Source organism: Lactuca saligna, chromosome 2 (genome assembly GCF_052625555.1).
Source record: "Lactuca saligna cultivar CGN05327 chromosome 2, ASM5262555v1, whole genome shotgun sequence".
NCBI classification, from domain to species: domain Eukaryota; kingdom Viridiplantae; phylum Streptophyta; class Magnoliopsida; order Asterales; family Asteraceae; genus Lactuca; species Lactuca saligna.
Genome location: NC_136418.1, coordinates 150,764,577 through 150,836,665, shown reverse-complemented (window position 1 = coordinate 150,836,665; position 72,089 = coordinate 150,764,577). Strand labels below are relative to the sequence as shown.

At 37.1% G+C, this 72,089-nt stretch overlaps 1 protein-coding gene across 1 annotated transcript; it reads right to left on the bottom strand.

Moving 5' to 3' along the window:
• Window positions 1-35,906: 35,906 nt before the first annotated feature.
• Window positions 35,907-38,939, bottom strand: LOC145032071 (uncharacterized). Its single transcript, XM_078980743.1, has one exon. It carries the CDS (start codon window positions 38,603-38,605, stop codon window positions 36,224-36,226), a length of 2,382 nt encoding a protein of 793 aa, XP_078836869.1. The 5' UTR covers window positions 38,606-38,939; the 3' UTR covers window positions 35,907-36,223.
• Between the last annotated feature and the right edge of the window lie 33,150 nt (window positions 38,940-72,089).

Sequence of the window (72,089 nt, the reverse complement as noted above, 5' to 3'; positions counted from 1 at the left end):
ACATATGCACATGGGACGATTGGTGTAATTTACCTTTACGTAAGTTACTTAATAACAATGCATCTAATTCTAGGAACCATTAATATAAATTACCTTTAACATTAGGGACCAATTAAGAAACTTACCTTTAATTGTAGGGACCATTTATTTAAATTAATTAATAAGAATGCCCTTCAAATAACACATATTTGCCCCTTGAATTCGAAAACCAGATAGGTATAGTCCGTATGGATAATCAAAACGAAAAATAAACATAACATAAAGACAATCCGACGGAATTTTTTTATCACAAAGATACACTAGACGAAAAAAATAACACAATTAATAATCTCGATGAAAAAATAACACATAAATAGTTTGAACGAACAAAATAACACAATAATGGTACGAAAATAATAATAATTAAAAACAAACCTTCATTTTAAGGGTTTTACCCTAATTTTCTTTAAAATCAATTAGGATTTTCAATCAAAATTAAATATATTTTGGTATTAATATATACTTTATTTTCTTAATATTTATATCAATTATAAATAATTTTTTTTACTTTCATTTGAATTATATATATATATATATATATATATATATATATATATATATATATATATATATATATATATATATATATATATATATATATATATATATATATATATATATATATATATATATATATGGGAAAATGACTTATATGGGTAACTATGTTTCAAAATTGTTCAAAAAATACCATTTAAGTTTGGTATATCCAAAAAACACCATCCCTGTAAACCATTTGTATAAAAAACACCAACGAAGTACATTATTTGTTCAAATTTGACCTTGTGGTAACCGAAAATTACCGGTAAAAAATAAGTAAAGGAAAAAAACAAGAGGAAATGACTCAAAGGGGTAACTATGTTTCAAAATTGTTCAAAAAATACCATCCTAGTTTGGTATATCCAAAAAACACCATCCCTGTAAACCATTTGTATAAAAAACACCAACGAAGTACATTATTTGTTCAAATTTGACCTTGTGGTAACCGACAATTACCGGTAAAAAATAAGTAAAGGAAAAAAACAAGAGGAAATGACTCAAAGGGGTAACTATGTTTCAAAATTGTTCAAAAAATATCATCCTAGTTTGGTATGTTGAGAAAACACCATCTAACTAAACTTTTTGTACAAAAAACACCAACAAACTATATGTTTTGTTCAAATATTACCCACCGGTAACTGGCCTCTTACAGGTCAAATGATGACTTAGCTTAACTATTATGACATGGCATAATAATTTTTGACAAAACAATAAATGATATTGACAAAACAATAAATGATATATTCCTCCTTTAAAAATCTATTTAGGGTTTCTTCATGGACGAATGACTTCATTTTCTCCCATGATTGCTCTTCTTGTTATTCTAAAGTGATGATCTCGAACTCAAGTCTAAAACCCTAATTCTAGACTCAAGGCAAAAAGGCTCCTTTACCCCTGCCTCATGGGGCCTCCTTCCCCCTAAGGCCCACATACATAAAATTCCCAAAAAGGCAAGCCCAACTACAAGGCCTCTAAGACTCAATATGACCCAAGAACCGCCAACATGGCATTAAGCCCAAAAAATGACCTGATACAACCAGGTTGATTCGAGGCTTAAGTTAAACAAGTCCATGTATACGCCCAACATATGCTAAAGTCTATACGATCCGGATTTCAAGCCAGTACGCCTGGTATACTCCTAGCGTACGCCCAACGTATTTGGCTAGGGTTAAGAACCGCCAATCTTCTGAATGCCATAAATTCTTCATTCTAAGTCCGATTTCATCCTTCTTTATATCCACGGGAGCTAATTTAGGCATCAGACAACCATACCCTAACAACTCCATCACCGCCACCACTGCCACAAATGGATACTACCATCTTACAAGCTGCGGTAACAGCCACCATGGCAGCCGCCACGGCGTAAATCAGCACGAATAGTGCAAGTGGGTCAGGAGGTGGTACAAGTAATACTAACCAAGGCAATAGCCAAGGGCACCCAAGGGAATGCTCCTACAAAGACTTCACTAATTGTAAACCAAAGTCTTTTGATGGCACCGGAGGTGTCATTGCGTTAACAAGGTGGTTCGAGAAAATGGATTCGGTGTTTGAAATTTGTGCATGCCGAGAGGGAAGCAAAGTCAAATTTGCAGCTTGCACTTTTGCTGACAGAACTCTATCCTGGTGGAAGTTTATGTTAGATAGTTGACCCTCCTAGTAGCCAATGCCTTGAGCCTGGAAAACTTGAAAGCTTTGATGTTAGTTGAATACTACCCGAGGGGCGAGGTACAAAAGTTAGAGCAAGAGCTCTGCAACCTTACTATGAAAAACTATGACATTACATCCTACACTGCAAGATTTAGTGACATGGTTGTATTATGTCCTGGGATGGACACCCCGGAAAGTAAGAAAGTGGAACGATACATCTGGGGACTATCCCCCCAGATTCAAGGAAACGTGATCGCTGCTAACCCATTTATATTTGACAGTGCCAAACGCCTGGCACAAACACTGGTGGATCATGGAGTCCGCCAGGGCTTTATGACAGCCATTCCTGAACAACCCAAAGAAAGTGGAAACAAAAAGAAGTTTTTGAATAAAATGAAGAGCCATTCGTCATAAGAACCCACAAAGAAGCAACAAACGGTTGCAGTTCATGCTGCTACTACTCCTACCACTCCAGCACCCACCAAACCATATGCCGACACTCTCCTAAAATGCGATAAATGCCACTTTCATCATTGTGGCACCTGTCAAGAGACGCATTGCGTTAATTTCAACAAGAAGGTGCATACTGCCTGCTTCTGTAAGACACCAACACAACCAAACACCCAAACCACTAGTGCTGAGAGTGAGCCAGGCTTGCTATGGATATGGTGTAACATGGCATTTCAAGAGAGACTGCCTAAAAAAGAGGAATATCGGAGGGGTGGGAAGAGTGTTAACGATGGGGCATGAGGAGGTCGTGAATGATACTATTGTAGTTACCGGTACGTTCCTCTTCAATAACTCATATGCATGCATACTTTTCGATAGTGGTGCGGAGAGAAGTTTTGTGAGCCACAAGTTTAAAAACTTACTTAATCAAAATCCCCAATCACTAAAAGACACATTTACCATAGAAATGGCAAACGGTAAGGCAGAGAACACTAACGATATATACATAGGATGTACCCTCACCATTTCGAATATGGGTACCGAGATTTGATGGATTCAGAGAGGTTTTCATGAATGAAGCTCACAAGACTAAGTACTCTGGTCATCCCGGTTCAGATAAAATGTACCTAGACCTCAAGAAACTTTATTGGTGGCCAAATATGAAAGCAAAAATCGCTACCTATGTGGGAAAGTGCCTGACTTGTGCCAAGGTCAATGTAGAATATCAGAAGCCTTCGGTTTTACTACAACAACCAAAGATACCTGAATGGAAGTGGGAGTGGATAACCATATATTTCATAACTAAGTTGCCCAAGACAACTGGTGGTCTTGACACCATTTGGGTAATCGTCGATAGGTTAACCAAATCCGCGCACTTCCTGCCAATAAAAGATACTGACAAAATGGAGAAGCTAACCAGGACGTACATTAAAGAGATAATATGATTGCATGGTGTGCCAATATCCATTATCTCTGATCGAGATAGTAGATTTACCTCAAGGTTTTGGCAATCACTACAAAAGTCGTTGGGAACCAAACTCGACATGAGTACAGCGTACCATCCCCAGACTGATGGGCAAAGCAAGAGAACAATTCAGAAATTAGAAGACATGTTAAAGGCTTGTGTGATAGACTTTGGTAAAGCTAGGGATACCCATTTACCACTCATCGAATTCTCGTACAATAACAGTTATCACACTAGCATCAAAGATGCTCCATTTGAAGCCCTCTATGGTCGCAAATGCAGATCCCCTCTGTGATGGGTTGAATTGGGTGACGCTCAACTAACAAAGCGACAAGTTACTGATAGCACTCTTACCGGCCCCGAGATCATAAAAGAAACTACAGAGAAAATTGTTCAGATACAGGAAGGATTAAAAGCGTCTAGGGACCGACAAAAGAGTTATGAGGATAAACGGCGAAAGCCCTTGGAGTTTCAGGTTGCTGACCGCGTCCTGTTAAAGGTCTCACCCTATAAAGGAATGATATGTTTTGGAAAACATGGAAAACTAAATCAGAGGTATATCGGGCCATTCGAGATCCTTGCTAGAATCGGTCTGGTAGCTTACAAACTTAAACTACCGCATGAACTCAGTAACATACATCCCACTTTTCGCGTATCCAATCTAAAGAAGTGTCTGTCCAACGAAACTCTTGTAATCCCACTCGATGAAATCGAGATAAACGAGAGCCTACACTTAGTAGAAGATCCTGTGGAAATCATGGATAAGGAAATCAAGAGAACAAAACAAATCCGTATACCAATAGTGAAGTTCCGTTGGAGTGCCAAACGAGGACCTGATATCACTTGGGAACGGGAAGATCAGATGAAACAAAAGTACCCACATCTTTTCCCCAGTTCATGAGTACCATTTTAGAAATAATATCGGGAGGAAATTCCCTCTAACGTGGGGATAATGTAACAACCGGTTATTTCAGGTCAACAAAAGCCAAAGCAAGTCAATAAAAGTCAAACGTGTCAAATTAAAAGCCAATTCAATTATTTATAAAACATAATGTACAAAAGTAAGCCTTAAATTGGAGTTTTCGTATTTTGGAATCAAAAACCACTTAGGCCGAAATCACTTTTTTGGGACAAATAGGACCGAGATCTTAGTCTTGACCGAGATCTAACCACCAAGAACTCCTATGAGACTGAGAACCCCTCTTTGACTGAGGGCCCTCTAGACCGAGAGCCCTTGGTTCTCGGTTGAGGCTTAAGACCGAAATCATGGTTCTCGGATGAAAAGATAGGCCGGAAGCTCACTTTTAATTGATGGCACACATTCTGATTAGATAAAAATACACTTCCCTATGAAAATGTCAAATCATTTTTATCCCTAATATATATACCAACTGAAAACTCATTCTCATTTACACATTTACATCCCAAAAATCCAACAAAATCCTCTGAAAATTCATAAGACAATCTTCAAATCTTCAAGTGTTGCCAGTACATCTTCAAACTTCCTAAGAACACATTCAAACCATTTCCCATGAAACTCATTCGTATCTTGTAGGTAACTTTACTAAAATTAGTATTATTTAATATTTAAATGGTTAGTCTATCTAATTTACACACACACACACACACACACATATATATATATATATATATATATATTATGCATGTTAAATACTATTAGGAATTCAGGTATTCCGCGTGTTCAAACACGAAGAACATTACTACCACATCGTACCCAACCAAGAACACATGTAACATCCGGTTTTTCCAGGTATATTATTTTAATTGTTTAAGTTGAGAATTTTGGGAGGACTCGATGAGTTGGTGCCTCAACTCGTCGAGTAGGGTCGCGACTGATGAATGGGATTGATGAGTGGACTCGACGAGTCGAGGAGCCAACTCGACGAGTCAGCGCCGGAGGCGGAAACCCTAATTTTCTCGGGCCTGTGCCTATTTAAAGGCACTTATAGCCTCCTTGACCCCCGCCCCATCAGTCCCATACGTCCCTTGAGAGAAACCCTAGAGTTATTTGTGAGTAAAAGAGGGAAAAGGCTAATTTGAGGTAATTTCCTTGAGAAGAAAACCAAGGGTGCTGCAAGGATCAAGGAGGAGGGTTTGTGGATCAATTTCATCTTCATTTTAGGCTTCAGATCTGGTATAAGCTCTTGCCTTCCTTGTGATTGAATAGATTTCCTTTGGTTGTGAAGTTAGGGCTTGTATCTGTGACATCCCTATTTTCACGGCCAGAAAAGACCGATTTTGTTTATGCTTTATAAAAATCAGAGTACTTCATTTTATAAAAATGTTGCGGAATTTGTTCCCAGAAAAACATGGTAAATACGTTATTAAAACATTTTCGAAGAAACGTATTTATTTCATTTTAAAACGTTTGGGACGTCATCGTTAATACAGAAACATAAGCATAAACAGAACTTACAATTATTTACACTAGTGATCTACATCTCTTTAAATCTCTCAGTGTAATGTCACTTCATATCAACACCTGTGATATAAATAAACTGAGTGGGTCAGGTTGGGAAACCTGGTGAGTACATAGGGTTTTCAACCCACAATAATATAATTATTATGTTTAAACAATCAAACAATCAACCCAATTACCCATCCCCATTATCTTCTTTATTCTTAAGGATCTACCCTAAGAATCAGCTATTTCTCATTCATTCATTCCTAAGGATCATCCTAAGGAAACAACATGAAGTCCATTGTTGCCAATGACACATTGGTCAAGCGCAGCTGCTAATATTGTCACTTAGGCTCAGCTGCCAGAATTAGGACATTTTCTATGAGGCGCTTCTGCCGGTATTGACCTTTAAACACTACTGTCATGGTCATAAGGCTCCCTATTAGGCGCAGCTGCCGATACTATCCTTAGAGCGCAGCTGCTAGGATGTTTACCGTAGATCTAAATCATCTACGGGTTGTGGCGCAGCTGCCAGTGCTCATCTATAGGGTACTAGGTCCACTGCTGCCAATGTATACCTATAGGGCACTAGGTCTGTACTAGTAATGTTCCTCTATTTCAGCTTTTATCCATCATCATTCATTTACCCATGTTTTACCTAACATATTTTGTAGATATAAAATACTTTATACAGTTTACATCATTTAAAACATGTATAAAAATCTTTCACCAGCATAGACAACAAGTATTCAGACAATATGCACACATAACACGAATTTATATTAAAATACTTCATATCTATGTGTAAGATGAAAGGGACCATGCACTCACCTGAGAAGGTGGCGACTCGGTACTCGGACAACGCTTCGTTTACTTTAAAATAATTTCCTTTGACGAAACCTAGTATTATCACCAATAGATTTTAGTCTATTATTCGCCGAGACTAATTAATAGTCTAGCTATTATTACTATTATATATGCGTTAAAAAAAATACTTATATAACCCATAATAATAGCCAAAGTATTTATTATATGTTATTAATAACGTTAATATAATTAAATAAAAACTATATTAAAAATAGCGTAGGCGTAGCTCACTTACAGCGGGTTTTATAGAAAATCAGACTTTGCTTGGAGCAGCGTTTCCGAACCGAAAATCTCTTCTTCTCGGAGCCGTCGAGCACTCCGGGGCTTCCGCCTCGTGCTAGGGAGGTTCCCTAGGCTTTTCGGGGGATTTCGGGGCTAGAGAGAGGTTCTAGAGAGAGAGAGTAAAGAGAAGAAAGAATGGGAAAGGTGTGAAGAAAATGAGGGTGGGAGAGGTGGTATTTATAGGGTGAAAATGGCTGAACTTGGTGCCACATGTCACCATCTAGTGGCAAGACTTGGGGAGAAAGCAATGGCCAAGATTGTGCCACATCACCCATTTTCGCACAGCACACTTCCGACTTCTAAAATCCGTAACTTTCACATACGACCTCCGTTTTTGACGTTATTTATATCCACGCGTAGGTAAAAATAATATATACAACTTTCATTTTGACTCCGTCGGCTAATTCTCGACCGATCTTAAATTTAACAGTACGAGGCGTTTAGACTGTTAAATGACCGCGAAGAATTCGTAACTCCTTCATACCGACTCCGTTTTTGTCTGTCTTTTTACCATTAAGTTCCTATTAATGAGATCTTGAACTCTCATTTAGGTCACGTAAGCCAAAAACCGCTCGAACTAAAATTCGAGTTTCGGGCCGTGCACTGCTAAGCCGAATCTTAGAAATATCATAACTTCCTCATACGAAGTCAGATTTGGGTGTTCTTTTTTTATCGACGCTCTTAGTTTAACATATTCTACGACTTTTGTTTAGATTGCTAAGGATAAATCTCGCTCTATCGTAAATTCACTATTTACGCTTCCCGGTGCCGTGCCGGTTTTGCCGTAAAACTTCGACGGGCCATAACTTCTTCGTTATAACTCGGATTTTGGCGTTCTTTATATGTACGGAAACCTTGTGACATATTCTACAATTTGGTTAAGATTATTTATTCTAAATAATATTTTGTCGAAAAGTCATTTTCGACCCATATTGCCTCTAAATTGACTAGCCCGGATCTGCAGGCGTTACAATTATCTCCCCCTTAGGATGATTACGTCCCGGAATCATCAACGAAACATGGCTCATATAATGACTCCATACGTCATCTCTTCATCCTAGGTAATAATTATAACTTCTTTATTCCTTCGAGTCTATCTTTTAGACTTATTGTCTGTAAGTAGTACTTAATTGTGCACCTGCTATCTTCTTCAGGTTAGACTCCAGATTACGACGTATCATCATGTGATACTCGTCTAGACTTAGGTCTTTTAGAGTTAAATTCTGAAATAAACTATGCCTTCCTTCACGTTCTAATGTGATATAATCACACTTTAACATGTAGCATTTCTAGCTACCAACTTCTTTAGCGTCGAGCCGATACTTCTATTGGTCGCTTTGATTTCAGTTGTTTGGTTAAAGTCGGACGCTACATCAAACTTGGTTCTCTAAACCACGTAACCTACTCATCGTAGTCGGACTCAATGTGACATGACCACTAGGGTTGGGATAACAACAATCTTCTTAGTCATTACCGAAACAATGGTAACGACATACTTGAATAAAACGAAATCAATTACTGGCTTCTTGGTAACCTTGTGACTTTTCCTGATCCAAGTGTGAGTCCTGTGCTTCCGGTAGTATAGGCCTCTACTACCATTCACACCTACTCATACTCGTCCCAAGTATTGTCCCGCAGTTTCCCAAGTCACCATGCAACAAATCACACAATCATTCAACACATTAGATAACAAAACGAAGGTTTTATTTTATTACTTGAAACGATTACATGGGTGTTCAAGTTCACCCTAGATTATGCCTCTAATAAGCTACATCATGTGACACTATCTATATAGCTTCTTCATGACTCGATCTCTATATATCCATCCTTACTCCTGATTCCTTGCATCGTCAGCTGCTTCGTCAAGGATAATTTGAAATGCTCTTGCCTTTGGTTTTGGCGGCACATTTGGCTTTGTAGCCCCTTCTCTCTTTGGGAAATCTTGCTTGAAGTGCCCTTCCTCGTTACATTCATAACACACCCTTTTGTTGAATTTACACTCGTTGGCATAGTGCCCATGCTTCCCACACTTGAAACAAGTCACCTCCTCACCGCATTTTCCAGAGTGTTTCTTTTTACACTTCTCGCACCATCTTTCTTCACTCCCTCCTCCTCTAAACTTCCTTGTACTGGACTTGCTTCTCTCACTGGGCTTCGCAGACCCCTCAAACTTTCTCTTTTTTCCAACCTCGGTCTTGTTGGCGGCTCTTCCCTTGATCATCTCCTCAACCGACTTGGCAGCCCAGATAGCTGCCTCCAAAGTAGCTGCCTGGCGTACTGGCACCATGTACTCCCATGGAAGTCCTTTTTCATACTTGTCAACTTTCGTCAGCTCATCCGGAACAAGACGTAATGCGAACTCCATCTTCTCTGTGAAGTTGTTGGTGTATTCATCAATAGACATGCTTCTTTTCTTCAAGGTAAGGAATTGGTTTTCTAGCTCGAGCAGATTTTGGGCTGAGCAGTACCTACGTTTGAATTGCACCAGAAATTCTACCCATATCAGTTGCAGGGGCTCATTGGGGCTCAGAGTCTTCCCTAAGGTATTCCACCAACGTACAGCGCCTCCTCGAAATTGACGCACTGCAAATGTGGTTTGTTGTTTTCCCTTGCAACCGCACGTCATGAAAGCTAATTCCATCTCCGAGATCCAATCCATGACCCCGATCGGATCCTCCTTTCCAGTGAAAGTCGATGGCTTGCAAGTCAGAAAATCCTTGTACTTGCATCCATTCCTCTCGACTTCGTCGTTGTGGTTGTTTTGTCGAACTATTGGTGGGTTGATTTGACCAACAGTCCCACTGTAGTTCTCCTCCTCAGTCTGCCCTTCATTCAACTCGGGACGTTCGATCTGAATACTCGCTTCCTCTCGATTTTGCTGGATCAAACGTCTGGTTTCCTCCATTTGACGATCCAACATTTCCTGGATCATCGCTTGCACTCCGGCCATCGTTATTGGCTCAGCAGCGGCTACCATAGCCGGTAATTGCTCAATCACTGGGGGTTGGTTTCGGTTCCCATTTGCATTCACGTTTCCGCTACGGGTTCTTGCCATCTTGATCTATACACCGAATAAGGTGAATCTAGATCTTTACTTAGGATTGACGGTTAAATCATCCTTATCACTCCGAAACGTTTATATGCTAGTTTTAATATCATAGTTAAACGCTTAGAATCCTAAACACATAAGGTTTCCAGATCCGGTCGGCAACAGACCATAGATCCGAACAACTAACACTATATCAGGCACAAGTATTTAGCATATAAAAGCATTTTAGGCACAATTCCTAAAATAATCTAGTGCTCACACCTCACAATCATCGCTTAGCATTCTAAGTTTAAGTCTAGAAATAAATCCATATTCCTAGTTCGCTTAAACTAATGCTCTGATACCAACTGTGACATCCCCATTTTCACGGCCAGAAAAGACCGATTTTGTTTATGCTTTATAAAAATCAGAGTACTTCATTTTATAAAAATGTTGCGGAATTTGTTCCCAGAAAAACATGGTAAATACGTTATTAAAACATTTTCGAAGAAACGTATTTATTTCATTTTAAAACGTTTGGGACGTCATCGTTAATACAGAAACATAAGCATAAACAGAACTTACAATTATTTACACTAGTGATCTACATCTCTTTAAATCTCTCAGTGTAATGTCACTTCATATCAACACCTGTGATATAAATAAACTGAGTGGGTCAGGTTGGGAAACCTGGTGAGTACATAGGGTTTTCAACCCACAATAATATAATTATTATGTTTAAACAATCAAACAATCAACCCAATTACCCATCCCCATTATCTTCTTTATTCTTAAGGATCTACCCTAAGAATCAGCTATTTCTCATTCATTCATTCCTAAGGATCATCCTAAGGAAACAACATGAAGTCCATTGTTGCCAATGACACATTGGTCAAGCGCAGCTGCTAATATTGTCACTTAGGCTCAGCTGCCAGAATTAGGACATTTTCTATGAGGCGCTTCTGCCGGTATTGACCTTTAAACACTACTGTCATGGTCATAAGGCTCCCTATTAGGCGCAGCTGCCGATACTATCCTTAGAGCGCAGCTGCTAGGATGTTTACCGTAGATCTAAATCATCTACGGGTTGTGGCGCAGCTGCCAGTGCTCATCTATAGGGTACTAGGTCCACTGCTGCCAATGTATACCTATAGGGCACTAGGTCTGTACTAGTAATGTTCCTCTATTTCAGCTTTTATCCATCATCATTCATTTACCCATGTTTTACCCAACATATTTTGTAGATATAAAATACTTTATACAGTTTACATCATTTAAAACATGTATAAAAATCTTTCACCAGCATAGACAACAAGTATTCAGACAATATGCACACATAACACGAATTTATATTAAAATACTTCATATCTATGTGTAAGATGAAAGGGACCATGCACTCACCTGAGAAGGTGGTGACTCGGTACTCGGACAACGCTTCGTTTACTTTAAAATAATTTCCTTTGACGAAACCTAGTATTATCACCAATAGATTTTAGTCTATTATTCGCCGAGACTAATTAATAGTCTAGCTATTATTACTATTATATATGCGTTAAAAAAATACTTATATAACCCATAATAATAGCCCAAGTATTTATTATATGTTATTAATAACGTTAATATAATTAAATAAAAACTATATTAAAAATAGCGTAGGCGTAGCTCACTTACAGCGGGTTTTATAGAAAATCAGACTTTGCTTGGAGCAGCGTTTCCGAACCGAAAATCTCTTCTTCTCGGAGCCGTCGAGCACTCCGGGGCTTCCGCCTCGTGCTAGGGAGGTTCCCTAGGCTTTTCGGGGGATTTCGGGGCTAGAGAGAGGTTCTAGAGAGAGAGAGAGTAAAGAGAAGAAAGAATGGGAAAGGTGTGAAGAAAATGAGGGTGGGAGAGGTGGTATTTATAGGGTGAAAATGGCTGAACTTGGTGCCACATGTCACCATCTAGTGGCAAGACTTGGGGAGAAAGCAATGGCCAAGATTGTGCCACATCACCCATTTTCGCACAGCACACTTCCGACTTCTAAAATCCGTAACTTTCACATACGACCTCCGTTTTTGACGTTATTTATATCCACGCGTAGGTAAAAATAATATATACAACTTTCATTTTGACTCCGTCGGCTAATTCTCGACCGATCTTAAATTTAACAGTACGAGGCGTTTAGACTGTTAAATGACCGCGAAGAATTCGTAACTCCTTCATACCGACTCCGTTTTTGTCTGTCTTTTTACCGTTGAGTTCCTATTAATGAGATCTTGAACTCTCATTTAGGTCACGTAAGCCAAAAACCACTCGAACTAAAATTCGAGTTTCGGGCCGTGCACTGCTAAGCCGAATCTTAGAAAAATCATAACTTCCTCATACGAAGTCAGATTTGGGTGTTCTTTTTTATCGACGCTCTTAGTTTAACATATTCTATGACTTTTGTTTAGATTGCTAAGGATAAATCTCGCTCTATCGTAAATTCACTATTTACGCTTCCCGGTGCCGTGCCGGTTTTGCCGTAAAACTTCGACGGGCCATAACTTCTTCGTTATAACTCGGATTTCGGCGTTCTTTATATGTACGGAAACCTTGTGACATATTCTAAAATTTGGTTAAGATTATTTATTCTAAATAATCTTTTGTCGAAAAGTCATTTTCGACCCCTATTGCCTCTAAATTGACTAGCCCGGATCTGCGGGCGTTACAGTATCATCTTTTGATAGGGTTTTGGGTGCATCCAAAACCTTTTTTGAGTTATTCTTTAGATCTGGACCTTGTGACATCCAGAGAGTCAGCGAGTAGGAAGCCATGATTGAGTAACCTTAGAGCTTTGAAGCTATGAAGCTTTAATGGAGTCATAATAGTATATAAAGAAATAGAAACCATGTATGCACCCCAAGATCAGACCTTTACGTGACTTTTGGATGCTAGAAGGCTAGATCTATGAGTTAGAGTTCTAGATCTGACCTCAGGAGACCATATGAGTGATGCAATGGATATAACTCGCCGAGTCTATGAGATGACTCGACGAGTCGGATCGAGTTCGACCCAGTACCATTTACCCAAATATAACTCGTTGAGTTGGGAGTAAACTCGACGAACTGAGTGAATCCTAGTGAGAAATACGTTTGGACTCGGCAAGTCACATGGGTGCACTCGGCGAGTCAGGTCAACCTAGACTGTTGACTTCGTGTGTGGGTCAGTTAGGAACTTTTCGGAAAACTTGAGGGGTAAAAGGGTCTTTTACCCATCCCAATGTTAGAGAATGGACAAAGAGGACTATAGTTGTAAAGGGGAAAAGAGTGTTATTAATTGAGATGCTTGTTTAATGTGTTAGGTGAAGGCTAGTTTGGATTATCAAGTGTGTATCTACTTCCTACTAGTCATGAGGTGAGTCTTCTCACAATACTTACCTTGAGTGGTAACCTACGTGTGACCTATGTGCATACTTTGTGTTTAATATATCATGTTATTTGTATATTGAGATATTCTATTTATTGCTTTGTGATATGTATGCTATGTTTATTTGAGTATTGAGTAGAGGGACCAGATGATCCAACATGAGTTATGGGACCGGAGGGTCCCACCGAGGCACATTGACCGGAGGGTCTTATTGAGTTACAACCTCGAGTGGCTAATGAGTTGTGTGTGGTATTTTGGGGAACTCACTAAGCATTTATGCTTACTGTATTATGTGTTATGTGTTTCACGTACTTCCGAGGACCGCGAAAAGGCACCGGCATGATTGTACACCTGCATCAAGAAGGAGTGATGATTTGGGATTCTGAATAAATGTTTTGAAAATTTTGTGGATAATTATTACTTGAGATTTTTGGAAATTTGTGATATGTGTTTTACATTAATTTAAAAATGAAAATTTTGAGTGAAAAGCTTATGTTGTTACAAGTTGGTATCAGAGCCTTGGTTTGAGGGATTCGGATGCATCTTCGGGTACATTTGGACTCAAACTGAGGATTTGAGAAAATTTTCAAAAGAAAAGAGTTTTCTAAAAGGGAAGGAGTTTTAAGAGAAATTGAGATGGAGCAATGTGTACAATCAGCCAGAGCCCGAACGGTGACTTCCCAAAATACTCTCACTTACTTACTTGTGTTATGAGATAATTTATGAAAAATAGTGATGCATGCTAGAGAATAAGCTAGGTATTCCATATCTTAGGGCTAGGCGCCTGACTGGTGATGCCTTAGCTTAGGAATCACGATTATTTGCTATATGCTCTGAGTATGTGCTAATGAGAATAGAGAACAGGAGCATTTAGAGTAAGAGATCTGAGACGAGAATAGTCTGGTATTGAGAGAGGTAGAGTTCTTGGGAATTAGAATCCTGGGAGGAGGACTTAGGGTGACTATAGGCCAGGTGTGGAAGGTGGTATTGGGCCCGTACTACTGAAAGCATCAGATCTGTATGCAACCTATGTAAGAATCCCTAGGAAGCTAAGGAACAAATAGGGAGGAATGATCGAGTGTGAGTCTACTCGAGCTAGTCTCTGGCATTTTTTTTATGTTTCAGAGACATCATGGAGGGGACACGCCACAACCCTGGAGGCAACGGGACTAGTGATGACGAGATACGGAGGATCATCCATAAGGAGGTGGCCGCAGCCATCCGAGCAGATATTCCTGAGATGTTTGTGTGGCATCCCCAAATTTCATAGCCAGAAAATACCGGTTTGTTTATGCTTTGTTTTAAAATCAGAGTTATCTTTTAAAGAAAACAGTTGCGGAAGTTGTCCCTAAAACAAAATATGTTAAAGATTTATCAAAACATTTCTTAAAGAAAGGTATTTTTCATTACATAATAAAATCTTCGAATGTCATGTTCCCATACTGACCAAAAGCATAAACAGAATAATACAAACCTTACAATAGTTATTCATAACTACTAGTCTACAATCCACAATCTCTCGTCAAGTCAACCATCATATACTCTTGTGCCATTACCTGTAATACAAAGAAAACTGAGTGGGTCAGACTTGGGAGCTTGGTGAGCATATAGGGTTTTCAACCCACAATAAAATAATTATTATATTCAATCATCAAACAATCAACCCAAATTACCCATCCCCATTATATCCTTTTGTTTCTTAAATATTTAAACTAAAAATCAACTATTCCTCGTTCATTCATTCCTAAGTATTGACCTAAGGAATTGGTACAAAGTCCATTTGCTACCACGGTTTATACAACAGGCGCTACGTCACATAGTCACCAGGGTTCATACAATTGGCACTACGTCTAATAGTCACCAAGGTTTACACAATAGGCACTACGTCTCATAGTCACCAAGGTTTACACAATAGGCACTACGTCTCATAGTCACCATGGTTTACACAACAGGCACTACGTCTCATAGTAGCCAATGTTTACTCAATATGTACTACGTCACATAGTCGCCAGGGATTCTACAATACCACCTTTCATCATATTCCAACTATTTCTTATACCCATGTTCTACTCAACATATTTGTAGATATAAAATACATATACTGTTTAAATTATTTAAAACCTGCATAAAACATCCATTCAACATCTATTTCAACTAAACAAACAATATATAACACATAGCACGTATTTCATAGCAAATACTTCATATTTATTGTTAGAAGAAAGTAACTACACACTCACTTGATCAGAAGATGATCGGACAGCACTACGGCTTGCAAAACTAGTATTCTTCGGTAGATCTGGAAGATCTTCACAAAAATTGGCTTCTCGCGGGCAGAGTTTCGGCTCAGGAATTTCACTTCTTAGGATCTTCAAGGATTCGAGACTTGCTTCGGGTCTCGAGAATGATACCGAGGTTTCGGGATATTTCTTACACGCAAAACAAGGTAATAACGAGAGAGAGAGAGAGAGAGAATAATTCTAGCACAAAAACTCGGCAACACTCGACTTCTATTTATAGGAGGTTGGATCCTCGATTTACGCTGGGCGTAAATCCAAGTACACTGGGCGTACGCGACGTCATTGTATGCGTATGACACTCGAGTATTGGTCAGGTCAGTTGCAGCTGAGGCGGTTCATGCATCCGAGTACGCTGGGCGTACTCAAATTACGCTCAGCGTCACTCGATTTATCAAACTTCTAAATTGGGTAACTTTCGCATACGTGCTCCGTTTTCGACGTTCTTTATATCAAATCGTAAGTGAGACTATAATCTATAACTTTCATTTAGCCTTCGTCGGCTAATTTTTAATTTATTTTTATTATTTATTTTTAGTAGGCCGGGACAGAAAAACTTCGTTAGAAATTCATAACTCCTTCGTCTGGCGTCCGTTTTTGTTTATCTTTCCGTTGTTGCACTACTGTCAACAAGATCTTTGATTCTCATTTATACTATTTTGGCTAAAACTCAATCGATCTAATATTCGAACTTCGGGCTGCATACTGCTAAGTCGAAACTTAGAAAAATCATAATTTCCTCATACGAAGTCAGATTTCGACGTTCTTTTTTTGCATGCTCTCGGCTTAACGTATTCTACGACTTTCACTTAGATCACTAAGGCTAAATATCTCTCTAACGTAAATTCACTATTTACGTCGCGCTGTGTCGTGCCGGTTCCTTCTCAAAACTTCAACAGGTCATAACTTCTTTGTTATAACTCGGATTTCAGCGTTCTTTATATGTTCGGAAACCTCGTAACATATACTACAACTTAGTTAAGATTACTCTTTATGAATAATATTCCATAAAAAAAATTCATTTTTTGACGCTCATTGTCTCTAAATTGGCTAGGCATGATCTGCGGGCATTACACTTTGGGTTTATTAAGACCACCTTGAACTAGACATTTGACGAGCAATACGCTGCTGTCACTAAGGCTACTGTTGCTGCCACCACTGCAGCTATCACCGCTGCTAGACCTCAAGGAGGTGACTCGTTGTTGTTCTAGGAGTTTAGCAACACAAAGCCTCAGAGTTTGACGAGACTCAAGACCCAATTGCTGCGATGAGGTGGATCTCTGATATTGAGGGGTGTTTCTATACATGTGCATGACCAGATCACTTGAGGGTTCGATTTGCGCTAAACCAGCTTTGCTTGGGGGCGAATGACTGGTGGAAGTTTATGAACTCTAGTTTCACCTCTGCAGACCTTGCTGCAGTGACATGGGAGAGATTCGTTCAGATTCTTTGAGGAGTATGTTCCCCCGATGGAGAGGTAGCGGTTGGCACAAGAGTTTCTGTCTCTCAAGCAGAATATAGAGTCAGTTACTGAGATCTCAAGGATGTTTCACGAGAGGGCGATGTTCTGCCTTGAGCATATGCCCACTGAGCAGGCATGTGTGAGTCGGTACTTAAGCATATTGAGGAAGGATATACGAGAGTTTGTGGTGAACTCATCATACAGGACATTGACCGAGGTTCAGGCCAATGCCAGAAAGAGGGAGATTGAGCTTGAGTTACAGACTAGAGAGGAGGAGGAGTCCCGGGGTAGGGACCGTAGACCAGTGTAGTCGTAGCCAACAAAGAAGGGGGACAAAACCTCTAATGCTAGAGTTGGGGGCCAGAAGGGCCACACTTGTGGCAAGTGCGGCAAGAGCCACGGGGGTACATGTCGTTTGGGGATTTGCTACAAGTATGGCAAAGAAAGGCATATGGCGAAGGACTGCCCGAAGGGATTCTCGGTTTGCTTCCATTGCAACTAGACAGGCCACCACAAGGCCGAGTGTCCTCAGCTTGTGCAGGGGTCAGCACAGGGATCTGTACCAGCTTCGGTGCGTGCTACTAAAAATCGGCCTGTGAAGGCTGAGACATCGAAGGCTCATGGGAGAGCTTTTCAGCTGACAGCGGAGGAGGTCCGCTCAGCACCTGACGTTGTAGCGGGTATGTAACTTAATCTTTTCTATGATTTTATTGAGATAATTGTGCTTATTTCATGCTGTGTATAGGTACTTTTCTTGTGAATTCTGTACATGCCTTAGTGTTATTTGACTCGGGTGCAAGTCACTCTTTCATGTCTCTAGCTTTTAGTCGCCACGTCAGCATTAGGTGTAAGGCTTTTAGTCGGCCTCTGAGGGTTTCCATAGCCGACGGGCATACGGTTTTTGTTACTGACATGATCCGAGGGTGTACTCTGGAGATCTTTGGTGACAAGTGTAACACCGTAAATTTCAAGACAAAATTTTCATTTAAAATAATCATTTTATTCTTAGAAACACTTGTTTAAAATCTCATTCATAGTCGATTTACAAAACATGACTCCATTTTCACTTGCATAGAAAACCAGGATCCTCCAAAATATGACTCTTTCTCTGGTGTGTACAATCAAGCTGCGACCTAACTCGCCGAGTCACCCCAAGACTCGCCGAGTCCAACAACTCTGAGTCCACTCGCACTCGACTCACCGAGTCATCCCTCAACTCACCGATTCTCGACTCTACCAGAGAATATTTGGGACTCTTCGACAAGACTCGCCGAGTCCAAATGGACTCGTCGAGTCCAAGGCTATCTTCAACCTACTCGCCGAGTTGTTCTTCCAACTCGTCGAGTTCCAAGCCATCTGCAAGCAACTCGTCGAGTCTACCCATATAACTCGCCGAGTAACACCGTTCTGAATCCATTCAGAAGCACTCTAGGCCATGCAATTGATCCAAAACATAGATCTAGCCTCCTACAACCCATCCATCACGTAAAGTGGCAAACTTTACGTGAATCCAAAGAGATCTAAGCCGTTTGCACATTGGGCTAGGATTTGGGACAAGATGACTCCATCAACCACTCACAAACAGGGACTTTCATGCACTCTAGACCTTCTCCCTTCCAGATCTGAGGTAGCAACCTCAGATCTAACCTCTAAACTCCAATACATCCAAAGATATGATCTCCAACATCCCCAAAATGATGCATCTAAGAAATAGCAGCTCAAAAAAACGAGATATTACCTCAAAGGAATGCCCTAATTGAAATGAGACTCGAATTAAAACAAAGCCCCTTGCTCCAAGCCTTCAATCTCCCAAAATTCCTTCACAAATACATTCTCCAAGCTCCACTCCATCCAACAATGGTGCTTCTTCGTGATTTAGGGGTTTCTGGGGCTCAAGGGGTGATAAAGAGGCTGGGAGGGAAACATAATGATCTTTATATAAGGCTCAACCCCGAGAATTAGGGTTTTCTCCACTCAGCGCCTACTCGCCGAGTCCATTACCCTGACTCGCCGAGTCGGCCACTTAACACGCGACCAAGTCGCGACTCTACTCGCCGAGTCCGCACATGGACTCGCCGAGTCACTCTTTCCCAATTTACTCTTTTAGCCCTTCGACTCTACTCTTGATATTTCGGGATGTTACGATTCTCCCCCACTTAAATTAGGCTTCGCCCTCGAAGCCTACAACAACTCAACTCCAGAAATACTCCCACAACGTGCTACCTGGCCTTAATCGGACCGGATCTCACAAGACATACCCATCGAAACTCGAACACACTTTCCCGTTCCTTACGGTGTCCTGACCACTGTCTCGAACCGGGCACCGGATGTACCCTCTGATAACCACACTCAACGATCCGAGAATTACCCATGAAGCATCACTGACCCAAATCTCAACAATCACTTGACCCATAAGGGTTAGAAGCCATGAACCATCGGATCCCCGATCCAAATCCTATCCTATCCAATCCGTGACGACAGAAAGGCCCACTCTTCAATCCCAGAGCAACTCTCATGAGTCCTCTTCTTGCAATCAAGCACCCAAGCCGCACCAACCTTTGCATTCTTGGGTTAGGAGAACCTGTCGCACTGATGACATCTCTAACATCCCCAGGAGACACAACCACTACGCACACGACCCTTGATCAGAATCAAGCTGGGAGTCCCAGACTCCATCCCTACATCCATCCTGAGACTCTTGGCTCTACACCCGCGGAATCCCTTCTGCATCCTCAGCAGACACCCCATCATAATGTCATTCCATACCACTGCCACAGACACAATGTTCGACCATCATACTCCAAATCATCCATTCTCACTACAACTTCCACTTCCGCGAATCGACACTCTCCTCAACAAATGAGGGTCCGACACTTCCTCCCATACAACAACACAAAGGGTGGCATACCGATGCACTAATGATGGCTGTTGAAATAGGATAACTCAACCAAGGATAAATACGTGCCGCAACACCCTCCAAAATCTAATACACATGCCCGAAGCATGTCTTTGAGCGTCTGAATCGTTCATTCCCTATGAGGTGTCCTCACACATCATCATGATAGGCTCTAGCTCATCTCATATCCCTCTTCGAGACTGGTCACCAGGTCAGCTTTTGACTCCACAACTGAGCCTCCAAAGGTCACCCAAATCATGATCCAAATATCCCACTAACTTCCTCCCCGTGACCACTATCCCGGCCTCGTGACATGCAAGTCACGGAATTCTCTTTTCCTTATGCAAGAAAGTACAATCCAACCGAGGATCGTCTCCACTCTGATCTCTGGTTTTAGCTGCGCATATCCCTTGCGCATCTCACCACATTCCTCGACAGAGACGGGGACCCCAGTCTCGCCCCCGGTCTAACATCCAGGCTCCAAAAACTCAATACTAGGGCTACTCAAGCCCAAAACTCTTCCACATCATACACTGATCGGAGAACGTTCCATCATCACACTCTCTTGCCATCTAGTGAGCACTACGGCTCCCCGCGGTATCACAGCACCCTCTGACTAGTGAGTACTACGGCTCCCCGCAGTATCACAACACCCTCTGACTAGTGAGTACTACGGATCCCCACAGTATCACAACACTCTCTGACTAGTGAGTACTACGGCTCCCCGCAGTATCACAACACCCTCTGACTCCACTAGTTCGTGCTCCACAGACTATCATAGGCGGCTACCCATACTCATCTCGAATATTCATCACAGACTCTGGAGGCAATCGTCATAACAGATGTCCACCCTTACGAAGATCCACTCTGACAAGTAATCTCCCTGGATGCCCATACTCGAAGGCTCTCACTAGATCCATAGATACCTGATATACCACAAGTCGTCTCAACTCAAGATTCACGAATAACTTCAAAATAAAGATATCAATACCCGGATACCTCGGAACACCCCCACCGAACGTCACAAGATCCCGCCACAACCACAGATCTCCTGCCCCAAGCACCATATAGATGCAATAATACATTCCCTCTGAACCCCATAACTAGATCTTCATTTTTCTCAAGTTGCAACTTTGGTGTATTCAATTTCTCAATTGCAATACGAAGAAACGCTAACACTACGAAATACGCTGATAATTCTCCGAAACCCTTTTTCCCGCCGCTCAAAATCCAAACAAGGATACGCATACTGACCCGGGAGTTGGCTGCCCAATCATTCTTTATCTACTTACCCCAACACTGACCAATACCAGATTCCTGACTAAAAAAACACCTGTCGTGGAGACATTCATCCTTCTCAAACAAGTACTTCCCGCATTAACTCACTCTGACCCCTTTCCTCGATCACCGACATCTCTGGTCTCATGATTTCTTACCGCATATCTCTATACTCCACTTATAACTGCTCTTGACAAATCTCTGATTTCTTACATACGGCACCCGGTTCTCCCCCACTTAGGGTTCGAACCATCACCAAATAGCACGCAACTAACCCATAACTATATTCTCCAGCAAAATCGCACCGGCCCCCGGAAGGTGCTACACAACGCCCGATAATCCCCCCCTTAAGGAAATGAATCGACCTCATATACTATGAACCTCTGGTGAACTCCTCAAGAACTTCTCGTCACGTCTGCCTCTAGTCGTTCCAAATCTCGTACCAATTTAGTACCAAACAGCTCAACTGCTCGATAACATTCCTGGCTCATAGACTGAACCATAAAATCATCGTACCCCTCACCTCAACTCATCAACCAACACTCCAACACCGTGTTCATCCCAAGAACAGGTACTCACTCCCAGATTCAACACCCCATGGATAGAAAACTCTCTGCACCGCTGAACTCGACTGAACTCCCCACTGATACCACTACAATACCTCCTACTATGCTCAAATAGGTGTAGTGTGGTCCTCACACATCTTAGTCCCAACTGACTATCTGCTCATGATAAATCACTGCCTCGCGGCACACCTGCTACCTGATACTCTGGTGGGAAATCATCATCAATGACGACCTGCAGGGTTTACCCCTAAACCCAAAACCAAAACATCATGCTTCTCATATTTCACATGAGCATAATCAGTACCTCCCAGATCATAGGAGGTGACATCTCCTTTATCGACTGATTGCCCAACACAGATCGAAATTCTCCCTTCTCACTGACTCCTTACTAAAATACTCTAAGGGACTCTCGATCTCCCTCTCACGGGACGCCTCAACGAACTTACTCATGACCGAATAACCGGAGAACCACAAACATACTTCACTACGACCCATGGTACTCATTTCATGACATCTCTTCTCAATATGCCCCGGTGTATGGTACCCTAACCATAACATCACTCCCCAATCCGCTCCGATGTACGGTACCCGGACCATAACATCACTCCTCAATTCGTTCCGATGTATGGTACTCGGACCATAACATCACTCCTCCATCCGCTCCGATGTATGGAACCCGGACCATAACATCACTCCTCAATCTGCTCTGATGTATGGTACCCGAACCATAACATCACTTCCTCAATCTGCTCTGATGTATGGTACCCGAACCATAACATCACTCCTCGATCGGCTCTGATGTATGGTACTCGAACCATAACATCACTTCCTCAATCTGCTCTGATGTATGGTACCCGAACCATAACATCACTCCTCAATCTGCTCTGATGTATGGTACCCGAACCATAACATCACTCCTCAATCGGCTCTGATGTATGGTACCCGAACCATAACATCACTCCTCAATCGGCTCTGATGTATGGTACCCGAACCATAACATCACTTCCTCAATCTGCTCTGATGTATGGTACGCGAACCATAACATCACTTCCTCAATCTACTCTGATGTATGGTACCCGAACCATAACATCACTCCTCAATCCGCTCCTTAGAACCTTCAGAATGCTCCCTGTATCAAGTATGGGTCCTCTGCTTTCAGTAGTACGGGCCCATACTACCTGCCACATCTACCCATACTTTCCACACGGACCATCCCAGAGCTTTTAAATAGCTGCTCGACCTGCTCTTTCACCAATCCCATCGCGCGTGCTCGCTCCCCAGCGAAATTCTCTATTCTACAAGCGCACTCACCTGGATCGGGTTACTCCCTAAGCTCTTTCGTTGTCCTCCCACTTCTTTTCTATCAGCTGCTGAAGAGCTCCTAATGATGCCAGCCATCTACCTCCTGAATATCGTCATATTCACTTGGTAGCTGACTCCCATCATCGAGAGTTCCACAAAGCACAAAGCAAGCAGCATTCGAGCATCGAAGAATACATAGGACTCCCTCTCTGTGATAACTCCACATTCTCGGCTCATCCTCGAAAGTACCACCAAACTCTGTAACTCTACCCCTCATGGGTTCTAACTGGATACTCTCACTCATCACATACTCAAAAGCATAACACATATAACGAGTCCTAGACTAAGGCATCACAAATCAGGCCACTCTAGTCCTAACATATGAAATACCTAGACTGTCTCTAGCATGCAATATTATCTCATAAGGTGCATCATAAATATCTCATAACACAAAAAAATAAGGGTATTTTGGGAAATCACCGTTCGGGCTCAGGCTGATTGTACACACTGCTCTTTCTTGCTTCCTCTTTGAACCCTTATTCATTTTTAGAAAATTATTTCCTTAAAACTTTTCTTACTTCCTCAGTTTGAGTACAGATTTACCCGAAGGCGCATCCGAATCCCTCAAACCAAGGCTCTGATACCAACTTGTAACACCGTAAATTTCAAGACAAATTTTTCATTTAAAATAATCATTTTATTCTTAGAAACACTTGTTTAAAATCTCATTCATAGTCGATTTACAAAACATGACTCCATTTTCACTTGCATAGAAAACCAGGATCCTCCAAAATATGACTCTTTCTCTGGTGTGTACAATCAAGCCGGTGCCGTCCCGTGATACTGAAAGAAACCTAAAAAAAAACATCACACAAAACACTGTAAGCACGAAGCTTAGTGAGTTCCCCAAAATACCACACATAACACATATTAGCCACTCGAGGCTATAACTCTATGGGTCCGTGCACCCAAACTCTGTGAACCCTCAGGCTCTAACTCTGGGAACCTTCCGGTTCCAACTCTATAAACATGCACAGCATAAATCACATAGAAATAATGCAGTACAACACATCACGTACATATAGCATACAAATACTCTGAACACATAACTCTGGTTACCTACTCAAGGTAAAGTATAGTGCGAAGACTCACCTGGCAAGCAGAAAGCAGATATCCCCACACTGGAATCTCAAACTCGCCATCGCCTAACACGTAAAGCAAATATTCTCATGAATATAACTCTCGAGACTAGAATAAATCCTCTCATAACACCCTATCATGGGTAAAAGACTAGTTTACCTCTCTCTTGGCCCAAAGGCCACATCACTGACCAAACCCTAAAAGTCAACGACCAACCCTTGGTCGAAATCAAAGTCCTCAGTCTAAGTCAATCCCTGACTGACCCTACTCGTCGAGTCAACTCTGTGACTCGTCGAGTTCCCATAATCAGAACTTCATTCAATCTGCGACCTAACTCGCCGAGTCACCCCAAGACTCGCCGAGTCCAACAACTCTGAGTCCACTCGCACTCGACTCACCGAGTCATCCCTCAACTCACCGATTCTCGACTCTACCAGAGAATATTTGGGACTCTTCGACAAGACTCGCCGAGTCCAAATGGACTCGTCGAGTCCAAGGCTATCTTCAACCTACTCGCCGAGTTGTTCTTCCAACTCGTCGAGTTCCAAGCCATCTGCAAGCAACTCGTCGAGTCTACCCATATAACTCGCTGAGTACCATCGTTCTGAATCCATTCAGAAGCACTCCAGGCCATGCAATTGATCCAAAACATAGATCTAGCCTCCTACAACCCATCCATCACGTAAAGTGGCAAACTTTACGTGAATCCAAAGAGATCTAAGCCGTTTGCACATTGGGCTAGGATTTGGGACAAGATGACTCCATCAACCACTCACAAACAGGGACTTTCATGCACTCTAGACCTTCTCCCTTCCAGATCTGAGGTAGCAACCTCAGATCTAACCTCTAAACTCCAATACATCCAAAGATATGATCTCCAACATCCCCAAAATGATGCATCTAAGAAATAGCAGCTCAAAAAAACGAGATATTACCTCAAAGGAATGCCCTAATTGAAATGAGACTCGAATTAAAACAAAGCCCCTTGCTCCAAGCCTTCAATCTCCCAAAATTCCTTCACAAATACATTCTCCAAGCTCCACTCCATCCAACAATGGTGCTTCTTCGTGATTTAGGGGTTTCTGGGGCTCAAGGGGTGATAAAGAGGCTGGGAGGGAAACATAATGATCTTTATATAAGGCTCAACCCCGAGATTTAGGGTTTTCTCCACTCAGCGCCTACTCGCCGAGTCCATTACCCTGACTCGCCGAGTCGGCCACTTAACACGCGACCAAGTCGCGACTCTACTCGCCGAGTCCGCACATGGACTCGCCGAGTCACTCTTTCCCAATTTACTCTTTTAGCCCTTCAACTCTACTCTTGATATTTCGGGATGTTACAACAAGTTTCCGATAGACTTGGTACCGATCGCTATGGGTGATGTCTGTGTCATCGTGGGCATGGGCTGGTTGAGTCGATTTAGAGCCATGATAGATTGCGAGCATCAATTGGTGACTATACAAGACCCTAGTGGGGGAGTACTTACGGTATACGACGAGGGTACTAGGCCTGAGTCGGCTTTCTGCTCTGCTGACCGAGTTAGATAGAGTTTACATCAGGGATGCATGGGGTATGTGGTATATGCGAATGATACGCAGGTTACTGCTGAGAGATTGAGTTCTATTTCCGAGGTTCCGATTGTGTGTGAGTTTAAGGATGTGTTTACCGAAGAGCTGCCGGGTTTGCCACTTGAGAGGCAAGTGGAGATTCGGATTGATTTGATTCCAAGCGTGGCACCTGTTGCCAAAGCACTCTATCGCCTTGCACCACCAGAGATGCAGGAGTTATCCTCTCAGCTCCAAGAGTTGTTAGGGAAGGGGTTCATTAGACCGAGTAGCTCGTCGTGGGGAGCTCCGATCCTTTTTGTCAAGAAAAAGGATGGTTCACACCGGATGTGTATTGATTACCGGGAGTTGAACAAGTTGACGATGAAGAACCGTTATCCACTTCCGAGGATCGATGACCTGTTCGATCAGTTGCAAGGTGCATCTTGGTTTTCTAAGATCGAATTGAGGTCTGGTTATCATCAGATGAGGTTTCACAATGAGGATATTCAGAAGACGACCTTTAGGACTCGTTATTGGCATTACGAGTTCGCGGTGATACCTTTTGGACTCACCAACGCACTGACAACGTTCATGGACCTTATGAACCGGATGTGCAGGCCCATGTTGGATCAGTCAGTGATTGTGTTCATCGATGATATTCTTGTGTACTCGAGGACCAGGGAACAACATGAGGAGCACCCCAAAGAGATTTTGGGAGTTCTGAGATCGGAGAGGCTATATGCCAAGTTCTCCAAGTGTGATTTCTGGTTACGAGAGGTCCAGTTTCTAGGGTACCTCGTTAATCAAAATGGGATTTTGGTCGACCCGGCCAAGATTGAGGCAGTTATGTGATGGGAGGTACCGAGATCTCCATCCGAGATCAGGAGTTTTCTAGGACTGGTCGGTTATTATCAGAGATTTATCAGAAACTTCTCCAAGATAATCGTTCCTCTCACCAGGTTGAGTCGGAAGGGTGTTGCTTTTATTTGGGGTCCCGAGCAGCAGACCTCATTTGAGACCCTTTTCCAGAGATTATGCGAAGCCCCGGTGTTAGCCCTCCCCGAAAGAGTGGAGGACTTCGTAGTTTTATGTGATGCATCTATATCGGGATTGGGTGCAGTGCTGATGCAGAGGGGGCACGTGATAGAATATGCATAAAGGTAGTTGAAGCCTCATGAGACAAGATATCCTACCTACGATTTGGAGCTGGGGGCAGTGGTGCTCGCCCTCAAGATCTGGTGTCACTATTTGTATGGAGTCCAGTGCACCATATACACGGACCATAAGAGTTTGAAATATCTTATGGGTCAGCCCAACCTGAATATGAGGCAGAGGAGGTGGTTGGACGTGGTGAAAGATTATGACTGCAAGATTTTGTATCATTCGGGCAAGGCTAATGTGGTTGCTGACGCCCTGAGCCGTAGAGCAGAATGTGCTCCGATTGGAGATATATGTATGAGGATGACGGTGATAACTCTAGCCTTAGATACCATCTGGGAGGCCCAGGTGGAGGCTGTGAGACCAAAGAACCGCAAGAGGGAGCGGGTGATTGGGCAGCTACCCGAGTTTGTGACGGATAGCCGAGGGCTTATGACCTTCTGAGGGCGGATTTGGGTGCCCTATGCTGGCGGAGCCCGACGTATATTGATGGAGGAGGGGCACATGTCGAGATTCTCGATCCATCCTGGGCCACTAAGATGTATATAGACTTGAAGAGGGATTATTAGTGGCCTTATATGAAGAGGGATGCTGCATGGGTAGTTGAGAAGTGCTTGACCTGCCGTCAGGTCAAAGCAGAGCACCAACATCCACATGGTCCATTGCAGCCTCTAGAGATTCCCCAATGGAAGTGGGAACATATCTCCATGGACTTTATCACTAAGTTGCCGAGGACAGGGCGTGGGGTTGATGCGATTTGGGTGATTGTGGACCGATTGACGAAGAGTGCTCACTTCCTTGCTATTAGTGAGAGCTCTTCGGTGGAGAAGTTAGCCGAGATTTATATGAAATAGGTGGTGTCACAGCATGGGGTGCCGGTCTCGATAGTGTCAGACTGAGACGTGCGTTTCACATCCAGATTCTGGGGGAAATTTCATGAGGATTTTGGCACGCGTCTGCATTTCAGTACTGCGTACCAACTGTAGACAGATGTGCAGAGCGAGTGGATAATTCAGATGCTCGAGGACATGTTGCATGCCTGTGTCTTGGACTTTAGAGGAAGTTGGGACACATACTTGCCCTTGGATGAGTTTTCTTACAACAACAACCACCATTCAAGTATAGGTATGCCTCCATTCGAGCTGTTATATGGGAGGAGGTGTCGAACTCTTATTTGTTCGGGAGAGGTGGGACAGAGAGTGATGGGTGACACTGAGATTGTGCTCAAGATGAATAAGCAAATTTAACAGGTTAGACAGAGATTACTGATGGCCTAGAGCCACCAGAAGAGTTATACGGATAGACGACGCTCTGATCTAGAGTTCGAGGTTGGAGATTTTGTGCTCGTGAAGGTATCCCCTTGGAAAGGGGTGATCCGATTCAAGAAGAGGGGCAAGCTGGGGCCCCGATAAATTGGTCCTTTCAGGGTAATCTCAAGGATTGGCAGAGTAGCCTACTGGCTGGAGCTGCCCGCATAATTGAGTCAGATCCATAACACCTTTCATGTGTCCCAATTGAGGAAGTATGTGGCCGATGAGACGACAATTGTACCTCTGGAGGAAATTCAGGTAGATGCAAGCCTGAATTATGTGGAAAGGCCAATTGCGATTTTAGATCGAAAGGTGAAGGTCCTTAGGAATAAGGAAGTTTCCCTGGTTCAAGTCCAGTGGCAGCATCGAAAGGGATCCGATATGACTTAGGAGCCGGAGTCAGAGATGCGGCAGTAGCATCCGGAACTATTTGCGGAGCCATACTTCGAGGGCGAAGTCTAATTGTAGTGGGGGAGAATTGTAACCTCCGATTTTTCAGGTATATTATTTTAACTGTTTAAGTTGAGAATTTTGGAAGGACTCGATGAGGTTGTGCCTCAACTCGTCGAGTAGGGTCGTGATTGATGGATAGGATTAATGAGTGGACTCAACGAGTCAGCGCTAGAGGCGGAAACCCTAATTTTCTCGGGCCTGGGTCTATTTAAACGCACTTATAGCCTCCTTGACCCCCCACCCCCATCAGTGCTATACGTCCCTTGATAGAAACCCTAGAGTCATTTGTGATTAAGAGAGGGAAATAGGCTAAATTAAGGTCATTTCCTTGACAAGAAGATCAAGGGTGTTGCAAGGATCAAGGAGGAGGGTTTGTGGATCAATTTAATCTTCATTTCAGGCTTCAGATCTGTTATAAGCTCTTGCCTTCTTTGTAATTGAATAGATTTCCTTTGGTTGTGAAGTTAGGGCTTGTATCACCTTATGATGGGGTTTTGGGTGCATCCAAACCCTTTTCGAGTTATTCTTTAGATCTGGAACTTGTGAGGTCCAGAGAGTCAGAAAGTATGAAGCCATGATTGAGTGACCTTGGAGCTTTGAAGCTATGAAGCTTTAATGGAGTCATAATGGTATATAGGGCAATATACACCTTGCATGAACCCCAGGATCAGACCTTTACGTGACTTTTTGATGCTAGAAGGCTAGATCTATGAGTTAGAGTTCCAGATCTGACCTCAGGACACCGTATGAGTGATGCAATGGATATGACTCGCCAAGTCTATGAGATGATCTCGATGAGTCGGATCGAGTTCCACCCACCACCATTGACCCAGAGATAACTCGTTGAGTTGGTAGTCAACTCGATGAGCTAAGTGAATCCCAGTGAGAAATACATTTGGACTTGGTGAGTCAAATGGGTTCACTCGGAGAGTCAGGTTAACCTGGACTGTTGACTTTGTGTGTGGGTCAGTTAGGAACTTTTGGGAAAACTGGAGGGGTAAAAGGGTCTTTTACCCATCCCAAGGTTAGAGAATGAGCAAAGAGGACTATAGTTGTAAAGGGGAAAAGAGTGTTATTAATTGAGATGCTCGTTTAATGTGTTAGGTGAAGTCTAGTCCAGATTATCAAGTGTGTATCTGTGACAACCCGAAGTTCATTCCGTTATTGTAACCCGTTCCGTTAATAAATTCGTCGCTTTCAAATTATTTCCGTTTACATTATTAAATTAAGTCATTAATTCTTAGACTTCTATTATGACTTAATGGGTGTCCAAACACATTATAAACTCATGATAACGCCCCAATTTAATAATTGGAAAATTTTTAGTTTCAACCATATTGGGTTACGACAACTTAATTGGGTGCGACCAAAAGCATCGTATAACGTCAGTGTCAAGTAGAATTCCATCTTGTCCAAAATTTGAACCATATATAAAGTTTAAAAGGTTTCTATTTGAAGCTTTTGCACCCTCTCTCACTACTCTCTCTCTGCAACTCAATTCTTGGTCCAAAAATCATTGAATTCAATCCCCAAATCATCAAGGTAACCATCTTAACTCGTAGTATAACCTTTTCAGCTTTCAAATCCGTGTTCAAAGTATCATTTAGGACCATAAACATGTGTTTATGGCCCTGGAACATTCATGGCCCGTGAACACATATAAAATGGGTTTTGGAGCCTAAAAACCCTCTCAACCCACTCATGGAGCTTAGAAATGACCTAAGGACTTAATGGAATGGACTTGAAACACCTTGAACTCAAAATTTGGGGAGTAAACATGAGTTTACTGCCCAAGAACATTCTTGGGCCATAAACTCCATTGCATGGACAGCAAACTCCTTTTAAGGTGTTAAAATGCCATTTAAACACCTCCTAAGCCTTAGATTAAAGTCTAGAAGCAACCACAATCGATTTAGGGGACTTAAACATGATGAAAACCACCCCCATAGGATCTTACGGCCATAAACCCCCAAGGATAGGTTCCTGGGCCGTAAACTCCTATACATTAGCCAAATAATGCCATAAATCCATTCTAAGGCTTGTAAAGTTAGTTTGAATAACATGTGATTCATCTAAGGCCACCAAATCATTAAGAGAAGTAAGGTATAGGAGCTTATGGCCGTAAACTCCTAGTTTAGGTCTATAAAATCCCTTTGATGGTTCCTTTGGTGGTTTAATTCCTTCCTATGCCTTAGATTAAATCCTAGCAACATTTACCAAGTGATATTTGACCCTTAAGCACCTTAAAACCCATCATCCATGAGTTCATGGCTGTGAACTCATGTGGACATGGTCTTAGGGCCGTAAACTCCCTAAGGAGTTTACTCTTGAAGAGAAAACTCATTATCTATGCCCTATACGTCCGTAGATGCCACCCAGGTCACTCCAAACACTTGATTTGAAGTGTTTTCGCGTCTTGGAGTGTATAATCACATCTAATTAGTGAATTAAAGTCTAATTAGATACATTTATGTATCATTCCATATTACATAGGAACCTCGCGCGTTATCAAGCCCCGAACTGACACTTAGCATCTAAAGCGACTCGTTTCCCGACTGGTGAGTTCATACCCCTACACCTTTTTCAGTGTTTTTCAATGTTTTCAGAGGGGGGGATACAAGCAAATCATAGATATTTTCAAAACCTAAAACTGATGTATTTCTATAAATATCTGGCTAACTTTTAGATATCTTTACCCCTTATGTATTATGCAAAGCATAAGGGATGTTTATTTGAATATAAATACATGGATTTCAATTACAGTAAAGGAAACAATCAAATCAATCAAATTATTATGGGAATAATTTGGGATCTTTAGTTCTTGTTTTATGAGCACAGATTTATGTAAAGTTAATAGATAAACTATGTCTGGTTTAGTTTATCTCTGTTTAGTTTAGAGTATATTGCCAGATAATTCCATTGTATTAAACTGTTTATACTGTATTATGTTTCAAAACGATTAGTATGTTTGATAATGCCTGAGAACACCGTGAATAATTTGATACTAGCTTGTGAGATTCGTCATTTTAAACTCTTCGGGTTATCAGTAAATCCTCCCCGGAAGTGTAACCAGAGTCTCCTGGAGGGAGAGCGTGGAATTAGTGAATAGATATATTCGGGACTGACAATCCCACACCTAAACTGCTAGCTACAGTTACGCGGGCACGTCTGGGGTGAGAAATTCTGGATATCGTCCGACGTCTGACGAACGTCAAGGAGGTCTCGGTATCGTATTAGCATGGTTACCCGAATCACAATACGTATTAATATAAGTTTATTCACGGATTTGATTTTATATCTATTTTCTATCTATAGTTCTTATATCTAGTCCGAGATGGTAGTCCCATGGTTTTCAATCTATATCTAGTACGGGATGGTAGTCCCATGGTTTTGATACTATATCTAGTACGGGATGGTATTCCCATGGGTTTCAATCTATATCTAGTACGGGATAGTATTCCCATGACTTTCAAACTATAGTTTTGTGTATTAAAACTATTTTATATCTAGTACGGGATAGTATTCCCATGGTTTTCAATCAATAATTTTATGTATTAAAAATATCTACTGTTGTACTGGATGGAAATTCCCAGTGGTTTTCAATATATAGTTTTATGTATTAAGCTATACACTGTTGTATATAATGGAACTTCAGAACTTTAAACTAAACTGTCTTTATAAGAAAATATGGGATTTTCTTGGATAACAACTTTTCAGAAAACTAAAGGAAACATGTTCATTTTCAGAAAATAAAACACTTATGAACTCACCAACTTTATGCTGATTTTCAAACTGCTTGTATTCTCAGGTCCGCATTAGAATAGGTACCCAGTGATCCTTTTGGCAAAGATGGAGTTCGTAGAAGACACGTCTTTACTTTTGTTCATATGATACATATGTATAACACTTGTAACACTATACTTTTGAACAGACGTAAATTCTAATATGTAATGTAATGGTTGTTTACTTTGCTTACTATGTACATTGGTTGTGATACTAAACATGAAGTCACCTCCGCCCCGGAACGTTTTCGCCTTCGGTTTCGGGGTGTGACAGTATCTACTTCCTACTAATCACGAGGTAAGTCTTCTCACGATACTTACCTTGAGTGGTAACATACGTGTGATCGGAGGGTCTTATGTGCATACTTTGTGTTTAAGATATCATGTTATTTGTGTATTGAGATATTCTATTTATTGCTTTGTGATATGTATGCTATGTTTATTTGAGTATTGAGTAGAGTGATCAGAGGATCCAACCTGAGTTGTGGGACCGGAGGGTCCCACTGAGACACATTTACCAGAGGGTCTTATTGAGTTACAACCTCGAGTGGCTAATGAGCCGTGTGTGGTATTTTAGGGAATTCACTAAGCATTTATGCTTACCGTGTTATGTGTTTCAGGTACTTCCGATGACCGCGGGAAGGCACCGACATGATTGTACACACCTGCATCAAGAAGGAGTGATGATCTATGATTTTGAATAAATGTTTTGAAAATTTTGTGGATACTTATTACTTGATATTTTTGGAAAGTTGTGATATGTGCTTTATATTAATTTAAAAATGAAATTGTTGAGTGAAAAATTTACGTTGTTACAACACACACCTGAGGTGAGTTTATACCCCTACAGTTTTTAAGATTTTCCCATGTTTTTAGGGGGGAATACAAATAAAACACAAGAAAACTTGTGTTAAAATATAACAAGTTACATTTATATTTTTATAAAATGTAAATATACATATGGATACATATTGGATTACAATGAAACTTTAACCCTTTTGGACATGTTGAGCAAAATGGTATAATTATATAAACAAAAATATATAATTATTTCATTTCATTTTCATTATCATGACAAATTTGATAATAGTATACGAATGATTCGCTATTCCAATGAAACATTTTTATAAACTATAATAGATATAGTTTATGGGGACATACGCACTATTTTACCCGGTTGGGGATACAGAAAATAATTAGTTAAAAGAATAGTTATTTTTGATACTACGTAAACACTACGAAAATGTATTACATACAAACATTACAAGAAAAAGGGATTTCACTACACTATACGTAAACCGTTGATATAGCTTTGTGAGATATTTTCTTCAAGTACTTACCTAAGTACCAACAAAAGTCTTGTATTATAACCAGATTCTCCTAGAGGGAGAACGTGACACTTGTGTATAGATCTATACGAGACTGACAATCCCACACATAAACTGTTAGCTACAATTAGACCGACAAGTCTGGGGTGACAAATATCGTACCATTCCGACACCTGAAGAACATCGTAACAGGCCATCAGTCATTCAATATGGCTATAATAACTCACAATTGGGTATTAACAATACATTTGGTTTACAAATACAAATATATCTTCACTAGTTTTATTTAACGTTAAGACTACATAACATTATTTTTCGAATACAATACAGTTTACATTTCTGGAAACATACAGTTACATGGTTTTACAAATATACAACTACATAATATTATTTTCTTGGAACACACATTCAAATGGTTTTATATATGTATAAAACTACAGATTACTATATTAAGTATGAAAAATACTTTTACATCTCGGTTCTTGGAACGTTTAAGACTATATTTCATAATATAGAAAATATTGGGTTTTTTGGAAGGAGATACTATCATTTTCAAGGAACAAAGACTACATTATATACAACAGAAAATATCGGATTTTCTGACATTTCACTCATACATTTTACAAGGAAAAACAATAGATTTTCTTACAAATGCTTATGAACTCACTAACTTAAATGTTGACATTGTTTTCAAAACCACTTGTATTCTCAGGGAACCGATAGACAGGTACCCACGCAGGTTTTGTGAAGACGGAGCTTAGCATAGTTACATCTTGTATTTTGCTATACGTTTTTAGAGCCAACAAACAATGATTCGAACTCAATGTAAATATTAAATTATCAATACAATGTTTGTAATATTTTGATCTCTATTATTCAATTGTTATGATATTGTACTATGACGTCATCCGCCCCCGAACGTTTCTGCTGCTCTGGTTTGGGGGTGTGCCAGTTAGTGGGAGCAAGCAGTGCAGAAAGGAGATCAAATCGAAGTGTTTCTGGATTCTTCGATTCAGGAGAGTTTTCCTCACTGTACCCGTGGTTCGAAGACATCAATGCCGACCCACTAGATTTGGTTATGTATCCTTGTGTATATGATGTTACTGCGTTGTAGTGAACTGTTAGATATATTTATATCCTTATGTGCTAGGGTGTAGCAATAGTGGCATGCTGGTTAGAGTACCAATAAACTGGTTATCTTCTAGTGGAGTACCCTAGGGGCAATATGTAACCATGCAGGATAGTCTGCGAACTCTTGATCTAGGATTTATTACATGTTCCTTGTTTGGTTGTGGCTTTAGAGTAGGATCATCTGTTCGAGTGGTTATCTCACCTCTGGTTACTTATGGCTAGCATTCCATGAAGATTTGTCAATAGTGGAGTAGTGTACTGTGAGGGGCCTAGTATGCGATGGTGAGCTATATGATTGGTAGTTGTCTGTACTTACATGCCTACTTAATTTCTTGATTGTTTATATGTAGACATATTGTGGTGGGTGATATTGAGACGGTTATGTTCTGGGTTGTAGGCCAAGATACCAACTGCAAACCGATTATAAGCCGTAGGCACGGAGGCTCGGGAGGAGTGGCTGGGTCGTTTTCATAGTGATTTTCCCGATTTAGGTTTTCCATTTTATATCTCGTGGTGTTCTATTATTCTTCATATTGATTTCTTAAGTTTCAATTTTCAAGCATTATCATATTTATCATTGGTGTTCGTCTGTGTTATTTCCGCATTGACTATTTTATAACCTATATGAAAATATGGAAATGTAATGCAAAAATATTATAAGTATTTGTGGAATCAAATACAACATTTGTGTCAAAGATTGCTTTCGGTTTATTCCTTAGTTGATTCACGATTTATCAAGAAGAAGGAGAAAGAGAAACTCTATAAATGAGATTACCCAAGGAACAATATGCCTATCTATTGTAATCAAAGTCAACACGGATTTTGACTTTCCTTTTTTTACAAATCAACCCAATCTGTCACCCGAACCCACATGAAAAAATTGATACCCAAACCAAATGGGGTGTATTTTGCTTGCAAATGCAAAAAAGATTGAAAAATCTAATCAGGCTTCAAGATTCTTGGGTTTCTATAACAGGTGAAAGTCCATACTCTCTTATGAAGGATGGATTAAGAAATTTGGCCACAAAAACCCACAATTTATAAACATCATCAAAGTTAGTCAAGAACCCTAGTGAAGCAGTAACAACTTCAGCTCTCACAAACCCTCCTCCACCTTCATCACGATTCTCGTTCTCCATTGGTCTGCAAAGCGTTGTATCAGTATAATCCATAGCCCCAGTCTGCTTCGTGCTTTGTATAATCTTTATATGACTAAGAATTCCAACACCCAGAGAAATCCCATTTCCCTCCGCCATTTTTTGAACGATTTCAGGACGAATTAACCCTGTCATTCTATCTCTAACGTTAAACGCAACAGATGCGCCCCTTTCGTATTTGATTTTGGGCCCGTAGATTTGAACGAGAGGAATCGAGTCTTCTTCTGTATTTGAAGCTGGTAATCTGAGTTGAAGCAATGAAGTCACTAGCCAATTGATCAAGAAACGAAGCCTCGATGTCGTTTTGCTGAGTCCTAATGTGTTGACATGATCAAGATGCCTACATGTTATCTCAGGTTCCCTTCGATCGGATTCTTCGTCTTCATAATATTCTTCATCGCTGATGTAATCTTCGTTTTCTTCTAAACCAGACGACACCCTTCTTCCCAGTAACCTAAACTCCCTTTCAGGTTCTCTTCGTATAGAAGAATCCTCGATTTCGGTTTCTTCCTGGATTTCTGGACTATGTACTCTCTGTTCACCTTCTTGAGTTTGTGCTTCAAATCTGTCTACTCTTCTCACATTGTCGTTTCTCTTCTTGCCTGTAAACCAAAATGGTGGAGGTAAAGACGAGCTAATGTTATCAGGCTGCGATCCTAATGGAGTCTGGCCTAAATTGATCCACATCGAGTCCTCAGGTGAATCATCTTCACTAAAAACAGGAGTCTTCATGACAGAAAAGATTTCTGTTTCTTCAAAAACAGGGCTATCACCAATACCATGTTCGATCTCTGTTTCGTATACTTTTCTCACTTGAGAAGGAGTTAATGCACCGGAAAAAGCTCGTAGCTGAGTTCCGTTATGGCTTTCCGGCAAAACTTCATCTTCTCCGGTGACTTGTTCGTCTCCCGTTTCACCAAATTGAGGGAATCCGGCCATGGAATCACTCAAATTCGAAGAATACACCGGACTGATCTTCACTATACCGGAGCTGCTACGAATAGATTGCTTCTGAAGGCTTCCAATTACAGATTTCTTGATGAGAAGGCATCCGAATCCAGTAGGATCATAACCGAAAACTTTATAAAACGAAGTGATGATGAAATCAGGACGAAACAGAGATAGCCCTAGTGAATCCATGTCTAAGGGACCCAACGCACCTGCATCAAGCAACACATGCCAGTTGTTTTGCTGAGCGAATGACATCCACTGGTAAGAATACTTTGCTCCGGTGACTCTTGATTGAACTGGAAACACAAAAAGACCTGTAGATGAATCTTTCTTCCTCTTTTTCTTGTTTAAAATCTGTTTCCTCAGATGGGTTGAACATGGTTTAAGCGTAGGCCATTTGAACCAAGCACTGTGAACGTTGGCGCCTTTCTCTTTAGCACGTTGAGCCATCCAATTCACTGATTGACTCTCATGATCAAACATCGTTAACAGCTTTTTATTTGTATGAAATGGGTATGATTCAGCTAGAAGCTTAAAAGCAGAACCTCTACTAACAGTAAACACAAGACCATATTCGTTCTCAGGGATGTTCAAGTAATCCATGATCCTAGATTTTATATCGTATTCAACTGTACCTTTCTCCCGACCACCGTATAGTGCGTGATTGCTCAGATTTGAAGTAATTTCAGACAAACTAATCGAACAAGATTCCCAATAATGAACGAATTGAAGAAACGAAAACAACCCAAATCCACAGTAATCAAGACACACCTTAGAATCATCGTCAGCTAAGTGTGAGTACTCATCAACCCTCAACTGATCAATCTTCTCAGATGACTTGTACTTTGGGTACATGGTTAGGAACTTCAAGAAAGCTTCATGAAGATCAGTAATGGAGTCTTCTGTCTCGAATGTTGTATCTGCAGCTAGAGAAGTTGCTTTGAGAAACTCTTTTTGAGCTTCTAATCTTGCGAGCGATCTTGATCTTCCCAAATTCTTGTTTTCCATGTCAATGGACTCTGAAACATCCATGTTTTGGGGTTTAACAAGAGACCCATGATCAGATGCTTGTTGAAGAGCCGCTTTGAGTTTATTTTCTTGCAATTTTCTAACCTCTGATGGGTTTCTTTTGATAGCATGTGTGGATTGATTAGATTTAGACTGATCTTTCCTTCTGTTCTTTTTGTAACAATTTAGACAGAGATATGGAAGTGAAATATGCATGAATCTTTCTTAAAGTTTCAAACCCAGAAAAAAATATGAAGAATGATTGAGAAATGGAAGGAGGTAAAAGAAAGGGTTTAATTAGAAACCTTCAACTGAAAAAAGAAAAATCGATTAACGCATATTGGAATCAAACCCTTTGATTCAAACCGAAAGCGTAAAATTATAGAGGAAAGATCCTACCCACATGAAGCTTTGCTTTGTAAAGAAGAAAAGAACGCATACACAAAAACACAATAGCACCATACTGGATTCTAAATGTATAACATTTTGTAATTGCTTTTTCTTTTTTCTTTTGGAAAACAAATGGTTTTAAGGAATTTAATTAATATAACAAATTTCCGCTTTCATGAAATATTGGGTTTTTGGGGGACTTTAACCTTTTGCCAACCAAAAGCACCTATAGAAGTCGTACATATCTTTGAGAGTGGGGTTTTCTACCTTTTTCTTTTACTTGTAGGGGAAGGTAAGTGTTCTAATCAAAATAGGTTTTCTATAAATAAATATCTATGATTCATAAGGAAGATGTGCTGACGATGACATAACACACTTCATAAAAGTGAATGGAGTTTTGTGTTACCAGAAGGTTCCACTTAAAAGAAAAAATTTATAAGGTGATGATAAGGTCAATTTTATTTTATTTGATTTGAATGTTGGCCGATTAAGATACGACATAGAAGAAGATGGTTTGGACATGTCTACACTAGATAACCGAGTGTTGCAATTAAGAGAGTGAAGATGAAATGAGAATGTTGCATTAGGCATATGATAAGATGCTAGACAAAAATAAACCCAATGTTGTATTTGTCCATAGGAGGCCAGAAAATGAGAATGTTGTAGCGGACATGTGGTAAATGAAAAACTCAATGTTGCTCTTCAACAAGCATTTGTCCATAGGAGGCCATATAAAATGAGAAAGTTATGATAAACATGTGTTAAGACTTTATTAGACATGATACGAAACACAATAATTATGAATTCTTTGGGTGTGGCGTCCATGTTGAATAATGATAATCAAAAACACACAACGGAAACATTAAAAAATTTAATCATCATAGAGCACAATGGATCAATGTACAACATAAAGTTAAAGAAAGATTACCTTTTGGATGATCTAGAGAACGCAAATGCTAAGTCAATAGCAGAAGAAGGGGAAGGGTCGGCAAGTAAAACAATCCTTCTTTCGGACAAACAAAACCTTATTATTAATTGCAGCCTGGAATTTTGTACGCATAAATTTTTTATATATTTGTTTTAGTTTTCTATATGATGAAAATCTTTTATGGAAGTATTCTCCAAAATCTTATGGTTGGGTAATTGACCATTTCATTTACTTCATTTGTGTGAGACTAAGATAATATTGACATGTCGCATCTGCTATAAGTTAAACGTTATTTATTTATTTCAACTGTTGAACAGAGCTCTTAAAATGTAAAAAGAAAAATCATAGATTCAGTAATGAAGTTCATTTTGGTAAATATAGACATGCCCAAAAACAATAGGTTGCACCAAAGGAAAAAAAGCTATGCTTTATTTCTAAAGCTGGAGTCGGAAGTTTGACAATTATTAAGCTTTGCTTTTCTTTTTGGGGTGGGCGAAACTTCTTGGAGATACATTTGTCTTTAGGCTTTTAACTTTGGTAGCTGCCTCCATATATATATATATATATATATATATATATATATATATATATATATATATATATATATATATATATATATATATATATATATATATATATATATATATATATATATATATATATATATATATATATATGAAAAAGTGAATATACCCATAAGGATATATAAGCTTAGGTACCCAAACTCACCATATTACGTCATTTTGTATTATATATATAAATTGTAATATTCCAATATTCTTATAATTCAACTTCTAACTTGATTTACATCCAAGATTTTTATAAATTTCAATTTTATCTTCCTCTACATAATTTTCATTTTCAACTATAGTATATATAGCCTAGTAGGTATTTGATAAAAAAATGTGATTTAAGAGAAAGATAATAATGAAATTTTGAAAATCTTGAAATTAAATCAAGTTAGGAATTAAAGTTTAAGAACTTTATAATGGATATATCAAACAAAACGATGTATGACGGTGGGTTTGAGTATCTAAGCTTATATACCCTTAAGGGTATATTCACTTTTCCCATATATATATATATATATAATGCAAAATAAAAGTAAAAATCCGAAAACTCTTTTATTAAATATTATTGTTGTTTAGTTTATTCAAAAAATTTAAAAATAAAAAATAATAAAAAATATAAAAATAAAAAATATAATGTAGTATTTTTTTTCGAAATATAAGTGAAATTTTGTAATATATTATTACACTGTAAATAATCAAATCGAATTTTTAAAGTGTTCGAATATTTTAATAATCTACTAAAATTGATAAATATGTTAAAATATTCTAATATGCTACTAGAATTTTTAGATGTGTCGGAATATTCTAATATTCTTTTTGAATTTTCTTGAATATTTATAGTTTAATATTCTAGTAGAATATTATAACATCCTAAAATTTTGATATGAATATTTATAGTATAATAACCCATTAGAATATTTCACACATATTTTGAAAAAAATAGTATTTTATTTATTTATTTTTAATTTTTTTTGGTAACGTTTTTTATTGAAAAAACCGAATCTACCGTTGTTCTTGATTTTTCTTCATCTTTCTATAGAGATCCATATTGAAATTTAAAAAATTAAGTTTTTTTTTTCAAAAATACACTTTATTTTTTTTGTTTTTTGAAAAGTTATGGTTTATTTGTTATCGAAAAAACTAATACATACATGAAAATTCTTATTTTTTAGTACTCTTTAAACATAGATTCACAGTGTGAATAATAATAAGTTAGATTCACAATGTGAATAAATCCAACTGTTGATTTTATAAAACTAATTTCTGAGTAATCAAAACATTAAATAATTATAAAACTACATAGAAATATATTTCTATTTATATGTAAATTTCACTTAATTTTTGAATGATCAAAGAGTTAAAATTGTAAGTTAGACTCACATTGTGAATGTTAACATTGAAATATTTACAATTTAGATTCAAAATGTAAATATGAATCGATCAACTTTTTTTAATCGATGATGATGTTTATTAATAATGGACAAAAATTGAGATTTTGGTTTAATTAATGTTTTTTTATTATAATAAACTTAAATATTAAAAATGTTACATTTTGATGATGAGGTATTTTCAATTTTAACCCTAAGTATGATTATTTGCATTTTAGCTCTTGTTTATGAAAAGTGTTGCAAAATGGACCATGGTGACATTTTTGTAATTTATGGGCGAAGCTCACGTACGCTAGGCATACATAGCGTACGTTGGGCGTGGTAGGTTTTATACATAGCAAATAATCCTATGTGTGCATCAAATCCTAGATTTTAGGAACTATGTTTTCACTATTAGACATACAAACATTGAACACAAGAACTAGAAACCCTAGGAGGCACATGTAATTTTCGAAATTAACATATAATTAGGGTTAGGATATATACATTGATTGTTATATTGTAATAACCATCAAACCCTTGAAGATCTTGAACTTTGGTAGCGAGCGCCACAAGTGTCGCACCTCTAATGGCTCACAAACAAACCTAGTAACCAAGGAATACTTTAGAGAGAGAGAGAGAAAGAGAGAGAGAGAGAGAGAGAGAGAGAAGTAGAGTAGAATTTCAACCTTTAGGTTCTTTTTTGAGTGCGTTGGCCGAAATTTAACCCTAAGAGGGTTTATACAGGTGCTAGGAAGATATTGGATTAGGGAGGTGTATCAAAGATAACCCTAATCCCTTAACTTCCCCCTTAAGGTATCCAAGGCACGCTTAGAGCCCAAGGAAACCATAGGAACACCGTAGAATTCGTACCCCCCCCCCCCCCCCATGGGAGGTTCTAGAATGCTCAATGCTCAACTATTAAATATTGTCACCTGTAGTCCCTACAGTTTCAGTTAATTCCTTTAATCCCAAAATTAATTCCAAATTAATTTCTGACTAATATTAATTAAACAATATGATTTCTAATTAATATACTATATCCATAATACATTAATAAATCATTTATATTGATTTCAAATTAATTTATTAACCTAGTAATAAATTAATAAATCATTCTTCTCTCTCTAACAGTTATCCTATTCAATTGACACATTTGAAGGCAACCCAAAAGGACATTGCTACTATCAATTCAAGTACATACTAATTATAGTTATGGGATTAGACACCTAATCCAAAAGTTTCCCACTTGGATAAGTCTTATAACTATAGTTGCAAGTATAACTTCAAAAATTAACTAGCGAATTTTAGCTACCAAAAGCCGCTGTCGAACTCTAACCTAGTCAGTGACTTGTCCTTAGATAACTGATCAAATATCCCACTGTTATACAAGATATTGTATGGACATGAGGCATGGATTATAATCAATCTCTGTCCAAGAGTTGTTACCCGATTTCCGATTCATGACGACCGACTCAGACTACAATTGAACACATCAACTTAGTCCAGGCTTGGCCAAACGCTTTAGATGTCATCACTAAATCATCGAGGGGCCCACATATATCACTTTTATCCCATTAAGGGTAAAAGGAACGGATAAACTTTGACTCATATGCTTGTACTATTTACTCATCAAATCACACACAACAACATGTTTTATAACATCAAGTTACTGATGCGTTTACGTATTATCAATGCACAACCGACTCGTAAACAATAACTCATATGTCTTCGTTTCAAGAATTTAAGATATTATTGTCTCAAAATTACTCGTGATAAAATCCATGAAGTAATTCATTGAGCGTAGGTTGATTCAATACTCAAATTCCTATTTCAAGAGTACTCATGAATATTACAACAAACTTGTGTCATTTCTAAACTCTTAGACAATCTACAGTCGGATTCATGACATTCTTAATTCATTACTTACTTGCAAAAGTATGATCGACTGTGAATGTTTAAATAACCTAGTTATTCGGGAAGTAAAACATGCAAAGTGAAACACAAGAATAATTTGATTAACTATGGTCTCAAAACTTTTGAATATAAATAAAACACTTATTATTTAATCAATATATTAATTAGACATTATTCATTGTATAATGTTTCGAGTAATCTACTTAATACCTGAATTAAAACAATAGTCATGCCCTGCTCCAAGCATGCACACTATGTTTATTTATGGTCCTTTCTTTGTGAAAAAGATTAATTGAACATATTTCCAATGATGCTCGTTTCACAATTCCAAATCCTTATCACAAGTTTAAGAATACCAAATTCTTACCACTACTAGAATGTCTTAGAGTCTAACCTTTCATGCAATGATCATTTTGTAATGTCTAGGCTCCGAAGTCACAAAGACTTGGCCAATGATATTACAAAGCATTTCATTGGATATTTGTTACAAATACAATTCCAAGGAAATGAAGTCTCACATTCAAGGAGCATTCCTTGAACATCCTTCTTGCATTAAAGTTACTAACTTGCACATAAATCTTAATATCCAACTCCCATGATGAAACATTTCCATATTCCATATGACTATCAATTCTGAACAAGAGTTACCTCTATTTAGAACAAGTCAATATGGTCCGTCTAAATTAATATTATACTTCCAACTGTCTACAAGCAACCAATCTTTGGTAAACTTCAGATTATCCTTGACAGTTGTTTAACAACTTTAGTCATAACTGGTTCCAGTCTTTTTCCCTCTTAATGCCCTGGGAATTCGGAAAAATAGAACGATTGAATATTATAACATATGCGATCAATTCTATATCTGAAGCATATGGGATTCGATACATAATATCTTACATAATGACATGATACTCGATCAGTGTCTTGCTATAATATTTCCCTATATAGAATTTCTTATGTTGAATCACTTTAACATGATATTCATATACGTCCATGACTAATTTCCATTAAAACTTCAATCTAAACTTTTAAATTTGAAATTGAAGTATAAGTATCCTCTCCCTTAAATCTTTCTATAACGAAATAATTTCCAAAGTTTGCAACTTGCAAATTTGTAATCTTTGTTTCCTACAACCAGCATTGCCTACTTGCAACACTTAGTATAAAATTATGCTCCCACTAGCATAACAACTATACTCTTGCTAGCATAACAATTATGCTCCTACTAGCTTTGACATGTACCCAGAAATCAGATGAACTTCTAGAAATCAATACCTATTTACTTTCTTACAAAAGTTTAGATTTATGATGTGTGGTGCTTCGATAAGTCTTTATCTAGACTTCTCAAGCTCATACACCTTTAATTAGATAACGTATATGTGTGTATAAACCCTTTCATAACTTATGACAATAAGTCCTTAATGTTCAAACTATTTTTCATTTATCACAATTCGAACTATGAAAAGGGATGTCGTAATCATAATCGAATTTCAGAACATAATTATCACAACTACTAACTCTAATGATATTAATTAATCCTTTAAAATCTACCAGTGAAAGCGTTTCCTCATGATCATTTCATGAAGTAGAGAGAAACCTCTTACCACTTAGATTTTATGGTGTATGTGTCCCTATCCATGTTAATTTGTCATTTCCAACCACTATCATAAGACACGTTTTATGAAAAATTCAAACTCATATCGACTGAACTTGCTTAATCTTAATTTATTGCCAACCGGTAGCACAAGGGCCTACCGGTGTGTCCAAGTTATTGAGCAGCTCACCAATACAAATCAATGTACTTTCACTAATCAAGGTGTTTTGCCTTATGCAATCAAATGAGAACTCCTAAAACTCACATGCATAGTCAACTTAACTGGAATAGGCACAGAAACAAGAATGTGTCAACACGATAGGTTATCAACCTTAGGTCGTGTGCTAGTGATAACTAAAAGGTTTATTCTCGATTGTCTCCTGAATTTTTTTTCAAGATCAACAAGACTCCCACTGACCTATTGACATATAAGATTCTCTATCAAAGAACATTTCTCAACAAACAAATATTCAATGGTTAGTGTGAGTTCTTATCAAGAAAACACTTCATATAATTGGTCTTAGTTGGTCTTTGTTTTAACCAAAACATCATAACTACCAATTTCAAATGTACTAAAGCAAGAAAACATTTCTACTCAACATTTCATGAGGTGTTGTAAACCTACTTAGAACAAGTTACTCAAGGTACAACTTGGAGTAATTAGAGTATAACTCTAAAACTTGACTTTGGAACGAAGTATGACCCATCTTCTTGATTTAACCATTTCAACAATACCCGGTTCCTCTTCTCAGTGATATAAATGAACTAAGGTATCCTTAGAGGATCAATTGTGACATGGTTTCATAATCATTAGGATGATTATAAAACATGATACTAAAGTACTCTTATTTCCTTTGATATTGAAGAAAATTTTATCTTTCTGCCCAATGGATTCTTCTTATTCGTTCTGCTACACCTTGAACTTTTCAAGGCATCAAAATTTCACTTAATCATATGACCATAACCACATTCACTGAACTATCAGTAAATCATGATGAATAGACTTCTTGTCCTTTGTGGTGGATCTGACTAGTTCACTTCAATGTGTACTAGATCCTTTAATCCTTTACTTGACTCACATATACATGTGAACAAGGAATTACGTTTTAATTTTCCAATGATCAAGATTCTCATACATTATACAATTCAAATCGTATGACTCCAAGTTTATATCTGATTGAAACTTGGGTGATGAGAATATTTCCTCACTTGGTAAATTATGACACTTCCACAAGAGATAAGAATCAAATCCATTCTCAACATTGCTATTAATAGAAATATAAACACCAATTTTTCATAACTGACATTGCAACTAATCATAAAGCAAATAAGATAAAAACCAAAATTTACTTTATTGATAAAATGCAGAAAACTTGTCCTTACAATGCAAATACATATGAAAACTATTTTTCTACATATTCCTATCAATCTATCATAACTCCTAAGCAGCAGCTTAAAATTCTGATCATCGAACCATGCGAACAAAATCCATTTCTTCATATCAGAATTAGCCTTTACTTCCTTTTCAGCTTCCTTCATTTTCTTCGATCCTACAAAACATCAAAATGTTATTACCACATCATGTAATAAGAATCTATAAATAGGAACTTAACAGAGTTTAGATAGTGGATGTACCTGAATTAGAGTCATACAATTTGACTTTACCGTGTCTAAGATTTCTCAGGTAGCCTGGGCAGCTTCGCTTCCAATGCCCCTTCGATTGACAATAGAAACAGGTGGACTCTTTAGCATTAGCACATGGAACTATTTCAGAATTGGCGTTTCTCTTATGGTTAAACTTTTTGACCTTGACCCATTTCTCTCCCTTAGGAGGAGAAACCATTTCTGGACTATCACCTTTGCCACCACCAACGTCTATGGAACTTTGGGAGATGGATCCTCTAAACAAATTTTCTTGATCAGTGCGCCAAAGCATTGCAGCTTCAACAATAATTAGCAAATATGTCAGATCAATTAGGGCCACGCCGTTTTCATTTATATAGTAGTCCTAACAAACTAACTATACAACTCATGAAGTGAGTGAAGAACCAAGTCCTCATCCATATCCTTTGGGAAAATGACACCCACATTCCCAATCTGTCAATGTACGACTTCATGTTTAGAACATGTGCACACACATAATTTGTTGGATTAGTGTCTAAGTCCATAACTATTTTGGTATGTACTTGACCCGATGGTGCATGGTCCTTTTGGGTTGCCTTCACCAAAGCAACTTGATAGGATGAATTATGGAGAGTAAGGATTAAATATGATTTATTAATGTATTATGAGAATAATATATTAAAGGAGAAATCATATTGTTTAATTAATATTAGTCAATAATTAATTGGTAATTAGTTTTGTGACTAAAAGAGATTAATTAAACTTAAGGGACTGGAATTGTAATTATAAGATAATTGCAATTTGGGCCATGGATTGCCTTATATTAAGGGATGAACGAATTCTAATGGGAAACCCATAAGGAAATCGTCCATGGGCTTAATTAAAGGAGTCTATGGGTTGCTTAGGGCTTAAGCATTCATATTAGGGTTTCCTTGTTAGATAACCCTAATAGCCCAACTATATAAAGATCCCTTAAGGCTCAAAAACGTGGCTAAGCTTCTTGTAAGGGTTTACACACGTTTTTGGCAGCCTCCAACCTCTCTTTTCTTCATCCTCTTGCTTATGGTGTTTGTGAACCATTAGAGGAGTGACACTTGTGACTCTAAGCGTTCCAAAGTCAATACAAGGAGATTTGGGATTGTTATTGCTACATAACAATCAATGTATGATCTTAAACCTAATTACATATTAATATGATTACTTGTATGCTAGAATTAGGGTTTATAGTCTTGGATTCAAAGCATGTACAATAGAGAAACCTAGATCCAAGCATTAGGGTTTGTATGAGCACATAGGATGTCTTATGACCAAAACCCATCAGTGGTATCAGAGCCTAGCTTGGTTTCAATTGTATTGATTCATTGTATAACTGGAAAATTCAATTTTTTGGATTCTGGAGGCTGTACTCGCCGAGTCCATGGCTGAACTCGCTGAGTCCATGCAGACTCGACGAGTCCATGCCTGACTCGACGAGTCAACTCGTCAGATAATGCTTATCTCGAGATTTCTTGGTATTTTTGCATATGGATAGTTACCTTATCATGTTAGATCAATATAAATCCGATTTTATGATATATATGACTATATTCTTGATCTAATTAAAGATAATTATCAATTAATAAGATAATTGATTAATTATTTTGAGTAAATTGATAAATTGTTTTGCAAGAAATCATTAAACAAATCAAATATGGATAATTATGTAATTAAATGTTAGTTTAGATTATTTGTTATTTGATCTTTGTTGTTATGAAAAGTTTCATATTTTCCCCTTTAGGTTTTATAGTTTAAATTTGAACCCAAAAGTTTTGAAGTTTTGAAATTTAAATAGTTAAAACCCTAATGTTTTGAAATGTTTCAAAACTTGCCCTCAAGTTTTGGAATTTAAAAGTTTAATTAGGAATGTTAAATTCTAAAACCCTAGTAATGTTTTGAAAAGTTCAAATCACACCCTTATGGTTTTATTAATTAATTAAGGAGTATAATTAAAAGAGGTTTAATAAATCCATAAAAGTTTAGGTTAACAATTTAATTGAATTAAAAGTGTAATTGTTAAAGTTAACCACATATAGTATTTTAAAAGTATAAAATACACCCTACACTATATATAACATTAAAAGTCTAACATTATATATATGTATGAGTAAAAGTCAGTCTTACCGTTAGTAGGCCTCATTCACGAAGCTAGTCTATAAGGGGTGTTTAAGGAAATTGCCTATAAAAAGGCGATTGAATGGGTATCCACTCTTACCCACCGCACTCTTGACTAGTGGAGGGTCGTTAGCCGAACGGGTAGGATAGGACGAAACCTTCCATTATAAGTATAAGGAAATACAAAGTAACTAAATGTTTTTCAAATTCCCAATCTTAGTTACTTAGGCAAAAGTGAATTGATGCAATTCCATGAAATTACACTTTGTGCCCTTGCGAAGACGTTAGTGGAGCGTGTGTGGTTTACCGGCACACTAAATGGTTCTAAGCAAAGGTAGCAAAGGGTGACTCAATGTTTGTCATAGTTCAGTGGAGCGTGTGTGGTTTACCGGCACATCGAATAGGTGATTGTAACATGTGAGGGCACCATGTAGTTTGCATGGTTATTCACACCCGCTTTGTGATCCTCGACATCCCAGTCACAAACAAGAGGGGCATATCGAGATTTAAACATGCCATTGAAATATTCAATGAATCTCAAAGGATCTAGGAGTTTTCATAGATTTAAAACTTAAAATTATTCTTCGTTTTTCATGGTGGAAATTAGTGAATCGTCATTCACTTACCTTCAAATGTTCTTCAATTTGGGTTACGGCATCCCTCTCCCGAGTTGTAGAATATTGTGTTGGGTCCTAGCCTTAGTATTTCATTTGGGTGATTTACTAAGGACTCAATCAATCAACTAACTTGAATTCGTTTTTCTCCCGATGTCAAAGTTCGACAACTATGGTCTTCTCAAATCCCGTGGAACAAGCATTCCACATGAAGATGATATTCCACGATTCGATCGAGGAACAAGAAATCATGCTTCACTTCCTCCTCCTCCTAATTATTCTCCCTAACCCACAAGTTCAAAGGCTTGAAAAGTTCAAGATCACTCAAGCCCTTTTGGCAAGTGAACATAAAGAAGGAAAGTCGGTGTGTGCACACGTCCTAGGGATGAAGTCATACTGTTGGGATCCGTTGTCTGTGAGGAAATGGCTGTTGATTGGGTTCTTCAGTCACTTCCTAACTCATATAGTGAGTTTGTAAGAGAGTACTATATGATGAACCGCAACGTGACCCTTATAGATCTCACCTATATGCTTATTGCTGCTGAATCAACAATGGTTTGACGCAATAGAAAAACAAAGTTGATTGGTGAATCTGCCTTCGAGACCTCTATGGATATAGACAATGGCAATGAAAGACATGCAATGATCGAAAAGTTTGATCATAAGAGAAAGGCGATGTCTGAAGTAGTTCCATGTGTTGTTCCAAAAGAGTCAATTCGCTTTTATTGCCAAGAGAAGGGGCATTGGAGATGAAGTTGCCCTATTTACCTAAGAGATCTAAGAGATGGGAGAGTCGGAACGTATGGCTCTAATTTAGGTAAAATCCATTGACTAACTCTTTTAAGCTTCATTCTAGATTCTGAATACATAATGTGATAAGATTACAATTGATGTTTAGAAGGATCAAAGAATAGAAAAGAAACTTAAGGGAAGAAGTGAGTAGAATCTAACCGTGAAGGAATGGATTTCGATCGCGTTTCTCGAAGATTAGATTCTTGAGCTACTACTTAGAGTTAGAATTAGATTGCTAAGAAAGATGTATTAGCATAAGTTTTTCAATGAGTTGCGTTGTAAGGACAAATTTTTCCGCAATAAAATAAATTTTTGAATTTGAATTTTATTTATTTATCCTTACAATGGCATGTATGAAAAATTGATGTTAAAATTATTAGCAATAATGGATTTTTTTCTTATTGTGTTATGGAAAGTCAAGAATTTACCAAATAGGGAGAGTTTCTCATCGCCCAAAGTTTCAATCGGACAGAAACTTGGAATCATGCAACTTGGTTGCACGATGAATGAGAAATTTCATATTTTGGAAATTAGACTAATTCATTGACAAAGTGTCAAGTGAAGGACTAGGAGATCGAATACACAAAGTAGTGTGTTGATCAAGTTCACCATAAGAGTAACAAAGATATTCGTCATGATTTACTAAAGGTGTAGTAAATATGATTATACTTACAAGATTAAGTGTAATTTTGAATTGATTAAAGGGTTTAGATCAATAGCAAAACGAATAAGAAGAATCAAGTAGGCAGAAAGATAAGAGTTTCTCCATTCTAAGAAGAAGGGAGAGTAGCTTTTATGCTTTATGATAGGTCTTAATGATTAAGAACCATATCTCAATTGATCCTCTAAGTGAGTCTTGGTACAATTGTATGTCCAAGAAGAGGAATCAAAGATTGAAGAAATGGTCAAATCAAGAAGTTAATCATACTTCGTTCCAAAACAAGTCTTAAAGTCAAGATTGTGACATTGAGTGAATAGTATTAAGAAGGTTTATAACATTCATCAATTGTGGAAAGTTGTGATGTCTTGAATAAGACAAAGACCAACTAAGACCAAAATTATGAAGTGTTTTGTTTTGATAAAAGCTACACTAACTCTTGAATATTTGTTTGTCAAGAAATGTTTTGATAAGAGAATCGTATATGTCAAGGAGTCAGTGGGAGTCTTAATAGTCTTGAAAAGTTTCAAGAACAAATCAAATAAACATTATCGATTATCACTAGCACACGAGTTGAGGTTTACAACCTATCGTGAAGGCATTATTTTGTTTCTGTGCCAATCCAATCAAGTTAATTATGCATGTGAGTCCTATGAGTTCTCATTTGAATGCATAAAAGGCAAGGACCTTGATCAATGGAAAGTACATTGATAGGAAAAGGTGAGCTGCTTAACTACTTGGAAGACGTGGTGGGCAGTTGTGCTACCATAAGGCAAGAAATCAAGATTAAGAAAGTTCGATCCATATGAGTTTGAATTTGTCATAAACTTTGGTTTTAACAAATTCACATAGATAGGAACACATACACCGTTTAAATCCAAGTGTCATAAGATTTCCTCCTTCATGAAAATGATTGTGAGAAAATGCTTTCACTAAGAAAGATTTTAAAAGATAGTGATTGTAAAATTGCATTCTCGAATTCGATTATGGTTACGACATCCCTTTCCATAATTTGAATTGTGAGGTTTGGCAATTAGTCTTAATTGTTAAGACACACATATGAACTATCTAAGGAAAAAGTGTATAAGTTCAAAAAGCCTTGATAAAAGATTATCAAAGCACTAAGTATTAGAAACATGAACTTAAGAAATTCAATAAGTATTGTTTTTCTGAAAGTTAAGATGTTTATTAATACATGTCGAAGCTAGTGGGAGCATAAGTGTTATGTTTTATAATAATCATCATGATAGTGGGAGCATAAAAGTTATGATTGTATGATTATTATGGAAAGTTTTGCAAGTTGGCAATATTAATTATAGAAAAACAAGAGTTATACCTTGCAAAGTCGTAAGGGTTGTATAGTTGTTTTGCTATAATTAAGGGAGAGAATATTATGCTTCATTTCAAATCTAAAGGATTAGGTTGTGGAATGTTAATAAATTTAGTCAAAGGTACATAGTGTGTTCTTAAAATTTCGATTATGATTACGGCATTCTTGTTCACAATTCGAATTTTGAGAACATAGAAAATAAAACATTGTGCGTCGTGTCCCATACGCTTCGGGTATAGGATCGATTGCAAATGCTTTAATGTTTGACCATTCAAAAAATTTCCAAATGTCCAGCGCATTTAGAGGGAAAAGGGACTAGAATTGGTTCTGACTAAAATAATTAAACAACTATCAAAGGACGATTCAAAGTTCGACGAGAATTGGTCGCTTGTGAGTAGTTGGAAGTATAGTATTGGAAATTATGGAAATGTTTCTATATTGGATGGACCATATCGACATTATTAGGAATAGATAAGATTCTATTAAAAATAAGTTGTCATATGGAAAATATGGAAATGTATCTATATTGGGAATTGAATATTGAAAATCTATGTCTAGATTAGAAACTTTTATGCAAAAGGATGTTCAAAGGAATGTACTTTGAGTGAGAGACATGATATCTAAGGAATTGTCTTGTAACAATCTACGTTAGAGGACTTTGTAATATCATTGGCAATAGTCTTTGAGACTTTGGTGCAGTGACATTACAAAAGGATCGTTGCATAACGTGTTAGAATCTAGTATATTCTATAAGTAACAAGAATTTGATATTCTTACACTTAAGAAAATGGATTTGGAGTTGTAAAATGAGAATGATTGGAAATGTGTTCAATTTGTCTATTTCACAAAAGTAAGAACCATAGGTAAACATTGTGTGCATGCTAGGAGCATGGGACAAGTGTTGGAATTCAAGTAAGAAGTTGATTACCCGAAACGACAAATAATGAGTAATCGATATGGTGATACATAAAACGTGTTTTGTTTATACTCAAAGGTTTGAGGCCATATGGGATTAGTATTATTCTTGTGTTTCACCTTGCATGTTTTGACTTCCAGAATCATTGAGTTTATTAAGAATAATCAAATTATTCAAACGGGCCACAGTCGTTCATATGTTGGAAGTAGATATGAATGAAGACTGTCGTGAATTGGTGTGTGGATTGTCTAAAAGAGTATTAGACATAAGAAAATATTTGCTGCAACGGTCATGAGTGTTTATGAATATGATTTGAGCATTGGATTAAACCCACGCTCACTTGGATCGCTCCATGAATTGTATTACGAGTGATTGGTGAGACGATAATATCTTATATTCTTGAAACCGAGATGTGTGAGTTGTATCTTTCTAATCGGTTGCACATTGATAATATGTAAACGCACTAGTAACTTGGTGTTATAAAACATATTGTTGTGTGTGATTTGGTTAGTGAGTGCAAGCAAGCATTGTATCAAAGTTTATCCGTTCCTTTTATCCAAAGTAGGATAAAAGCGATATCTTTGGGCCCCTCGATGGTTTAGTGATGACATACGTAAATGCTCGGTCGGGCTAGGGCTAATTTGATTTGTTCAATTAGTCTGTCGTCATAAATCGGAAATCGAGATATAGTACAAAGAGAATGATTTGAAATCATATCTCATACGATATCTAGAATGGAGGAATATATGATCCCTTATCTAAGGACACGAGTATCTGATATGATCAGAGTTGACAGCGGCTTTGGAAAGCTACGATTGCAGATCAGGATCTGAAATCATATGCAGATTAGTTGTTAGACTTATCCAAGTGGGAGACTGTTGGATTAGTGTCTAAGTCCATAACTATTTTGGTATGTACTTGACCCGATGGTGCATGGTCCTTTTGGGTTGTCTTCACCAAAGCAACTTGATAGGATGAATTATGGAGAGTAAGGATTAAATATGATTTATTAATGTATTATGAGAATAATATATTAAAGGAGAAATCATATTGTTTAATTAATATTAGTCAATAATTAATTAGTAATTAGTTTTGTGACTAAAAGAGATTAATTAAACTTAAGGGACTGGAATTGTAATTATAAGATAATTGCAATTTGGGCCATGGATTGCCTTATATTAAGGGATGAACGAATTCTAATGGGAAACCCATAAAGAAATCGTCCATGGGCTTAATTAAAGGAGTCTATGGGTTTCTTAGGGCTTAAGCATTCATATTAGGGTTTCCTTGTTAGATAACCCTAATAGCCCAACTATATAAAAATCCCTTAAGGCTCAAAAACGTGGCTAAGCTTCTTGTAAGGGTTTACACACGTTTTTGGCAGCCTCCAACCTCTCTTCTCTTCATCCTCTTACTTATGGTGTTTGTGAACCATTAGAGGAGTGACACTTGTGACTCTAAGCGTTCCAAAGTCAATACAAGGAGATTTGGGATTATTATTGCTACATAACAATCAAGGTATGATCTTAAACCTAATTACATATTAATATGATTACTTGTATGCTAGAATTAGGGTTTATAGTCTTGGATTCAAAGCATGTACAATAGAGAAGCCTAGATCCAAGCATTAGGGTTTGTATGAGCACATAGGATGTCTTATGACCAAAACCCATCATAATTTCCATCTAAGTATTTGCATGCCAATAGGGCTTGAGTGATCTTGAACTTTTCAAGTTGACGAAAACGTGGGTTAGGGAGAATCACTGGAGGAGGCGGAGGAAGAGAATGATTTCCAGTTCCACCAATGCGCGAAGAAGGGAACGATCTTTCACCTTGATCGGCACGTGGAAGATCATCTTCAAAGGGAAAGCCTTTTCTAAAGGATTGAGGAAGACCATAGTTGTCAAAACTAGACATCTACAAAAGGGAAAAAATTCAAGTAAGTTGATTTAGATCCTTAATATAACACCCAAATGAAATATTAAGGCTAGGACCCAACACAATAATTCACAATTCGGAAGAGGGATGTCGTAATCCAATTATAAATTATTTGAAGGTAGGTAAATGACGATATACCATATCCACCACGAAAAATGAAATTTAAAAAAATTAGGTTTTAGATGAAATTCCTAGATCTTTTGAGATTCACTGAACTTTTCAATGGCATGTTAAATCTCGATTATGCTCTCACTTTGTGACTGGGATGCCGAGGATCACAAATGTGACATCCTCAAAAGCATGGCCAGAAAAGACTGGTTTAATTTATGCTCTTAAAATAATTTCAAAGTAATCCTTTGATTAAAAGAGTTGCAGAATTTGTTCCCGAAAAAATATGATAAAATAATATTTACCAAAGCATTTCGTAAAGAAATGTATTTTTCATTATATACCAAAACTCGGGATGTCATGTTCCGATACAAACCAAAAACATAAACGGCACATTATAAGCCTTACAACATTTATATACAAGTACAAGCCTATAAACAAAATAAATTGATGATTCATCCATCTTATGCCCTCGCGCCACTACCTGTAATACAAATGAAACTGAGTGCGTCAGGCTTGGGAGCCTGGTGAGCATATAGGGTTTTCAACCCACAATAAATAATTATATTTAATTTCACCAACCAACAATAACTCGATTACCCATTCCCGTTATCCTCACTTTACGTCCTTAAAACAACAACTATTACCAGGGACCTGATCTAAGATTTTCATCGGGATGGACATTATTGCAAAGGGATTTCCTCAACAATAGATGTCCTAAAGGCAACCATGAGGGAGATAGAGTACACCGGTGAACACATTGTTCACAACACCTACAGGTTATGAACCTGCCAGCGTTCCACTGGACAGTCAAGAAAGAGTCCGTGGTCGTCATCCATACTCCGATAGATGACTAGATCAACAACAACATTGAGACCTCTCATCATTTTATTTCATCACACATCAACTATCTATCCATGTTCTACCCAACACATTTATTTCATCACACATCAACTCTCTCATATGATCTTCGTTTGCGACGTTCTTTATATCCACGCGTAGGTGAGATTATGCTCTACAACTCTCATTTAGACTCCGTCGGCTAATTTTCAATTTATTTTTATTATATTATTTTTTTAGTAGGCCGGGACAGGAAAACTCCATTAGAAATTCATAACTTCTTCATCTGACGTCCGTTTTTGTATGTCTTTCTTCTGTTACACTACTATCGATGAGATCTTCGATTCTCGTTTAGATTGTTTTGGCTAAAACTCACTTGATCTCAAATTTGAACTTTTGGCTCCATACCGCTAAGTCGAAACTTAGAAAAATCATAACTTCCTCATGCGAAGTCAGATTTAGACGTTCTTTTTTATGCACGTTCTCGGTTTAACATATTCTACGACTTTCTTTTAAATCACTAAGTCTAAATATCGTTCTAACGTAAATTCACGATTTACGTCACACAGTGTCGTACCGCATCTGTCGCAAAACTTCGACATGTCATAACTTCTTCGTTATAACTCGGATTTCGGCATTCTTAATATATCCGGGATCCTTGTCACGACCACTACAACTTTCTTCATAGATATCAGGTTTATCTAATATTTTATTTTATCGCTTATTTTTTTATACTTAATTCATTTAAGTCACACAATTAAGCCTAAAACTCATAATACTCAAATAATACATTCTTATTATTTCAAAATGAGTTACAAAGGTCAACCTAGACTATTACATCAACATTAATGCCTAGCGAGCGTTAGGTAAGAATGGATACCCAATGACGATCATTTTACATGCCGCTTCCTTAAACTCCCTTTATGGAATGACTTTGTGAATGAGGCGTACTAGAGAGCATTAGGTAAGAATGGATACCCAATGGAGGTCATTTTACAGGCCACTTCCTTAAACTCCCTTTATAATATGGCTTCGTGAATGAGGCGTACTAGCGGTTCGACTGAATCGTCTTATATATATAGTAATATTAAACCTCTAATGTTACATATAATATAAGGGTGTATATTAGACTTTTAAAATACTAGGGTTTTTTCTAATTATATTAAAATTTTCGAAAATTAAAACCATTTAATTTAAAATTTTAAAATTTTAAAAACCTTTGATTTAATAATCATCCAAAAATTAAACAATTAATTAAATTATTAAATCAAATAAGGATTACCAATTTAAATAAACAGAATAACTTAATTTAATCCTTTCGAAATTTAGGGTAGGGATATCTTTAGTTATCCAATTAAACAATTAACAAGATAATTACCAAAAATAACAACCTACTAACTAATTCCTTAGATTTCGAAATCTTCTGCTTGGAGTGGAAGGCAAGGCTTCCAACCTTGCCTAAAAATCAAAAACCTTAAGGTTAGGAAACCCTAGATTTCGACTCCAATGTGGCCAAAGGAAAGGGTTCGAAAACCCTTAGGGATTTTCGTAAGGGATTTTCGAAAAACAGGGTTCTTAAACCCTAATTTGCTTGAGTAAGAGCCTTTGTGAAAGGATTCGCCAAATTTTGATCAGTGTGAACTTTGCGAATACTAATTTCACCTTCTTCAACATTATACTGGATAAAGTTGAATCTGCGGCTAATATGTCTGGTCTTCTTGTGTGCTCAGGGTTCTTTTGCCAAAGCAATAACACCCTTATTTTCACAGAAAATGTCTAAGATCCTGAATGGTAGGGACTACCCCTAGATCCCCAATGAATTTCTTCATCTAAGCAGCCTCTTGTGCAGCTTTAGAAGTAGCAATGCATTCTGACTTTGTAATGGATTGTGCAACAACACTTTGCTTGGAGCTTTTCCAAGACACCGCTCCCCCATTGATAATGAACACATATCCTGATTGTCATTTGCAATCATCTCAATCAGTTGTGAAGGAAGCATCAATATAGCACTTTACACTTAAGATATATTCCATGCCTCCATAGACGAGGAACAAATCCTTAGTTCTCTGTAAGTACTTTAGAATGTTCTTCACAGCTCTCTAATGACTCACTCCTGGATTTTGTTTGAACTTGCTTACCATGCTCATAGCAAAAGCAAGATCAGGTCTTGTACAATTCATGACATACCTGATGGATCCAATTGCAGAAGCATATGTAATATCTTTCATCTTGTCTAGCTCAACCTTTATGTTAGGACATTGAGATGAACTTAGTACAGTTCCATGTGCCATGGGTACAAATCCTCTCTTATAGTTTTCCATATTGAACCGCTTCAATACTTTCTCAATATATGTACCTTGGCTTAGACCTATTAATCGTTTTGATCTATCTATATAGATTTTGATTCCAAGAATGTATTGTGCCTTACCTAGGTCCTTCATTGAGAAACACTTTCCAAGCCAAGTCTTAACACCTTGTAAAATTGGAATGTGGTTTCTCATGATTAACATGTCATCCACATATAGGACCAAGAATGTCACCAAGCTCCCACTAGTTTTCATGTAAACACAAGATTCATCTTCATTTCAAATAAAACCATACCTTGTGATTTCATCATCGAAACGATGATTCCAGATACAAGATGCTTGATTTAACCCATAAATGCATCTCTTGAGCTTACACAATTTATTAGGATGCTTTTTTTTTTGACAAAACCTTCGTGATAATCCATGTAGACATCTTCTTCCAAGTGTCCATTGAGAAAAGCGGTTTTGACATCCATTTTCCATATCTCATAGTCATAACATGCAACTATGGCAAGTAGTATCCTAATTGATATAATCATAGTAACTGGAGAAAAGGTTTCATCATAATCAACCCCATGAGTTCGAGTGAATCCTTTAGTAACCAATCTTGTGTTGAATGTGTGTAAGTTGCCATCCATATCAGTCTTCTTCTTGAAGAACCACCTGCTTCCAATGGTGTTTCTATTAGGAGGAAGATCAACCAAGTTCCAGACTCAATTTTCTCTCATGGATTGCATCTCAGCGTTCATGGCTTCAAGCCATTTGGCAGATTCATAATCTGTCATTGCATACTGGTAGCTGGCCGGCTCATCAACATTCATCATTACGAAGCACTCTTCAATGAGAAATCCATATCTCTCAGGTTCACGACGAGTTCTACCGGATCTGCAAACGTCTTGTGTTTCAGGGGGTTGAAGGATAATGATCTCTTCACCTTCAACAACCTCTTGTTCAGTACTAGTGCCAACTAAAGATGCATCAGGTTGAGGTTCTTGATCTTCTTCAAGTCATACACACCTCTCACTAGCCTCACCCATTAGAAACTTGCTTTATAAGAATTCAGTTTTTCATGAAATAAAGATCTTATTCTCACTAGGGATGTAGAAGTAATATCCTAAACAATCTTTAGGATATCCTACAAAGATGCATTTGGTAGATCTAGGCTCAAGTTTGTTGGAATTCTCTTGTCTAACATAAGCTTTACATCCCTAAACTTTCATATAATATAAGGATGGTGGTTTTCCATACCACATCTCATAAGGTGTTTTCTCTACCTTCTTAGTTGGTGCCATATTCAAGATACGAGATGCGGTGAGTAAATCATAACTCCAAAATGACAAAGGAAGTGTACATCGACTCATCATAGATCGAACCATATCAAGTAAGGTCCAATTTATCATCTTAGAAACACCATTAAGCTGTGGTGTTCTAGGTGGAGTGAGTTGTGAGAAAATCCTAAGATTCCTTAGAAGGTCTTGGAACTCTTGGCTCAAGTACTCGCCTCCTTTATCCGAACGAAGGATTTTGATTGTTTTGTCGAGTTAATTTTCAACTTCACTTTGAAACAATTTAAAATTTTCAAATGCTTCATGTTTATGTTTCATCAAATACACATAGCCAAAATGACTGATGTTGTCAGTGAAGGTGATATAATATATATATCACTGTATCTAGACATTGTTTTGAAAGGTCCACATACATCGGTGTGTATGATGCCTAATAAAACACTTTCCCTTTCACTTGTTCCAAAGAAAAGGGATTGTCATCTTTCCACATCAACAAGATTCACATATGTCAAATGAATCAGTGTCATTTACCCCCCAAAAGTCCACTCTTTTGGAGTTGGGATATGCGCCTCTTGTTTATATGTCCAAAGCGACAATGCCATAGATATGTTTGGTTCAAATCTGGTTTAAGCCTTTTGGTGTTATCATGATAAAGGGACTTATTTTTTGAGGTGTCATCTAGGTTTAATTCATAAATTCCATTTATTGGTCGAGCCTCAAAATAGAAGATTCCTTTCAAGAAGGAGTGAATGTTATCATCAATAAATTTGAAATCACAACCAGATTTTCTCAAACATGAAACTGAAATGATATTTCTAGTAATAGAAGTAATTAAACACACATTGTCTAATGTCAAGTACAGACCAGATGGTAAACATAAATCAATATGTCCTAAATCTTGGACCACAACACGTGCTTCATTCCCGACATGCAATACCATCTCGTCTACTTTCAGTTCCTTACTCTTGCTGAACCCCTGTAACGAATTACAAATATGAGTTCCACAACTAATATCTAATACCCAAGTGTTAAATGAAAAGTAAATAATCTCATTTAAATCATGAAAATGGATATACCTGAAGGGCCTATCCCGACCTTCTTGTTCTTCAACTCAACACGGTACTTAGGACAATTCCTTTTCCAATGTCCGACAACTGCACACTCAAAGCACGTGTCATCTTCGATAGCCTTTTCCTTCTTTTTGGGAGGTGGGTTTTGAGAGCTTTCTTCCCTTTTTCCTTGCCAACTTGTGGCCTTCCCTTGAAGTTCTTTCCTTTGTTCTTTTTGACCTTTCCTTCCCTAATCATGAGCACTTTAGGGGGGGGGGGGGGTTACTTAGGATATTCTTTTCTGTAGTTTTTAGTATCCCATGTAACTCAAAGATAGGTTTCTCCCACCCATTCATGTTATAATTCATGATGAAAGCATTGTAAGACTTTGGCAAAGAGTTCAGAATGATATTTGTAGCCAAGTCTTGTGGATATGGAGAGCCTAATCTCTCCAAAGAGTTCAGAACGATATTTGTAGCCAAGTCTTGTGGATATGGAGAGCCTAATCTCTCCAACTGATCCATGTAACTTTTCATCTTGAGAACATGTATGCTCACATTCCCACTCTCCTCCATTTTCATGGCATGGAGTGCTTTCATAGTGTCGAACCTTTCGGTTCTAGCTTGTTTACCAAACATCTCCTTGAGATGTTCAATCATGTCAAAGGTAGTGTAGTGTTCCAGATCCCGCTGAAGATCGGGAACCATAGAGGCAAGCATAAGACACAGAGCATCAAGTGAATCCTCTATATGCTTTAGGAATGCATATGTGAAGCCTTTGGGAGAGCAGGTGGTTCATCAGGGGTTTGTTTTTCAAGGACATAGGCTTTCTTTTCTTGTTTCAAAATGATTCTCAAATTTCTCTGCCAATCCAAAAAGTTGGAGTGGTTGAGTTTTTCTTTGTCAAGAATTGATCGAATGTTCAGTGGGTGGTGTGTTACAGTAGTTGGTGGTGCCATCTACAAAAGTTTTACAAAGTTTTCATTTAGTATATAATTCTTTAAATAATAATACCCTTTTGTTTCCAGAAACATTATTTATTTAAAGTCTAGGATCCAAGTTACAAATCAAATAAATGGTTAGGTATCCTTTATCTCATTTACTCAATTTTAACAAGGTAGATAACTTGTATTAATTACATCATTTGTAATTCCTAGATGTATGAGACCCTTAACAATCCATTTGTTAATTTGACATGTTTGGTCTTATCTATGCCTTGAAACACTCTTGCTTAGGTGACCTTTATCACAAGAGGTTTCCAATAAAGTCATCCAATTAGAGAAACTTGTATAATTGACTTATAACTTGGTTATGGAAATCGTAAAAATACTTTGGCCACCAAAAGATGATACTAATGGTTAGGTATCCTTTATCCCGCTAGCATCATACAAGTGATGTGCAAATTGTTTCTAAAGTTGGATGACATAGACTTGTATTTTGAAAAAAAAAAGATTTGAATGTTTTATTATTCTATTTAAAACATGTGATATCATAACAATTGCATCCATCCAATATGTCATGGTATTAATTTTTCTAAAAAATCAGTTTTAAGGTTCCTATAAAAAACCGGGTTTTTTTTCTTTCTTTTTTTAAATATTTCGGCTTGGTTCAATTTAAAATTAATACCTAGTATTAAGTTTGTGTTTGAGCCATGTAGAACCTTTTAATATTGTTTAATAAAACTTCCGTTTATTAAATAATACCTTAGAGTTTGAATAAGTTATAAAAACATGATTTTTTACACTTGTAATCCAATATTTCAAAAGTTGCTGAAATTAACAGTTTTATAAAATCGGTTTTTATTTATGGCTAAAATATGTTTCATCCGATGTCCATATTTTATATTTTTGAAATCCAAACTCCATGTGATGTTTATTTTTTTCCAAAAAATAGTTTGGGTTTATGAAAAATATTTACTTGAAAAATAAACAACACAAGCATGCATTTAACATAAACAAACCTTAAACTATATAACACTTTTGTGAGCCAACACAAAAGTGTTAAGTCCTTCCTAAGGGACAAAGGGACCAAATATTACAACTTGTTCTTCATGTGATCTTCAAGCTCCTACTTGCAATGACAACCAACTTTGTTGCAATTTTATAAAAGTTATGAACCTTTATAAAATCTTTATAAAACCGTGGGTCTCCATGGTTCTTCAAGAAATGGCCTCCATCTTCATCTTCTTACATTTTTTCATAAAATAAATCTAGTCTAAAACTAATATGTTACATAAAAACATAACAAGAATAAAAACTAGCTACTTCTATTACACACTTTATGAATAAAAGAATATTACAAACCATTTTTAACCAAATCACACAAACAACAACACTAATGGCCCAAGGCTTGTTTATGCACTCTAAAATACATATAAACATTAAACAACCTTTGTTTTTCTAAGACAACTTTAAGTGACAAAAAAATGCATGTAAGTTTTGTCACATAAAATAACAATTATGAAGTTGTCAAAGAAAATATATGTGAACTTGTTTTATACAAAAACAAGTTATCAATATTCTCCAAAAACTAAGATTTCCATAAATAAAAAAATATATAACCAAAGTTGCAATGTGGATTTGATACCAATTGTTGGGTTTTATTAAAAAACTTAGTTTCAAAAATTACAAATAATGGCAAATAAAAAACTTGAGTTTTATAAATAACATAAACATTTTATCACCCACCAATGATCATCTTGCAAGTAAAAGAAAGATCTGAAACACAACCATAAAAAGAAGAAGTGGTAACAACCTTTGAATCACTTTTAGTTCTCTAGGGGAGACTTGGAAGTTGATGGAGTGAGGTTGAACCTTTGAGACACCGACAATGTTCTAACTTGATATAATGCTAGTTACAACTCTTGAGCTTTAAGTCAAAACAAGATTATGACTTAAAGAGAAGACGCAAGCAACACATAACTTCAAGATTCAAAACTTGAGAGAATATGGAGAAGGGAAGAGGAGCTCTCGGCTCTTGCTTAGTACAAGTAGGAGATTGCAAGAGTGCAATCTTTATATAGTCATAAAGTGAAGGCAATACCCACTAGATCTTAATACTTTTTGCAAGCAAGTCTCTATGTCATGAGTGTGTTTCTTCTAGCTTGTATTCTTTACATTAAACAAATACAAAAGGCCATACCCTTCACTAGTCTACACTAGTTTCGGCTATGCCCTTTGAAAGAAGACAAAATGTTTAAATTTTATAAACTCCAGGTTTATAAAATATAAATTGTCTTTAGGTAAAAGACAAAAGACTCAACTAGTGAAAAATGTTGTACATGCCTTACTAATTCATACATTATGAAATAATTATTTCCTTGAAATAAATATTTTCCCAACTTATTATAAGAGTTTATGAATATTTATTAAAATCAATTTATAATAAATAATCATTTGTATCAAGTTGTTGTTAGTGTGACCCTTAGGATCATATGTTATTTAACAATATCATTTCAATATGACTCTTGAGCATACTAGATCTTTCAATATATATATATATATATATATATATATATATATATATATATATATATATATATATATATATATATATATATATAAATGATGGGGGGTTTTCATTTTTTTAACAAACAAGGAATGAACGGAATTGAATTGGCTCTAAGATTAATCTATTTTCATTTTACTCGGTGTAATTTCATCAACTTATTTGTAAAATAATTACGAATTCCAATCAACATGTGAACTTGACGAGTACCACCATGTGGCCTCTTAAATACTTAAATTGCATTGAAACGTGGATATTGGAATTTCTCATAACTACATTGCAATTTTTGTTGGTGATTTTAGATCATCAATGTGTATTTAAGTGTAATGGATTGATTTGTTGACCAAAATCAATCTTGATTAATAATAAACAAGGAAGGTGCAGAGGGCACACTGATTTAAGTTTATTCAAGATTCAATGTAGACTATCATTTAGAGGCGAATCCGCTGAACGAACGGGGGTATGGGGGCAGTGCCCCTAGGAGCAGGGTCGAAGGGGCAGCAGCCCCTAGCGGGATCCAAGAGGTATCTGCCCCTAGCTAGAAATAAACCCGGTTTTTGACTTTGTTTTGACCTTTATAGAAAGAACCCGAATTAGTGATAATTTTCAGACATCAAACTATTTTAGTGATAGTTTTTCAGACGTAAAATTGTCTTGTGATAGTTTTATAATGGAAAAGGTATTTAACCAATTTTGGTCTTCATTGTTTCTGGCTCTTATCCGATTAAAGATTTAGAGTACCACTCAAATACTTTAAGCTGAAAGTGATATCACAATTTTCAGAATTTCCAAGCCTTTTTATACCTAAATTTTCTAACAATTTTTTTCTCCTTGTGATATGACGCACACTTTTTTTATGAGTTCATAAGCTTATAAATATAGTAGTAAATACTGCTTGCTTTGATCGGTGCTAAAAGTATGATGATTGATTTTTCTGACTTTGTTTTAGGATCGACGAACTTGTATTCCTTATGCCTACAGAGATACAAAAACAAGCTTTACCAATTGTATTTTTTTTGGTCAGGATTGTATTCTACATGCCTAGGTGAATATGTGCTTAACTGCTTCAGGCTTTTTCTGTTTATACATTTTTCATGGATTTTTTCATGATTATGATGTGGAGTAGATTGTTGACATATATCTGTATACCAAATTTATCCTTATGTAAAATGGTTTCTTTATAAACATTATCATATAACGTCTTCCATGATTTTTAGTGTTTCCAAAACTAAACTTTTTCTTGACTTTTAAAGATGAAGATACTTGGGATTTTCACGAAAGAGTGAATTTCTTTTGTAACTTTCAAGCTTAACGTTTTGTTGGTAAAATGCATTGCTGGATCCTTTAGAACAAACAAAAATTCACAAATTGATGGTTTAAGAAGTTGATTAATATGTTGCAACATTTTGAGTTAGGACGGTAGGTAAAAAATAAAAAATACATAAATATTTTGTGGTATTTAACACATTTTCTGGTATTTAACACATTTTTATTGTTAATACAACTTTTTATGGGTAATCCACCATAATCTCTCTTCATCTCTCGATTTACAGAAGGTAAGTGACAAATATAAGTTTCACATCAAGTAGGTCTAAAAAGTCACCATTTTATTTTGATTTCATTCAGAATCTATGTAAGTACCTCAGGTGTCAACATTTATAGTTCATATGCATGATTTATATTGTCTTTGATTTAAATGTAGAAAAATACCCTTATCAAATTACAACTATATTTAAATATTTGAATTCTTTTCTAACTTTTTAATTGAATTTTATTAGATTACAACTCTTTCAGATTAAATTTCGAACTTATTTTGTATTTTTTGCATTATTAAATTATGAAAGATGTGTCCTAAAAGACTTTTCAACAATTCTCGATAACTAGGTAAAATTTATGTGTTTTATATTAGAAACATAAATAAATTCAACTTATATGTGCTATTTTCGAAAATTTGTTTTGTTACTTTTTTGGAAAAATCATTTCGATTCTTGAGATTACGAAATCCTCTACATTTGCTTTGAAATTTTACTAATAAGGCTTGAATAAACGGTTACATATGGTTTGGTGTGATCTCCCTATTTCTAATTGCCACCATGGTTTCTCCATTTTTGCAATTCTTTACCCGTAATAGCAACGTCCTTGTACTTTTTACTTTAATACAATAATTTACTCTGCAAATTGCAGGTAATACCAACTTACTCTACTCTTTTTACCAATAAAGACAATGAACTTTACTTATTTCTCCTAATAGCAATATATTAATATTTTTTAGCCTTAATAGCAACGTACTTACATTTTTTGAACTATCTGTTACTCGGTAATGTACTATAACTCTTTACACATAATAGCATCTTTACCAATAATGCCAATATGTGACAAATAAAGTACAATGGCCATATTGGTAGAAATATGTTGTATTCACTTCTTCATTTGGTATATGCTTAAAGTTTGGATCTTTTTCTATTAGATATTATCTACCATGTTGTTTACATGTAATGTGTCACCACAATTTGCAATTCAACTTGATTCATATATTGCTTACCAATATTCAAGTATTTTTACCTGACTTTAAGGGTGTAAACGAGCCGAGCCTGACCAAGCTCGAGCTCGGCTCGTTTAATTTTGAGGAAGCTCGAGCTCGAGCTCGGCTCATGAACATTTTTAGTGGGCTCGCGAGCCTAAACGAGCCTCTATGTGTGTGTGTGTGTGTGTGTGTATATATATATATATATATATGTGTGTGTGTGTGTGTGTGTGTGTTTGTGTGTGTGTATGTACGTATGTATGTATGTATGTATGTATGTAGGCTCGTTTAAGCTCGTTTAGGCTCGTGAACCCATTAATTGAAGCTTTGCTTAAGCTCGTTTAATAAACGAGCCTCCTATTTAGGCTCGAGCTCGGCTCAGGTTCGTTTAATTCGATCTCGAGTCGAACTTTTAACGAGTCGATACCGAGTAGCTCACGAGTAGCTCGGCTCACTTACACTCTTACCCGACTTCAAAAGAAATCCATACTAAGGAATTGTATGGCCTTTTTTTCCCCATAATTATTATCCTTTATAAATTCTTATTTATTCGTATTACAGGTTTGTAAAAGGTGCAAATGGGTCACAATAATGGATTCTTATAGTAGAATGTAAGGCTTCAAATCTTAATTTTTTTTTAGCTCCGGTGTTTCATATAGTTGTCTGTCTTTTTATTGATATTTTTTTTTTGTTTTCAGGAGTAAAAACATGTGTGGAAGAAGGATGTTTTGTGAATGATACATATGGCTGTTTAGTTGTTTCCATCCCATATACACTTTTTATAAACATATTCTTTGTATAAATTTAACTTGGTTAAGAAATTTTACTTTTTCTGGTTGAAGTAGGATCTTTTCTATTTACCTACGTACTTACATTATTCCACTGACTACTTGTGGAAATAGGATTTAGTGAAGATTAACTTTCTAAAAAAAATTACAACTTACAGTTACTTACAATAATAACAAACAGCTTACAAAGAAAAAGGAACACCTCCATCCCATGTGGAGCATGGGTTCACTTTCTAGTTATTATTAATTTTGGATTAGGGGAAGTCTAAAAAAGAAAAAGGTTTTTGTACATGACGTTTCAAATAGTTCTGTTATAATAGAAAACAAAAGTAATTATCTGTTAACTTAATTATTGTAGTTAATAATTGAAATATATTTCTAAAATGTGGCTAATAAAATGGTAATAAAACATACCTTCTCAATTTTGATTATTTTGAGTAAGCAACTTTTGTTTTTGCGACTTAACTTTGTAAAACACTAGTATATTTTAGCAAAGAATCCACGGTTCAAAAATCACATAGAAAAAACCAAGGTAACATTCATACACGTGACGTGGCAAGGTTTGATGATGTCGAAAGTGGAACTACTCCGATTATCTTCTTCAAAGAGATTTCTTCTTGTGAGTTTTCCAATCATGTTTTTGTTGCGTTTCACTTTCACATCATTTTTTGATGTATGTTCACTTTTCTTTCAAGTTTTTCAATCATTTTCACAAAAGTCATAGGGTCTCTTTGTTACTTTTTTGGTTAAGTTAGTCCCTTTAGGGATAAAGGAAGCCAAATTAGAACCACTTTTGAATCAATAAAATATTATACAAAATGTAATTTTGGACAGATACGAATAAATAAGTATTTTATCATCATCTTTAATAATGACAACCAACAAATAACTGTTTATTTAATAATCCTTTAGATTACTATTATCTACTCTAATAAATGAAAATGATTTTGCCACATGTCCTTCTCTTATAAGATTAACCACATGTCATTTTATCATAATTTGAAATATATTTATTTTCCACTTGTCATTACTTTAATTTTCACTTTCAATATATCATTGATTTACTTTCCATAAATTAAACCTACCATAATGACTATCAAATTTTAAATTTTAAATTCAATTCCAAATAAATTTACAGTTTAAACCTTTATGTTTTAATTTTTGTTATAATTAACCCGTTTAGTACACACTAAACTCATAATTTTAATTAATTTATTCTTTGCATATTTTTTTCTCATAATTTTCACTTATTTCAATTTCAAATTTAAATAAAATTTCTATTTAATCGTTCGTACTTAACATTTTGTTTTAATCAACCCGTATATTATACGGGTCTCACAACTAGTATATAATCATATTAAAAAATAACATATTTAGTAAATCGGAGGCAAATGCCATTTTCTAAAATTTGAAACTTTAGAATAATCTTTTTATAATTGAAATATGGTTAATTTAATGTTCTTGTCATATCCACACAATAATAAAAAAAGTTAACAATTAGATAGATATAAAAGCATCCGCTACCCTAAATTTTTTATAACCTTGGTTATTATTTTGACACATCCTAACAGTAATTTTGACACTCTAACCCAATTGACTGTTTTTAATAGAGCCCGTTAATATACCGATTAGAATTATTTATAGACGGATGGAGACCGTCAAATGATTAATCAACTGTCTAGAACGGTTTTTAGAACATTGATAACTATCGTTCATTTTTTTATTTGAACAATCTTGAAAGAAGGTATAAATAACACTTTTACAGTTTGTAAAAACTATGCAAAGTTTATACATCCTCAAATACAAACAAAATTAATAATGCAAAAAGGTATAATATAGGATAAAGAAAGCAAATTTTATTATACATTGGTGGTTTATTGACTTCACATAAATCGTACACTTATTTGGATAATTTGTGTTTATTGAGCTTTGAATATGGTACCAAAAAACCATAGAGAACACATAAACTATTGTTCAAAATGTTCATGAAAATGATTTATTAATTTATAAGCACACAGTTGAAATTATGTCAACTTGTAGACGTCCAAATGAATCCATGCGAACTCTTTTAGGACCGTTCTAAATGTGGCACTCATATAAATTCTCATTACCTAATCAAAGGGTTTGTTATTAGTGCTATAAGAACATGTTGGAAATGTTGTCTCAATCAATGGATTAAAATTTAAAGTCGATTTTGAAACAAACATATAAATGTATGAGTATATTAATAAATATGTAAGTAAGTTATTCTATTTTTTGGAGTTCAATACTCGATTGTTCAAGATGTGGTGGTTGATAATATGTCTCGTATTGCTTCATGAGATGTTGTGATTAGGAAAGTTACTTCTAAACTTCCTCAAGGGGGGAAGAATGATGTTACTATAATCAGTTTTGGGTGCTGTCCCAACGTATTTTATGTCTCTTTTTAGAGCTCTAGAGTTTGTGACAAATCAATTGGAGTCTTTTAGAAATTCTTTCTTCTTGGGGGTTGATTTGGAAAAACACAAAATGACTTGGGTGAGGTGAAAGAAAGTTTTGGCTCACAACCAATATGGTGGTCGTGGGGTTAATAGTATGTTTGCTTTGAATCGTGCTCTTCTTTTTAAATGGATTTGTCGGTTTCTTTCGTTCCCTAATGCTTTATGGGTGAAAGTGATTAAAGCCATGCATGTAATCATGGTTTGATTGAGAAAACTTTACCTAGACATATTGGTAATTTTGTTTGGGTTTCTATCATTAAGACTTTTGATTCCTTACTATCTAAAGGTATTGATCTTTTGTCTTTTTGTAAAAGGGTGATTGGGAATGGTAAGTTTACCTCTTTCTGGGATGATAGCCGGATTGGTAATGGTCCTTTGAAGTTAACCTTTCAAATGTTGTATTCTCTTGAGGTAGATAAGCAAATTACAGTTCCTTGAAGATGCAACAACCAGGGTGGAACACTTCTTTAGAGAAAGTCCAAGAGGAGGGGTAGAGGTGGTGCAATGGGTCGACACTTGCACCTTATTGTCTTCGGTTTTGCTCTCTTCGTCTGCTGAGAGATGGAGTTGGTCTCTTGATGGGACACGGTTATATTTAATGGGGTCTGCTAGATCGGAAATTGATAAGCATCTTCTTATTGGTGCTCCTATTGGTATGAGATGGTGTCGCTTACTCCAATAAAAGTGAATGTTTTTGTTTGGTGTCTTCTTTTGAACAAAATTCCTACTAGACATAACCTTTCTTCTAGAGGTTTGGAGATGAATTCGATTTTATTCCTATATGCGACAAGGAATTGGAGAGTGTTGGTCATCTTTTTCTTGGGTGTGATTTAGCGTTTGATTTACTGCATCTTCTTTGTAGATGGTGGAAAATTTCAACTCTTATTATCCTTTTTTTATAGATTGGATTGACTGGTTTACTTCTCTACGCTTGTCTTCGGTTTGTAAGGAGTTTTTAGATGTCGTTTTTGAAATTCTTTGGTTTTTGGTAAAATAAAACCAAAAAGTGTATGCTGTTTGATAAGGTAGTCTCCCAAAGTTTTGTTTAGGCTAATAGTAGATGTCGAAAACTAATATTAATTGGGTTGCCCGACTACAGGATCTTATTATGTCTATTTCCTTCTTGTAATTGGTTGTTTTATCTTAGTTTCTTGCTAGCTTTCAATAACATTTCTGCCCTTATAAAAAGAAGTTATTCTATTTTTTTAATTACTTAAAATGATTTGATAACACTACACTCATCATCATAAAATTCCCTTTGTTAATAATTTTTCTTTAAATTTATATCGACTATATTATCATTTATCCGGGTTCACAAAGATAATTATTTTATATAAGATAAATCCACAAATTATATGATAAATAAATGGGATTATGACCCAAGTAGACATATTTTGGGGGTATTTTTCAAAACATAGACATAAAAAATGTTTTTTCCACATATAGATATGGATTCCGCAGAGCTACCTTTGAGAGCTCCGCGGAATGAAATTATGCTCCGATGAATCGATTTGTGAAAAAAAAAAGCTGAAGAACAGTTCCGCAGAGCTCCCTCTGAGGAATGAACGTTGAAGAACAGTTCCGCGAAGCTCCCACCGATGAATCGATCCGTCAAAAAAATAATTGGAAGAATAGTTATGCGGAGCTCCCTTTGAGAAATCGATCCGTCAGTTTCACACATAATTAATTTTCCAAATTGTCATTCCGCAAAGGGTATCCCAATTCTGCAGAGCCCATGGAGGCACTTCCGTGGAATGCATGTCTATTTGTGGAAACATGATTTTTTATGTCTATATTTTGGTAAATACCCAAAATAATTTGGGTCATAACCCCAAAATAAATATTATCAAAATAATAAAAACTGAAATATTATATAGAACCATTTTTCTATTTTCAAGTGTTTACACATTAAAGTTGTAGGTTTTTGTCCATAAGTTGTAAAGTTGCAGGTTTTTACTCAAAAGTTGTAAGCTTTTTAATTTTTTTTTATATAGTTTAAAAGGAAAAGTTTCACATGATGAAG

What these genes read in the sequence shown, in the direction of transcription:
- LOC145032071 (XM_078980743.1), bottom strand. Translation starts at nt 38,605, where the DNA reads ATGCATATTTCACTTCCATATCTCTGTCTAAATTGTTACAAAAAGAAC.